We start from the raw sequence: 72,089 nt of genomic DNA on the forward strand, positions 1-72,089 counted from the left end.
AGAATTGAAAAGGAAGAAAAATGCATGTGATTTTTATTAGCACTCAAAGGCATGAACAGACAACGAGAGTGAGCAGAGAACTCACATCAAGGAATCCATGGCTAACAGATAACACTGAAAATCTTTTACCTCAGTTTCTACGTGTTGCTCACTGCAGTACAGAGACTATACAATGTCAATGGGATACCAGCAGAAAAAATGAGATATGAGAGTTACAAATGGTCAATATTCATCATTTTCTTGATTAATTTCTCTCTTGAGGGGCATTTGGGCTGATTCACTAAGCATGGTTGTGCTGAAAGCTTTATTATATCCTGGTTTGTAATCTTTTGGGTAAATCCCCAGGAGTAGAGTTGCTGGATCATAGGGTCATAGGTAGTCAAAAGTAGGGTGAAGGGAGGAAAGGTTGGAGAATGAAGAGGAGGAAAAGGGGAAAATGTAGAGAGGATTCCAGTAAATATCCTACCATTAATTGAGAAGAGTGTGGGAAGGTTTGTGAAGGGGAGGGATTAATGAGAATGTTGAAAGTGGTGGCATTGATCAAGGCATATTGTATTCATAAACTGCTTTGTTTAATGACAACTCTGCTATGTAAAACAATAATTTAAAAAATCATGTTCCTAAAGTGATAAGCAATTACAAGCAATATTATGAGAATTTGTTCAGATGATCTCTAGGGTCCATAAATAAGACTTTTTTGATTAGGATGAGTTTTAGAACAACAGTAATTGTACAGACCATATTAAGAAAATTTGATGATTTCCAGCTATTCAAAATAATGATTGCTGGATATATGGCTCAAGTGGCAGAGTGATACCTAGTGAGGAAACGTGTCAAATATTTAATTCAAGTCCTGATCTCAAACAAAATAAAAACAATCAAGAAAAGTAGGGCAGTTTATTGGGCACTGGTTGCTCATGCCTTTAATTATACCTTTAATTGCAAGCTGAGATCTGAGGATCTCAGTTCAAAGTCAGCCTGGGCAGGAAAGTCTGTGAGACTCTCATCTCCAATTCACTGCCAAAGAAAGCTGGAAGAGGTATAGGGCTAGCCTACAGTGAAAAGCTCTGGGACAGAACCAAGGTTTTGACTTCAAGCCTTAGAATAGTGCATATAAATACACAGAAGAAGTGAGGCACTCAGGTTCTGGTGAAAATTCTTCTATGTGCTGGTAGTCTGTTGAGAGGGAATTACAGTGTGAAAAGCAGTGTGGATATTTGGTGATCCCTGGTTTCTTATCCAGGAGCTGCAGTGCAGTGTGTAGAAGACAAGTCTTTCTTCAGAATTTCGCTCTCTTGGATGGATTCCCCAATTTGCTCTAAGTTATTGAAAAGTAGAACCGAGTTAGGGATATATTTCATAATATGTCAGAGTAACGTTTCCTAGATTTTTTTGTTTACCTTAAGATCTTTACAAATTACTTTTAGTAAATCTGAAAAATCTAGCAATTGACTATTGTAAGTAGATGAGTTTTTCAGTTCAGGTGATCAAATATAACATATTGTATTGCAATTGAGTGCTTTCTTTTTTAAAATTACATTATTACATCTTCTGTAATTAATATAAATAAATGAAACAAACTACTGGAATATTTTGGATCTTGGCTATGGACTGGTGTTTGTAACCTAAAATCAAGAATCCGAATATTGTAATCAAACGTGAGACCCTCCCAGTTTTATAAATAAAGTTGTATTTGAACATAGCCTCATCCAACTTTTGTATGTTCTCATGATGCAAGGCAAAGTTGAGTAGTTATTATTGAAGACCATATGGCCCACTCTTTACAAAACATGTTTGTTGACCCTGTCCTAGAATATTACAGCACACTCCTAGTGAGCATGTGGATACTATGCAAGATGTTTAACATATAGTTGGTCTAGAGGATGTCACTGGAATATTTTTTTTAATTTTTATTTTTGTTATTGTTGTTGTAGTTGTTGTTGGGGAAGGGGGATCATCAAGCTTGAATTCTGGGCCTGGGCATTGTCCTGGAGCTTCATGCCCAGGGCTAACACTTTATCATTTTGAGCCACAGCTTTACTTGTGGGGTTTTGCTGCTGCTGCTGCTGCTGCTGCTGCTGCTGCTGCTGCTGCTGCTGCTGCTGCTGCTGCTGTTGTTTGTAGATAATTGGAGATAAGAATCTCAGGGACTTTCCTACCCAAGCTGGCTTCCACTCTTGATCCTCAGCTCTCAGTCTTCTGAGGAGCTTGGATAAAAGCTGTGAGCCATTGATGCCTGGTTAATTTCTTTTTTAAAATTTGATAATTTTTGTTTTCATCTGATTTCATATTCTATCAAAATATGTGCGGAATACCTTTTTCCACAGACTCAAGTCTCCTATCACTCTTTCCTGGGGGCTGTCCTGCAAAAGCGTCCTCAACCACTATGAACTCTATGAGGGGCCCTTATCGCAGCTGAGTGTCCAGGGCAAAGGTGGCAGAGGAGGCAGTGACACCTGGGGATTGGGCAGGGGCAGGGCATACATAGAGGAAAGTGAGCACTGCTTGTATGGGCAGCCTCAGTTCAGGAGCAGACAGCCCAGGGGGTTGATGTCACGGGCAGCCCTGGGGGCTCTGTCGGCTGCATGGAGGTAGCAGTGGTGCTGCTGCTGCATCTCCTTGCCTGCCATCGTCTCCATTGTCCCTGAAGCGCAGGTGCATGGGCTCCACCTTGAGCGAAGGGGCTTAGGGCAGCCGCTGGCAGTCCGGGATTTTCTGCCAGGCCTGTTGCTCATCCTGCAGGCAGCCAGAAATTCACACAGGCCATCCAGATGAGGTCGGCATGTGTACAGCCACTGACTGTCTCCCTGAGGCGCTTGACCTGGTGGAGAATCCAGTCCTTGGGTGCTCAGCTGGCAGCGGGGGGCTCAGGCTGCTGAGTAGCATCTGGTACTCCCAGCTGCTGGGCAGGGCCCAAAGACCAGACCTCAGGCAGTAGCTGCAAGGTCGAGGCACTGGGCAAGGCGTGGTGCGATGAGCCAAGGTGCCCAGGTCCCTGAGGCCTTGCTGTCTGGTCTCCACTGCCAGCTTGGAGGTTCACAGCCTGGTGGCTGCCCCCTGCTGCTGTATGGCTTTCCAAGGATTCTAGCCTTAGCAGGGTGCTTGGAACCAGAGGCCTCATGTACAGCCCTCCTCCTTTTCACACTGCAGCAGAATTGTGGACCATAACAAGCTGCGCTGACCCGCCCCATTTTGCAAATTTGGTGTTGGAGATGCTGACCTGTGGCCCACAGACCCTCATAGCAGCGGTCTTGGAACCCAGGAGGCAGTGCCTTTGGCACCCCATCTTGGACAAAAGGACCAGGAGTGGCAGAGGCAAAGAGGCCGGAGTGGCTTTGCAAATGATTTAAGTACACTTTATTTGGGAGTATACTGTCTTCTCAATATGTGTAACATATTAGTTTTGTTAGGTGAATATGTGGCCATGTCTACATTGGTATTATAAAGAGAATGTACAGAGGGATTAAATTACATGAGTCAGATAATGAATACATTTCCTTTTGTATAGTGCCTTCTTTTCCCTCCCTCCCTCCAAGCCCCTTCCTCCCATTAATTGAATATTTAAGGAATTCTCTGAGGAAATATGGACTAATGTACAATAAAATCTTTATGACAGTAGAGGCTTGACCCAATCACATTTATTTTTTTGTAGAATACAGAAATCTATTTTCTGCAATGAAGAAACAACCACGAGCTAACCTTGGAGACTGGAGGGAAGTTACTGGGCACCCTAACCTGGGCACTAAGGAGAAGATCAATCAGCCTGAAAGGATGCCTGAAAGAACACAGAACTGCAGCAGGTCCAGAGCATTGTAGAGGTGGCATTCACTTACTTTTCTACTGATGATATTCACATACCATCATAGTTTTATTTGCTTTATAAAAGAAAGGAAAGTTTAGAAAGTTCAGCATTGGGAATTTTCCAATGTAAAGGCAAGGCTTACTAACAATTATGTTGTGCTCAATAATAATACAGTATGGAAAAAGGATCAGTGTAGAGTATATAAAAACCTTAAGTACTGTGAAGATACTCTTTTATGAATCATGAAACTTTGTCCATGGAGCACAAATCTAATTTTATATGTTTTACAGTCCTGGGATATAATACATACAGTTTTCTGCTATCATTAGAAAAGGTACAGTTCCACATAGTGAAATCCTACATGATTTAGAACTAATTAAGGAGTGTTTTATTCTGTGTCATTAGTAGAAAAATGATTGTTTTGTTTGGCCCCAAATAGCAAATTATTCTCAATGATTATGAACTATTTTGAACCTAATAAAGCTGTTTTGAATTTGAGTTCATTTTTTTTTTCTGCCAGTTCTGCTGGGACATGAACTCAGTGACTGGGTGCTGCCCTGTAGCTTTATAGCTCTTGGCTAACATTCTACTGCTTGAGACACTGCTATAGTTTTTTTGCTGGTTAGTCTTTTACTGGTTGGAATAAGAGACTTATAGATGGTTTTGCACCAACTGGCTGCAAACCATGATCCTCAAATCTCAGCCTCCTGAGTGGCTTGGATTACAAGCATGAACCATCAGTATGTGACTTCTGTTATGCTTCTTCATAGTAAATTTTCTCAAATGAGCCCGAAACTGTATCAATATGTGCATCCATGAATGAGTGAATACATTTATTTCTTCTGTGAAGTAAGTCATAAACTAAATAAGATTAAATAGTTTTTTTTTCAAATCTGAGAACAAAACCCAGGGTCTGGCACTTGCCAGCAAGTGCTCTTCCATTTAGCAAAATCCCCAGCACCAAAATTAAGATTCCTAACTCTGAATAACCCAAGATTCAGATACGCAGTTGAAGCTAGTTAGTTGACTACTGAATAGAATGAAAACGTAAATCACAAGTTGAAAGTGCATGAAGGCTAGGAAAATGTAGGCTCAGACAAAAAATTCCATTCCTCTTCTCTCTGCTTCCTGTCTTAACCATTTTTATCCAATCCTAGGGCTTGAATTCAGGCTTTGGGCATTGTTCTGAGCGTTGTTTGCTTAAGGCTAGCACTCTAACACTTCTAGCTTTTGCTATTTATATCTTACTGAGGAATCAAACTCAGGGCTTCCTGGCTGCTAGGCAAGCACTCTGCCACTAAGACACATTCTCAGCCCTCACTTTTTGTTTTTGAGACAAAATATTCAGCTTCAGCTCAGGTTGGCCTGTGTCCATTGTTTTTAGTATTAATTGACTGATGAGAATATGCAATGTACAGCTTCCTTGTATCAATGTCTGCTATCTAATTGTTTCTTGGTGTAGGCCTTTAAGTTAGGTAGTGTATGGTTTCAGTTCCTCAGTTTCACAGTGGATAGAATACTAATAGTGATAGAAATATGTTTTTAAAAGAACTCCTGAGTGAGGTCTAAAATGTCATAGCATGAATTAAATCTTGGATGTTAATGGACTTTTTGTCTACCCTTTTTATAATTTATTGGTTACTAACTATTTTAATTGATATTACACAGGTAATATATGGAGGATTTACAGTTACTTTTGACTGATTGATTGAATGAATTAGAGTGATCCCTTATCTATGGAGGGAGTCACATTCCAGATACCCTTGACATAGATGATAATCCTAGAGGTAGCAATAAGTAAACTGAAATAATCACAAGAAACTGCATTTATTTTTTGTGTTGGTCCTAGGGCATTAATCAAGCCCTGACTGCTGTCCCAGAGGGTTTTTTTTTAAATTTTAAGTATGACTATTACCCGATGATTTTAGCACATAAGAAAAAAATATACTCATGATGCTGAGATATAAAGACCTCTGATTGAGCCCCACTTGGCCTAGAAAATGCGTGGGACACTTCTCTCCCCAAAAGAGATGGAAGTGGTTCTGTGCCTCAAGGGGTAGAGGAACAGCTTTGAGAGAAGAAGCAATAGCATCATGCCAATTCACTGAGTTCAAGTCTCAGTATTGTTATACATACACCAGAGTGTGTGTATAACACACACACACACACACACACACACACACACACACACACACACACAAGAGAAAAAAGAAAAGGAAAAACCCTGATAAGTTAATTAAGACACCTAATGTGATAAAGAGGAGGAAGCTTGAGGAATCATTTCTGTATTATTAGATTATTAAACCACAATCTACAGGTAATTTAAAGTATACAAATATAGCTGGTTCACCAGAGTTTCATTCTTGTTAATCTGTGAGTGTGTATGTGTATGCATATGTGTGCTCACATACCCTAGTACTAGCGCCTGAATTCAAGCCCTTATTCACTTCCTTAACTTTTTCTTTCAAGGTTGATGCTCCCCACTTGAGCTTTATCTCTAATCTGGCATGCCTGTAACTTTAGCTACTTAGGAGATTGAGACCTGGAAGATTGTAGTTTGAAGCTCCCTAAAGCAGAAAAGTCTGTAAGATTGTCTCCAATTAACCAGAAAAAATATTGAGAGCAGAGGCATATCTCAGCAATTTTTCTGAGGTAACCTTGGACCTTTTCTTTCTTTATTCAGTGCTTATGTAACATACAGAGTCATATAGCTGCTTAATGTATTCAACTTATAGACACATATGAGCATGTATATAATTTTATAATATGCACATCAAGAGAAAATATACATATTTTTGTTTTTATGATCAGTCCACATATCTACTAGAAGGTGTGGAGTTCCTCACTCACCCACTGCTGTGCATATGCTATTATTCAATTATCCGAATATCTTTGTATAGGATTCTATGTGTGTACCCAAGCACGTGTGTACCTAGATTAAACTCATTTCCTTGCACTTGTTAGACAAGTGTTAGACAGCTAGCCCTGTTTATAACAGTTACTTTTGAATGAATATCATGCATTCCCTAGGTTGTGTTAGAACGCAGTGTTAGAATGCCTCTCATACATACCTGGAAGCACTTATTGATTGAGAATGGGATCTTTTTTCCCAGCTGTGGGGCTTGAAGTCAGGGTTGAGCACTGTCCCTTAGTTTCTTTTGCTCAAGGTTAGAGCTGTACCACTTGAGACTCTTTTTCTGTTTGTGTGATACTGAGGAATCAAACCCAGGGCTTCATGCATCCTAGGCAATCATTCTACCACTAAGCTACATTTTCAGCCGAGACGGGGATCTTGATAATTGTTCCCTATACAATCCTGAACTCTGGTTTCCAAGTAACTATTTTACAGGGGTGTGCCACTACACTAATTGTAATTTTTAAAATTTTATATATTTCATTTTCTCCTTTTTATTGTTAGTACTGGGCCTAAAAGTTGTTCATCCTGTTTTTCTTTTTCTTTTTTCTTTTTTTTTGGGTCCGGTTGTGGAGCCTGAACTCTGGGCCTGGGCACTGTCCCTCAGCTCTTCAGCTCAAGGCTAGCGCTCTACCACCTGAGCCACAGCGCCACTTCCGGCTTTTTTCGTTTTGCTTATGTGGTGCTGAGGAATCGAACCCAGGGCCTCAGGCATGCAAGGCAAGCGCTCTACCACTGAGCCACCTTCCCAGCCCTCATCCTGTTTTTCAGAACTTTTTTAAAGGGAAAATTGGTTTCAAGAATTATTCTGGGGGTGTTTTGGTTTCTGTTTTGTGCTGTGCTGAAAGATTTATTCCTGGCTGGTGGAAATCTCTCATGGTGGGTGGTGAGTAAACTGTGGAGCATTGATAGGGTGCTATGTGTTACCTTGTTTGTCCTTTTAGATTTTCATTTAGATGTGTTGTTCCTCAAAATAATTCCTTTACTAAAGCAGGATTGTCCTTTTATTTTTGAGACCTATTGTAGCCCAGGCTGATCTTGAACCCATGATGTTCCGGATCAACTTCTTGAATGGTAGGATAACAAATGTGTAGCATCACTCATAGCAGGAATGTTATGTGATTAGTACACACTTCTACTCAACTGCCTTTAGTTTGATACCATGGCCAGTGTTTACAAAGTATTGTTCTATATTGGAAGATATCTTTAGAAAGCATATCTTGCTCTAGGTAACTGAAGAATGTAAAAGGGTAGTGGTATGCATAGTACCTAATTACACAACATTCCAGAGCAGGCCAAGAAGACTGTTGGGAAGGACAAAGGTAAAGAGTAGTATGAATTATTATCATGGGCTTGGAGTACAGTGATGCAGGAAAGAACTTATACAGTTAGAATCCTGTGAGGGTTGTGGAAGTAGAACAGGTATTTTCCAGGTATATCAAATGTGAGAATGTCCAGGAGGAGGGACAAGCATTTTATGAACCTTGGAGAGGCAGAGCAGCAGAGAACTGGATGGATGGAAGCAGAGTGGAAAAGAAAACAGAATACTCTTTGGGAGTTTGTATGTTTACTAATTTATTGCTTGCATAAAGCATCAACCCTACCAGCAACAGAGGAAGCTGCCCATCCCAGCCCCATGTGTGTGCTGGAATGGGTGGGGCTACTGAGAAAGTAAGATGTGGAAATTCAGAACACACCTGAGCCTGGGTCATTCTATAAATTCACTGTGGAAGAGTGTACCTAGATTTGCCACATATGAAATTACACTTGTTAGGGAAGCATGAAACTGACAGACCTTTTAATATTACTTAATTTTAAGTAGGTTCTTGTAGGTTTTCTTGGGCTGTTGACTGTAGCCCTGCTAGTTATGCCTCCCATACATACTGGAATGACAGATGTATGCCACTACATCTAGCAAATACTGATTGAGATAGGTTTCTTGGTTAAAAAATATTTCCTTGAATGGTCTTGAACCATAATATTCTCATTGTGTCTTTAAAATACCACTGAAGAAAAGGTTAACCAATGTATCCTTGTCCTCAAAAGTTAATCATGCCTCTAATAAGGATTTGCCTTCTCAAAGCAGGGTAACACCTCACAGAAGTGTTATATCAGAAGGACAAAAGTACAACCAATGGACTAATCACCAGGCAGCCAGAAAGAATATGAGCCTGGCTTCTCTTGGCTGGGAGATCTTTATCTTTGTAACAGAATTAGGCTTTACTTTTCCTTTATAAGGTCAGTTAGCAAAAGATCAATACAAAAATAAACAATTTGCATTGAGCCTCCTATGTAGAAGATTCTAGTGACAATATCTCCTCATGGGCTTTGAGAACCCAGTCTTTGGTGTGACAAGCTTGGTGGGCTTCAAGAAGTGCTTTCTATACACACAAAAGCAGAATCTGCTTCCCATGTTCCCTTGTAAGACTGTTACACTTGTATGGGATTTTAGAAGTCAAACATATGTTTGAAATCCTGATTTTCACAGCCAGTTGACTTACCAGTTTCCATTTTAGCTTCTTTTTTCAATGTTATGATAATTTCTTAGTAAACAAAGTATATAACAATAGTACCCAAGGAAACTGAAATACAATAATTATTTTACACTCTCTATATTTGTATTCTATCACTATCTTATATTCAATCAATAATTATCTGATAGCCTTCAATGGCTTTGTCAAAGACCCCAGTGGCCTAAACTTTGCCTAGTTTGTGTCAGCTCCATTCTTCATGTTAGCTGGCTTTGCTGTGGCATGTGGCTCCCAATTATCTTATCACCTTTCCCTGCTCAAACTTTTTGGTTATTTCTTCCCTTATCACCCCAGCTTCTTTGTCCAGGTGAAGAGGTCTCTAGGCACATTTGGACATACTGGAGGCTCCGTTGGTTTCTCACTTCCTTCCATCTTCACTAAAACGAGTATCTTTCTGGCCACTTGGCATTAAATGTTAACTACATGATACCAGATTTCCATTGTGTATGCCCAGCCAGGCCTTTCCCTTCTACTTCACACCATGCATTAAGATGAGTGAAATGTTTTTATATGCAGGGAAATAGAAATGGAGACTATCATGCTGAGTGAAGTAAGCCAGGTTAAGAAAGATAAAGGTCACATGTTTTCTGTAATATGTAAATACACAATCTAAAAGATAAACATGTAAACACACAGAGAATCATATATAAATACATTTATAGAATATGTCTATATGTTTGGGAATTTTTGAGGGAATTAGTAGGATTAGGGAAGGATAAATAAATGTTATTTGGCATCTGTGCATGGCAATGATGACAAAGGAATCTCACCGAAATCCGTTGAATATTGAAAAGGAAGCTAGATGGGGAAAGGGAGAGTCAGGCCATCAGTATGATTAAAAATACTCAATATAAGTTTGTAAAATTTTATGGTGAAATTTCTTAAATACTATTGTTATGCAATTTAATTAAAATGAGATATAGGAATGCTAAACAACTATTATATGTGTGTTTTAATGGAAGTGAGAAGGACAGAGAGGGCAAAGGTGGGAAAACATGTTCAAAATAGGTAGTTTTTTAATGCATGTAAAAAATGACCAACAAAGCATGTTGACATTGATTTGAGAAAAGTCTGTAGATGTGTGAGAGTGATGGAGGAAATGAGTCTCATAAAGATACAAATCAAATCCTTGGAAGAATGTGTGCTAATCAAAAAGTGAGAAAAAATTACTACAGATTTATGTGCTATTTTTCTTATTTCATATGCTAGTACATCTTTTTTAATTTTGAGAGAAATAGATTTGGTTGTATATAAATGTCATAATTCTAATCTAGGAGTTAAGATTTTCTCCCCACTCCATCTGCACAACCATATATTCCGTTCCCAAAAGAATTCCATTGTCAGATATATATTGCTAGAACCTTTCCCATGCATGTACAAACTTCTATGTCCATAAGTATAAAATACATACATCAAATGTTACCAATTATATCATATATAGGTTGCTCTTCACTTGATAGAGCAACCTGTGGTTTTCACTCTATATGTCACTTTGTACTTAATCAGTCTATACATGATCAGTGGCCATTTCAATGGTTTTAAATTATTTTAGACACATGTCATTCCTGCTAATGTCTTTCCAGTAGTGAAGCATAAGAGTATCAGTGGAGCACAAGGAAAGTGGCTACACAGTTTCCCATTCCCTCCCCTCTCCTGCCATTCAAATTTGTGATAGTGACTGCCAAAGAAGTATGACTATAATTTTTTTTTTATAAAATGCAGGACCATCTGCCAAGTAAATAGTCCCTTTTAAGAGAATGTGAAAATCAGTGGGAGTTAACATTTGTGAGCATTAAATGTTGACATATGACTGAGTTTTCTAATACATAGTTAACTTTGTGTGTGTGTGTGTGTGTGTGTGTGTGTGTGTGTGTGTGTGTGTGTGTGTCTGTGCTTCTGTGTGTCTGTGTATCTCTGTGTATATGTATGTATTTTCTGGACCTGAGGGTGAAATCAGAGCCTGAGTGCTGTCCTGGAGCCTTTGTACTTGAACCATAGTTCCATTTCCTATTTTTAGTGTTTAACTTGAGATTAGTGTCTCAGGGACTTCCCTGCTTGTCCTGAGTTGGATCCTCACATCTCAGGCTCCTGAGTAATTAGGATTACAAGCTTGAGCCACAGATGTCTGGCCATTATCTCTCATTGGTTCTCAGAATGACATTTTTCTTTTTTTGCTGCAAAAACTGGCAGTGGCCACTTCATTGGCCCGGATAGAACAGGAGCATCTTCAGAGATTGTGTTTGGGGCCTAAGTGAATGTAAATAATATCTTCCCCACCAGCTAATATGTCCTCATCACTGTCTAAATAATTTCTTTTAGATATATTGTCTTATTATTGTACAAAATAATGGACTCCATTATATTTTCCTATTTTCATACTACTTATTTTCATAATATTCACTTTCATTACACTCTTTTGCCTGTCTCCCCCCATGGTTGCTTCTTGTTTTTACATTTTTCTCTCTCTCTCCCTCCCTCTCTCTTACTCTCGCTTTTTCTCTCCTTCCCTCTCTTTCTCTCTCTTTCTCTGCTTGCCTCTCTGCTAGTATTTGCTTTACACTTTCTACCTGCACTCCCCCTTTTAAGCAAAGCCTCAAGTTCTGGGTTTTTGCTTATTAATTGGAATTAAGAATTTTAGCCAGGCATCGGTGGCCCTCACCTGTAATCCTAGCTAGTCAAGGTGCTGAGATCAGAAGATTGCGCTTCAAAGCCAGCCTGGGCAGGCAAGTGCATGAGACTCTTATTTCTAAATAACCACCAGAAAACCAGAAATGGCTATGTGGCTCAAGTGGTAAGGTGCTTGCCTTGAGCTGAAGAGCTGAGGGGTAGTGCCCAGGCCCAGAGGTCAAGCTTCATGTCTTACCAAAAATAAAAGTGTTTCCATAGATTTTTCTTTCAAACCATGATAATAAATTACATTTGTTCATGTAGATAATATAGGAATTTAGTATTGTTGGGTTATTAACAACTACTTAAATTATTTTTGAAAAATCATAATGAACTATGCTTTATGAATCTCATCTTATTCTGAAATATTACAAAAACAGTAGAGTTCTTCTATAGGGTCCCAATGTAATAGGAAGCCCTGTTCTATATCAGAAGTATCTATCAACCATTTCTTTCTCCTGTATCTTATTTTACATCTATTCAATTATTATTTTTATTTGTCAATTATCTTTCAGTAGTTGTACAAAGGAGTTGCCATATAACAAAAGCAGTTTATGAATACAGTGCATATTGATTTGTGCCACACCTACAATAATCACACCCCCCTCTGACCCACCATTCCCTTATATTTCTTAGTTTTGCAGTATAGGCAATGAATTCCTTTTTAGCAAATTTAGTTTTATTTATTTATTTATTTATTTATTTATTTATTTATTTATTTATTTATTTATTTATTTATTTATTTATTTATTTATTTATTTATTTATTTATTTATTGTCAGGCATGGGGTTTGAACTCTGGGATTGGGCATTATCCCTCAGCTGTTGCACTCAAGATGAGCACTCTACCACTTGAGCCAGAGCGCCACTTCCTGTTTTTTAGTGGTTTATTGGAGATAAGGGTGACATGGAGTTTCCTGCCCGGGCTGGCTTTGAACTGAGACCCTCAGATCTCAGCTTCCTGTGTAGCTAAGATTACAGGCCTGAGTGGCCTGTGCCCAGCTGATTATAGTTATTTTAAAGAGGTTGTGTAGAGGGATTTCATTTGCATAAGTCAGATGAGAACATTTCCTTTCATACAACATCTTCTGTTCCCTCATTTTCTCCCAATGAGCTTGACTACATTCTGCCCCTTCCTCCCTTCATTCGTCTACCCTTTCCCCACCCTCTTTTTGATGTACCCCAATTTCTTGCATTAATATTCTCAGGCTTTGTCCTAGTCTTTCTAAAGATTATACTACTAGGGCCACATTGGCAGCAGCGATGGTGGAGCAGGAAGGCTCTCACAATGAAGCCCACAATCACATGCAAGTTAAGCTGCATGGAGAAAAGCGGCCAGTATGGGGCACACCAAATGTACTGGACCATCTTCTTCAGGTACATGTCCCAGAGCAAGCCCTCTGAGGCCCAAGAGCTCATGTGCTCAGGAGCATACTGCTGTTCTTCCCTCATGGCCAGCAAAACAGCACAGCAGAGCTGTCCATGCTGGTGTTGGAGTCCCTGAAATGGATGTAGATGGCAGAAATGGATGGAATGTCTGGCTAGGGTGTTCAGTTGATGGACCCCTTCTCCAGAGCCCTGAAGTGTTCCAGTTGGGGTTCCTGGAAATGGGGCCATCCTTAGCTCCTTCCATTTTGGGCCCTGACCCTGTGGAAAGAGCCGAACTACTGGGAATCTTGATACTACTTTCTACACTCCACAGACGGTGAGGGCTGTGCCAACATGCTGGTGGAGGACTCCACGGCCCACAGCTTCCATGGCAAGTGGACATACTTGTGGCTCAGGCAGTGCTGCAGTTTCTCTATTGGAAAACAAAACCAGGTCTGTGGTCTTCATCATGTATGCACAGAAGCAACATCCATCAAGCACGGGCCGCCCTCCATCCAATCCCTGCTCCACTTCATCTGATTTCTGCTGCTGGCCTTGGATGGCAGCAAGCTAACCACGTTCATGGTGCTGTGAGAGCAGTTCCAGCCCTCCCTGTGCAGGTACCCAATACATGACAAGTAGCTCGACAGGACAGAACAGGACAGGAGAGTTGTCCCTCAGGGTACATCCCAAGCTTTTGTCTTCCTATGGAGGCAGTTGGCCACGTCCTGGCCTCCCTTAGTTACTCTATCACCTACAATTTTTCTTAGTTATGCTCTATGTATTAAAAACTTCTTTAAAGACAAGTTATTCTGTTCATGGAGTTCATACTCACAGCTCTAAATACTGAGATGCCTAAAATATATCATTCTGCTTTGAGTAAATTCCCTCCAAAAGGTTTTCCAATTCAGAAGTTTATCTTTAATGGATTTTATAAAACCTTTCAAATGTTATACAAAAAAATAAGGACTAAGTAAATGAACGATCAAGTACTTAATGATTAGAAGACTCAATGTCCTGAAACAATTCTCCTTAACTGCTCAGTACATAGAGTATAATTCCAGACAAAATTCAGCCAGATATTTTTTACGAGAAACTTTTAAGAGGGCAAATAGTATTTCCTCACTTTCTAAGGAAATATTTTTGTAGAATCAAAATGATCTCTTCAAAGTTTTAGGAAAATCAATAATAAATTCATCAGTACCTAGAGTTTTATAGATTGCAATGCATTTAAATGTAAATTGAGAAAATTTGTGTAGATTCCATTTTTTTTCGTTCTTCCTTAAGTAGGTTTGATAGGTTTTATCTTTGAATAAATCATCTGAAGCTGTTTATTACTGTACTTTTAAATTTTATAACGGTAGGATTTCTGATAAAGTACTCATTTGTTTTGGTTATTGGCAACTGCTTTCTTCTCTGTTTTGTTATTTTGTATTTTGATCCGTCTTTTAAAATATATATCCATTTATTGATCTATTCAGACACAGCTTCTATTTTCATTGATTTTCTCTGCTGTGTTCAAAAGCAGGATTTTTTTGCCACTTAACGAAATGATTCTTAAATAGAAAAGCAAAAGAAGAATAGAATAGAAAAATAAGAGTATCAGTTCAAGCTTGTAATCCTATCTACTCAGTGGGCAAAGAGCTGAGGATTTTGTTTCAAAGCCAGCCAGGGGAGGAAAACCTGTGAGACTCCTATCTCCAACTAAACACCAAAAATGCTGAAAATGGAGTTTGTGGCTCAAGTAACAGAGCACTGAGCTAGAATTACATATGTGAATCCCCAGTGTCCTGGTAAGTTGTGTTTGTTTTTTTTTTTGAGGAGTGTAAATGTGTACAATTTTTAAGTCCTTAACGTAGCCCACTGCATGTAGTATGAAGTTACACATGGTCTGATCTACTGTCCATATGGTAATCACTGAGATTTAAAAGTCTGTCTTCCTGAACATTTTCCAATTTTCTTCTTTGACCATACATTTAGGTATCAGGGGTTTCCTATGGTCAATTTTCATTTAAGGAAAAAATCATTTCAGATTTCATTTAAAGTTTGAGACTGAGACTTGTACTTGGTGTTTGATGTTGTTGCTCTTTAGCTAGTACTTTACCAACTAAGCTATGACTTTAATCCATAATTTCAGGTTATTCAAAATGCTAGGAAAGGTAATAGTGATAATAATGCTATTAAGTCTTTCGCCCATCTAGATACCCACATTTGGTTTGTTTGGGTTCCTAGTTTATCAGTATATTTATATGTCATAATTTTGTTTTTGTTTTTGTGCTATTACTGGAGCTTGAAATCAGAAACTTGCCCTCTCCTTGAAACTGGACATTGTTAGCACACACTGGTAATTCTATCTACTCAGAGAACTGAGATCCAGGTTTAAATCCAGCCCAAGAAGGAAAGACCATGAGTTTCTTATCTCTAAATAATCCCCCAAATAAATTTGGAAGGGAATCTGTGGTTCAAGAGTAAAACACCGCCCTTGAGGGAAAATGCATAAGTGAGAAGGTAAGGTCTTGAGTTTAAACTCCAATATCAGCACTCAAAAACGTTGCTTTCCTTGAGCTTTATATTAAATTGCTCAGAAAATAATCAGCATTGTAGTAATGTTTAACATTACTATTACAATAATCAGTTATATTTATTGATGTTATTCCTTTATTTTCCTAAAGTTTACTGACACATTAATAGAAAGACAGTAATAGAAAGACAGGATTACTCTTTCACAAGTATTTATGGTAGTTGAATATATGGAACAGAGGTGCATACCAGGAGTTTGGACTGAAGAGAGATATTTGCAAGCTCTTCACATAAATAAATGATAGTTGAAGACCCTGTGGGCATGTATGAAATAAGCTAAAGAAACCAGTAAGGAAAGATAAGGCATGATTCTGGAAAGCAAACAATTTTGGAAGAATAGAAAACAAGAAAAGTATGTAGCTTTTGGTAAGAACTTTCTAACTCACCTACACAGTGAGCACATTTGATTCCTCATTTCTAGTAAAAGCCATTTTATTTTCATTAACAATGATCTATTTGTTCCATTATATAAATTTAACATATTATATATTTCCTAGTAGATTAATATTTATACTTTTTTTCCTTTATAGAAGAAGTCCTACATTGTAGACAAGGCTTACCTCAAATCCTTATTCTCTTGTGTCAGGTTCCTGAGTTTTGGCTGGAATTACCATGTGGTAGCATAGTACTATATCCACTTATATTATTTACATTTTGTACACTTGAAAATTAGTGTGAACAACTTTAAGCCATAGTATCTTCATGAATTTGAATAAATTTCTTTCAGAAAAATGTTATAAGTAGAGTTACTGAGTAAAGTCAAGTATGGTACACATACCTGTAATCCCAGTACGCAAGGGTATTGTAAGTTTAATAGCACCCTGAGCTTCACAGCAAGTCCTTGTCATCATCATCATCATCAACAACAACAACTGGTGGGCTTGGAAGAGAAAAAGTATTAAGTGACGTGATAGGAATATACAAAATTGTGTGTGTGTGTGTGTGTGTGTGTGTGTGTGTGTGTGTGTGTGTGTGTGTGTGTGTGTGTGTGTGTGTGTGTGTGTTGGCCCTAGGGCTTGAACTCAGGGCCTGGTCAATGTCCTGAGATTTATGCTCAAGTCTAGCACTCTACCATTTGAACCAAAGCTCCACCTCCAACCTTTTTAGAGGTCATTGGAGATGAGTCTCATCCAGTTTCCGGTCCAGGCTGACAAAGAACCTAGATCCTGAGGCCTCAACCTCTTTTATAAGTAGGATTATAGGTGTGAGCTTGTAGTAGGTGTTGTATTACTGTTAAGTAATATGGTAAACATCACGCCAGTTTTTACTCGCCCCAGCAGTGTTTGAGTGTTGCACACACACTTAAAACACAACCCACACCATGTTTGATGACATCCAGGTCTCATAATCCTGTGATATAACTATTGTTACCTATGAAGAATTTGAGGTCCAGAGACTTTAGTTAACTTTGAATCCACAGCTTGTATAGAGTGGAGCTTGTATGCAAGCTCAACTAGGTTTGTATATTTCAGAAAACATGGTATCAACATGTGTTCTAGGCAACATGTGTTCTAGCAAGTACTGCTCTTTACAGGTACTATTAAATTCCTCTTGTATGTATGACTCATTCCTCACCCTTTAAATATTTGCACCCCATCTCATAAGCTAGGGAAAGTACAAGTGATGAGAAGAGCCATTTTTGAAAGAGAAATTGATAATGGGGTTTGAAATTGGTATTGGATATTAATCTGATCTTCTTCCATTTCAGATTTGCCTCCAGCACTATATTTCTGTTTTTTTTTTAATTTTATATTATGATAAAGGTAATTTACACATAGATTATAGTCATATAAGTCAGGTATGAGTATATTTCTTTTTGGAAATGTCACCCCTTACCTTGCTCTCTTAGATTTTCTCTCATTGGTTTGGTTTTTATTAACATCTTCTTCTTCTTCTTCTTTTCTTCTTCTTCTTCTTCTTCTTCTTCTTCTTCTTCTTCTTCTTCTTCTTCTTCTTCTTCTTCTTCTTCTTCTTCTTCTTCTTCTTCTTCTTCTTCTTCTTCTTCTTCTTCTTCTTCTTCGTCTTCTTCTTCTTCTTCTTCTTCTTCTTCTTCTTCTTCTTCTTCTTCTTCTTCTTCTTCTTCTTCTTCTTCTTCTTCTTCTTCTTCTTCTTCTTCTTCTTCTTCTCCTCCTCCTCCTCCTCCTCCTCCTCCTCCTCCTCCTCCTCCTCCTCCTCCTCCTCCTCCTCCTCTTCCTCCTCCTTCTCCTTCTTTCTTCTTCTTCTTCTTCTTCTTCTTCTTCTTCTTCTTCTTCTTCTTCTTCTTCTTCTTCTTCTTCTTCTTCTTCTTCTTCTTCTTCTTCTTTTCCTTTTCCTCCTCCTCTTCCTCCTCCTCCTCCTCCTCCTCCTCCTCCTCCTCCTCCTCCTCCTCCTCCTCCTCCTCCTCCTCCTCCTCCTCCTTCTTCTTCTTATTACTGTGATGTAGAAGATTTGTTACATATGTTTGGTAATGACTACCTATTTTTGTCTTTGTTTTTGTTATAGTCATGAGGCTTGAACCCATGGCCTGGGCAGTGTTCCTGAGCCCTTTTGCTGAAGAATGGCATTGATATTGAGCCAAAGCTCTACTTCAATGAGTATATTTCTATTTGGACAATGTCACCCTTTCCCTGCGTCTCCTCCAGTTTTCCCCTCCTTCCCCAAAAACAAGTTTCATAGTGCACTTTCAACATAGTCTCAACTGAGTGCCACTGCTGCATTTGTTCATCCTTTGTCCCTCCATTGCTATGCCCCCTTTACATTCCCAAAGAGAGATAAATGAAAAAATGACAAAAATGAAAGAAAATAAAGAAAAAATATTATCTTTCTTCTGGTCCTTGGTCACTCGTTATTTTTGAGATAGGTTGTGTGTGTGTGTGTGTGTGTGTGTGTGTGTGTGTGTGTGTGTGTGTGTATAGTGGGGCTTGAACTCAGGGAGCTGACCTTTAGCTATTTTACTTATAGCTAACTCTCTACAACTTGAACCAAACATCCATTTCTGGATTTGAACAGTTAATTGGAGATAAAAGTTTCACAGATTTTCCTGCCTGCGGTAGCTTCAATCCACTTTCCACAGTTCTCATCCTTTTTTTTTTTTTTAATTGTATTTTATTTTATTTGAGAACATACTGTACAGGGGGGCTACAATTACATGGGCAGGATAATGCATACATTTCTTACCAAGCATTGCAGCCTCCTCCTTTGTTTACCCTTCACTTCCCTTCCCCGCCTCCTCCCTCCCCCCACCCAATTATACCCCCCTCCACCCCCCACACCGACATTGTAAAGCTGGTTTGACATGACATTTTGTACTTCTCATTGTTGCAACAGGTCCACCTGAGTCCTTAAATGACTTGTTTGTCCCCATCTCCTCCACATGTTATACTGACATCAAATATAGTGAAAGCGGGGGTTACACTGTGGGGGAGGGACATACAAAGCAACAAAGAAATAATCTTATAAATGCGTTAGAAACACATGCATGAAAGAAACGAAAACATTAAAATACATATTTAAGGGTTCATTTTCCTAACATCACATTATCTGACCTTTTCCGCTTGACTCATACCTATACTAGATATTGCAATTAAGGGAAACCATGGGACCTATGCTTCTTTGGGCCTGGCTTACTTCACTTAATATAATTTTTTCCAAACCTTTCCATTTCCTAACAAATGGGGAAATGTCATTCTTTCTGATGGAGGCATAGAATTCCATTGTGTATATATACCACATTTTCTTGATCCATTCATCTACTGAGGGGCATCTGGGTTGGTTTCATATCTTAGCTATGGTAAATAATGCTGCAATAAACATAGTTGTGCTGGTAGCTTTAGTGTGGTCTTGTTTGTAAACATTTGGGTAAATGCCCAAAAGTGGGATTGCTGGATCATAGGGGAGATCTATGTGAAGTCTTCTGAGGAACCTCCATACTGCTTTCCAAAGTGGTTGAACAAGTTTGCATTCCCACCAACAATGAAGTAAGGTTCCTTTCTGTCCACATCCCCTCCAGCATCTGTTGTTGTTAGAGTTCTTGATTTTTGCTGTTCTAACTGGAGTGAGGTGATATCTCAATGTTGTTTTGATTTGCATTTCTTTTATGGCTAGGGATGTTGAACATTTCTTCATGTGTCTATTGGCCATCCTTGTTTCTTCTTCAGAGAAGCTTCTCTTTAAGTCTTTCGCCCACTTATTTATTGGGCAGTTGATTCTTTGAGGATTTGTTGTTGGGTGGTTTAATTTTTTGAGTTCCAAGTATATTTTAGATATGAGACCCTTGTCCGTTGTATGGCTAGTAAAGATCTTCTCCCAATCGGTGGGCTTTCTATTGATCTTGCCAGCTATGTCATTTGCCCTGCAGAAGCTCTGCAATCTTATGCAATCCCATTTGTCCAACCTTTCTTTGATTTGTTGTGCTTCCGGGTCTCTATTCAGAAAATTTCGGCCTGAGCCAAGGAGACCTAGGGTTTCTCCTATTCCATCCTGTAATGTTTTCAGAGTGTCTGCTTTGAGTTCAAGGTCTTTGATCCATTTGGAGTTGATTCTGGTGCAGGGTGATATATAAGGATCTAGCTTTAGTTTTCTACATGTAGTTAACCAATTTTGCCAGCACCATTTACTGAAGAGGCTGTCTTTCTTCCATTCTATTGTTTTAGCTCCCTTATCGAAGATTAGATGGCTATAGGTCTGTAGGTTCATTTCTGGGTTTTCAATTCTATTCCATTGGTCCTGAGGTCTGTTCTTATGCCAATACCAAGCTGTTTTGATTACTATGGCTTTATAGTAGAGTTTGAAATTTGGTATTGATATTCCTCCAGCAGTGTTCTTTCCATTGAGGAGCGTTTTTGCTATTCGCGGTCTTTTATTGTTCCATATGAATTTTTGGATTGCCTCCTCTATTTCCTTGAAGAATGAGGGTGGAATTTTGATAGGTATCGCGTTGAATTTGTAGATAGCCTTGGGAAGTATTGCCATTTTCACGATGTTAATCATGCCAATCCAGGAGCATGGGAGGTTTTGCCATTTTTTAAGTTCGGTGTTGATTTCCTTTTTCAAGATTTTAAAGTTTTCATCATAGAGGTCCTTCACTTCTTTGGTTAAGTTAATTCCTAGGTATTTTATTTTTTGTGGGGCTATTACAAATGGAGTTGCTTTCCTAATTTCAGCCACACTTTTCTCATTGTTGGCATATAGAAAAGCCATTGATTTTTGGGGGTTAATTTTATAACCTGCTACTTTGCCAAAGTTTTGAATCAGCTTGAGTAGTTTGGGAGTGGAGTCTATGGGATTCTTTAAATACAAGATCATGTCATCTGCAAAGAGGGAGAGTTTTATTTCTTCTTTCCCTATTTGGATCCCCTTTATGTCTGCATCTTGTCTTATTGCTGTAGCTAGGCATTCTAATACTAGATTGAAGAGAAGTGGAGAGAGTGGGCATCCTTGTCTTGTTCCTGAGTTAAGAGGAAATGGCTTTAGTTTTTCACCATTGAGTATAATGCTGGCTGTAGGTTTGTCATATATAGCCTTTATTGTATTGAGGAATGTTCCATGGATTCCTAATTTTTCCAGAACCTTCATCATAAAAGGGTGTTGGATCTTGTCAAATGCTTTTTCTGCATCTATTGAGATAACCATGTGGTTCTTATTCTTGCTCCTGTTGATGTGATGAATAATATTAATTGATTTGCGTATATTGAACCAGCTTTGCATCCCTGAAATGAATCCTGTTTGATCATGGTGTATGATTTTTTGGATGAATTGTTGAAGTCGATTGGCCAAAATTTTGTTGAGAAGTTTTGCATCAATGTTCATCAAAGAAATGGGTCTATAGTTCTCTTTCTTTGATGAGTCCCTGCCTGGTTTTGGGATGAGGGTTATGATGGCTTCATAGAATGTATTCGGTAGTGAGCTTTCTCTTTCAATTTCATTGAAGAGTTGGAGGAGTATTGGTGTGAGCTCTGCTTTGAAGGCCTTGTAAAATTCCGCTGTAAAACCATCTGGTCCTGGACTTTTCTTAGCTGGGAGGTCTCTTATTGCTGTTTCTATTTCGATGCTTGATATGGGCCTGTTAAGCTGGTTTAACTCATCTTGGTTTAGTTTTGGCATGTCAATATTTGCTACGAAAAGGTCCATTTCTGTCAAGTTCTCAAACTTATTAGCATAAAGTTTTGAGAAGTATTCCCTTATAATGTTCTGAATCTTGGTTGTTTCCGTGGTGATGTTTCCATTCCCATCTCTGAGTTTATTAATTTGGGTGTGTTCTATCCTTTTTCTGATAAGGTTTGCTAAGGGTCTGTCAATTTTGTTAAGTTTTTCAAAGAACCAACTCTTTGTTTTGTTGATTCTTTCTATAGTTTTTTTGGATTCTAATTCATTTAATTCTGATTTAATTTTGATTATTTCTTTCCGTCTACTGGATTGGGGTTTATCTTGCTGCTCTTTTTCAAGGAGGTTTAGATGTGTCATTAAATTGTTAGTTTCCGATCTCTCCAATTTGTTGATGTAGGAGCTCAGAGCTATAAACTTGCCTCTGAGTACTGCCTTTGCTGTGTCCCAGAGGAGCTGGTAATTTGTGTGTTCATTTTTGTTGAATAGCATGAACATTTGAATTTCCTTTCTAATCTCTTCCATGATCCACTCATGATTCAGCAGTGTGTTGTTCAGCCTCCATGTGATACCGGACTTTCTTTGGTGGCTTTTGGTGTTGAGATCTAATTTTATTCCCTTGTGGTCAGAGAGAATGCAAGGTATAACTTCAATGTTTCTGAATTTAGACAAGTTTGCTTTGTGGCCTAAAATGTGGTCTATTTTAGAAAACGTTCCATGTGCTGCTGAGAAGAACGTGTATTCTGTTGCTGCTGGGTGAAATGTTCGGTAAATGTCTGTTAAATCTAGTTGATCTATGCAGCTGTTTAGATCTGCGGTTTCTCTGTTGAGTTTTTTCCGAGTTGATCTATCTAGTGGGGAGAGTGGTGTGTTAAAATCCCCAACAATTAATGTCTTTGTATCTATATGGGATTTGAGGGAAAGTAGTGTTTCTTTGATAAATTTGGGTGCTCCATTGTTTGGCGAATAGATATTTAGAATTGTAATATCCTCCTGAAGGAGAGATCCTTTAATTAGTATGTAGCGACCTTCTTTATCTCTTCTCACGACTTTTAGTTTGAAGTCTATTTTATCTGATATTAGGATTGCAACTCCCGCCTCTTTATGAGGGCCGTTTGCTTGGTAGATTTTGTTCCAGCCTTTAACTTTGAAAATATGTTTGTTTTTACGGGCAAGATGTGACTCCTGCAGGCAGCAGATAGAGGGGTCTTGTTTTTTAATCCAACTAGACAGTCTATGTCGCTTAATTGGAGAGTTCAGTCCGTTAACGTTAAGAGATAGGACTGAGAGGTATTTGAGGGTTCCTGCCATGTTATCCACCTTCTTGGGGGCTGTGAAAACTGGGTTCTTCCTAAGGTTCTTGGATTCTCAGTTTGGGTGCAGTTTCTTGGCCTTTGTTGCGTTCTTGTTGGTTTTCTATGTGTAGGACATCTTTAAGAATCTTTTGCAAGGCTGGTTTGGTGGAGATGTATTGTTTCAATTTTTCTTTGCTATGGAAGGTTTTTATTTGGCCTTCAGTTAGGAAGGAGAGTTTAGCTGGGTACAGTATTCTTGGTTGATAGTTGTTTGTTTTTAGGGCATGGCATACGTCATTCCAGGCTCTTCTTGCTTTGATTGTCTCTGCTGAGAAATCTGAGGTAATTCTAATTGGTTTCCCTTTATAGGTGATTAACCTTTTCTCCTTGACAGCTTTAAGGATCTTTTCCTTGGTCTGGGTTGATCCTGTGTGGATTATAATGTGACGGTGGGATGTCCTATTCTGGTCTGGTCTATTTGGGGTTCTAAAAGCTTCTTGTATCTGAATAGGCCTATCTTTTTGTATGTTTGGGAAGTTCTCTGCTAGGATCCTGTTAAACAAATTTCCTAGACCATTAACTTCTGTTTCTAGGTGCTCCTCTACACCCATTATCCTTAGATTGGGCCTTCTGATGGTGTCTTCCAGGTGTTGGATAGACCTATCATATTTCTTGGACTTGTCTTGGATGGTTGTATGTTCTTTCTCTATAATATCAAGGCTGTCTTCAATCCCTGAGATTCGATCTTCTGCATGGTCTAACCTGCTGTCGAGACTCTCTACTTTGTTTTTTATCTCTTTTCCTTCTAATTGGTCAGCTTTGATGGTTTCAAGTTCTTTGTTGAAGCTCTGTTTTAGGTCTTGTATGATTTTCTTTACTTCCTTAATTTGGTGTTCAGTGTTTGTTCTGAAATCACTTAGTTGATTGGTTATGGTTTCTTTGGACTCCCATTCCTTCTGTTGGGTTCCATTCAGCATTCCCTTTGTGGTCTCCCTGACTTCCTTCAGCTCTTTGTTAATGGATTCCATGAATGTCTTTAGTGATCTTTGTGTATTCTCTACCTGGTCTCTTAATTCGTGAATTACTCTTTGATTAGTTTCCTCCCTTCTGTGGGATTCCTGCAGTTCTCTTTGAGTGATCTCTGCCTGCTCACGCCATTCCTCCCTTTCTCTTTGAGTATTCTCAAGTTGTTCACGCAAATCCTGTATCAGTTTTTGAGAAGCTTCCTCACGCTTATGATATTCCTGTATAAACTTCTGGGATGCCTCCTCTCTCTCCCTATCACGCTCATACAGAGTCCTTTGTACATTGTCAAACTTCTCATTTATCATGTTTGCTATTAGTGTTTGTAGAGCTATTTGGGAACTCTCCTCTGGATTATTCTTTATCTGTTCTAATCCCTGATTATCAAGGTTGGGAATTGAGATACCCGAATTTGCCATTTTTCTTGTGTTTTTTCGGCTTACTCGGCCCATTTGAGATAAAGATTGCACCAGTTTTGTGCTAGAACACTATCTTAAGGCAACCATCAACCAAAGTTTGCATTTGTACAGTCAATAGTTTACAGATACAATCTAGTTCAACAGATACATCTATTCAACATCAAACAACTATATGTTAAAGGACTTCGAACCGCAGAAAAGAATTTGGAAAACCAGAAATTATTAGGATTAGGGAGAGATGTGGGTAAAAAATAGGAGTAGATTGGTGTGGGGAGGCACAGGGAGAGTTAACTATGTCCTAATCACAGTGCAGGAAATGAGTTGGGTAGGATGCAAGTAGAGAGAGAGAGAGAAAGAAGAGACGGAAAGGGGAATAAAGAGAGACCAGAAAAATAATAGAAACGTAAAAATTAATGTTATTATAGAGGTTAAAAGACCGTCTATTTAGAGTGGAATGTGAATATGTTCAGAGAAGGGGAGGGACATAGCGGAGATGTGAAAAGCTTTGAGGATGGGAACGGGAGAAGAAAAGATCAGAAGTTCAGTAGAGCTAGATAAAAAACAAAAAGATAATTAAGAAAGAAAGAAAAAGAGAAAGAAGACAAGAAAAGAAAGGAAAACTCTTATTCACGTATTCCTAAAATAAAAATTATAAGATAAGAAAAAAAAAAAAGGCTACTGGAAAACAATTATTTTTTCAGAAGAGGCAAAAATTAAAGATTAATAAAAGTTTTAGAAGGGAAAAAAATTTATATATATATATATATAAGGTAACAAAAAACAAAAAACAAGCAAAAAAAAGAAAAGAAGAAGAAGAAAAAAAAAAAAAGAAAAAAAAAAGTCTTTTGATTTTTTTTTTTTGGGGGGGGAGGAGTGGGAAGAATCCTGTATCTCCCTTTTGTCTGCAACCAGTCTCTTGTTGGAGTCTCTGGTCAGGTTGAGGTCCTGTGGCTTGATTGGTTTCTTAAGTCGGTTGGTTGGAAGAGGCAGAAAAATGCTCTGCTTTACCCAAGATTTTGAGATCCCCCTCCCAGGTTAGTTTTCTGGGAGGGTGGTCTGCTTTGAGAGTCACAAAAGAGGGGGATGTGGTGATGAGGCTAGGTTCTGGGTAGAGTTGAGGCCTTTCAATAAACAGTAGCTTTTCCCTGGGGCTATTTTGTGATAAAGCTCACAGCGCCCAGCCTGGAGCCATTCTCAGGGTTTCTGTTTTTCAATTGATTGTCGAGGCTGCTAGAGGGAGGGGCAGCCTCTGGCTCTGGTTACCCAGTGAAGTAAGGCACTCCGATGGCTGGCGCCTGAGCTGGGTGGCTTTTCCCTGGATGGAGCTGAGTCTGGCAGGTCACTTCGCCGTTAAGTTCTTGTGACCTGCTAAATGACTCATTTTATTCCAAGGCCTGAGCTGGAGCTAGCAGCTCCTCCGAGCTTTGTCGGTATCCAAGATGGAGATCACCGGTGCTGGGGGGGGAGGGGTGGCCTTCCCTCCTCTGCTCCCTGAGGAGTGAGGATGTCAGGCTTGTACTCACGCCGAGTCTTGGATCCTGGGTCGTCTCTGGTCTGCAAACAGCAGGATGAAGATGTTCGCTCCTTGTCGGTTCTTGTTGGTGTTGGGTAGAATCCGCTCGTCCGCTGTGTCTGGCTCCTTCGTTCCCGACTCTCTGTGTCTCAGGTATGTCTCCGCGGCGGTGGTCGCCGCTGCCGCGGCCCCGCCGCCGGAGCGGCAGCTGCTGCGTTTCCTTGGCTTCCCCTCTCTTGTCTAACTCTCTGTCCTGTGATGACACACTTGGTGTGATTCTCTGGCTTAGGACTGTTCACTGGAACTCTAAAACTCCTTTCTATGCGAGAGCTTGTTCAGATTCCAGCTTCTCCTCCGCCATCTTCCCGGAACTCCTCTCATCCTTCTTAATAGCCACAGTTGAAGCTAGATGTGAGCCACTGGTGATGCTTGGCCTACCTTATTTTTATTAAGTAGTTGAAATGTAAAATAAAGTTGCAGCAGTATTACAAAAGAATCAATTTAACTTACACAGCTTCTTTAAGTTTTAATAATTTGTCACATATGATATATACGGAACAACAGTTTTTGTAAATGCCCCTGAAATTTGGTTTTCATCTGGGATTTTTCCTCAACATGAACTTGATTTTATAACTTTTTATCTAATAAATATTGATGAAAACATGTCCAGAGGGCATTAATTATCTTTTCTTGGCTTTCATTATGAAATGGTGCAAGGTAACGCGTCATGATAAATTTGTGTGCCGGACCCTGATGATATATTCACATTCTTAGTCAGAAGGCATTAGTGCCTGTTACAAATCACCTAGATCTGACAAAACCCTATCTCAGGTCTTGTTACCACATTCCTCTATGTCGTTCTCTTAGAGAGCAATTCCGAGTTTCCAGTGATCATGACAGAGCCGTCCTGGACCCTCTCAGGACCCACCAAGAACACCACTCATGTGTGTCACCTAAAGAGTGATGGGAGACTGGTGTCTGCTTCCTATGATAGAAAACAACACAGGATCTGTTACGTCCTTAAACTGTCCTCAGTCCTGAGGATTCCTCAATGAGCATTGAAACTTAAGAATTAAGGAGACATTAAACTTTCTCTTCCTTCTGCCAGTTTCTGCTGCTGTCATCTTCTGTGGAAAGAAATAATCTGAGCTCTAGAAGCCATTTTGCTTATTCTAGGCCCTTAGAGTAAGTCTGGCTTTTATACTTAGACATTAAGATATGTAGTGATAAAAAATAGCAAACAACATTTTTCCTATTCTATTTATTACTCAAATAGGAGTTTGAGAAAGTGACTTCTAATTAAGTGCTTCATACTAATAAGAGTTATTGGTAGAATTTGAAAACATATTTGAGTAAGTTCCTCAGTGAGCTGTGCAGAAGAAACCACAGCAAGTGTGCTGGGTCCTCCAGTCTAACCTCTTGACCAGGAAGGAGCACCTCCCTGCTAGGCCTCCAAATTGAAAAAAGAATACTGCTTATATCTCAGATTACATGCCAAAGCTAGATACCAAAGAAAGATAAGGATAAGTGGTTAGTTTGACTTTGGAACAATGCAGATGGCAAAGAGAGTTCTAAGTGAACAGAAACAAAAAGAAATTTTCTTTTGTTCATATAGTACAATAAAAAGAGCTTTTCTTATTATCACTAAATTGTGGTTATTTGTACTTAGTACTAGCTTCTTGAAACTCCTAAAACACTCTTTCACATGAACTCAGAAGTTCCAATGGTATCAGCTTGACATTTGATGGGAAAAATTCATTTTTACACTAAAAATATTTTATTGTAAAGATGCTGTACAGAGGGGTTATATTTACACGAATAAGTTACATTTCTCATTGAAAATTGTTTCCCACTCTATTGTTTTTCTCTGTCTATCCCTTCCCTCCACTCCTTCCTCCCCCCATGTCCCCCAGGTTGTTGTAAAGATCATTCCCGCTTTAATGTAACCTATTATTGTTGCACTGGGTCATCTTTCAGCATTTTGTTATTTCCCTTCCCTTTCCTCAAATACATGCATATATAGGATGGAGGGTACCAGAATCAAAGACAAGAATTGCCAGGGATAAAACTAATTTGAAAAGAAAAATGAAATAAAGTAAAAAGAAAGAACTAGTTACTGTACATTGGCTATATCAAGGTTGACAACTAAACAAAATAAGACCTGCTGTTTCAATATCTTCGTGTTCATTTCAATTAGCATCATTTTGTATGATCACACATATGTTTATAGTACTTCAGCTATTATAATCCTCTGTCAGGACTAACAGGATAATACTAATTGCAAATAAGGGAAATCATAGAGCCTATGTTTCTTTGGGCCTGGCTTACTTCACTTAATATGATTTTTTCCAAGTCTATCAATTTTCTTATGAAAGGGACAATATCATTCTTTCTTACAGAAGCATAAAATTGTGTAAATATACCACATTTTCTTGATCCATTCATCTATTGTGAGGCAACTGGGTTGGTTCCATATCTTATTTATGGTAAACAATGCTGCAATGAACATAGTTGTGCTGGTAGCTTATTGTGCTCTATTTTGAAATCATTTGGGTGATGGCCAAGAAGTGGGATAGTTGGATCTTACGGGAGTTCTATGTTTAGTCTTTTTAGGAACCTCCATACTGCCTTCCATTCCCACCAACAGTGTAGTAGTGTTCATATTTAGCCACATCCTGGTCAACATCTGCTATTATTTGTTCTCTTGAAAATGGCTATTCTAACTGGGGTGAGGTGGAATCAATGTGGTTTTGATTTGCATTTCTTTTATGACCAATGATGCTGAGCATCTCCCTTCTCCTTTCTAGAGGCTACACAATTACAGATTTCTAGTGTCTCACCAGAGGCATAGAAACTTGTAATGCTGTGTGTGATTTTAGTTTTACATTCACTTCCTTGGAGCTTACACTGACTCCTATAACTTATAATAAAGGTTTATACTATTTCACTTACTGAAAAATAAGTAATTTTCAAAAACGTAGAAAAAAATCTCTTGGTCAGGGGTTCCAGATGTTTATTGGGAAATTTTTATTTCGTTGCTTGTTTGTTATATCACTTAAGCACACGTTGAATTTTTGGTTTTCCAACCAAATCTTCAACAACCAAAAGCTATGTTGCCTTATTGGATTTCACTTCATAAGTTAGCATAAAATTGACATATTTTTGGTTTGGTCTTTCAGGGATTTTTGGCTTATGGAGTGTTAGTGGGCCAGTACACAGGCTTGGACTGAGGGTCTGGAAATCTTGCTTAGATTATTTTACTCAATGCTATCACTGTGCCACTTGAACCACATCTCCACTTCTTGCTTCTTAATTGAAGATAAGTATCTTGAGGAGTTATTTGCTTAGGTTGGCATCAAACTGTGATCCTCAGATCCCACCCTCCTGAGCAGCGGATTAGAAGAATGAGCCAGACCCTGGATATATTGTGCTCCCTATGTAACCTAATCAAGGGCACAGAATTCTGAAGCATATGTGTATGGTTATATATTTCAAAATTAGATGGCAAAATATAGACCTTTGTGTGTGTGTGTGTGTGTGTGTGTGTGTGTGTGTGTGTGTGTGTGTGTGTGATAAATGTGCAGAGGGATATGAGGATGAATCTGATTTTGAGGAAGATTTCACCTAGAGCTTTTCACAGATTGGGCTACGCTGTACAGAATGCTTGAGACTAAAAGTGAGGTAAATGCTGTCATCATCCCATTCTCCTACATCCCTTGCTAATATATTTATAACCTGTGATGTTGTCATGGTTACTTTTTGTGTATGAGAGCCAGTACTGGGCTTGAATTCAGGGCCTGGATGTCCCTTAGCTTTGTATGCAATGCTAGCACTCTGGCATTTGAAGCACAGCTCATCTTTTTGCCTTTACTGGTAAATTGAAGGTAAGAGTCTTTTATTCTCATGTTGGCTTTGAACTCAGTTCCTCATATCTCAGGGTTCTGAGCAGCTAGTTTTACAGGCCTGAGTTCCAGTGCCTAGCATTTCATTACTACTTTTACAAGCTGCATGCTCACACACATACTTTGCATTACAAAATCTCACTGCTCAGGATATGTGACAAGAAGTGAGGAAAGATGGTTGAGTGGATAAGTTACCAAATGGGCTTCTACCCCCATTAACATCATTCTGGTCGTTAACTTACCCTTCAGTCAGTGAGAACATATTTCCCCTTTCATTCTGAATTTTTCAAAAGGAAATCAGTGAAATGTTTTAGTTATATCTTTCAAAGATTATCTCCCAATCAGGAGATATTATTTGAATGTATTTGATAATATTTCAGATTGGGTTGGTCTTGTGTGTCGGAATGTGGGCAGAGACCGTCCAGCCAGCTGGGCATCAGGCACAGAGCTGATGCTTCCTGTCTGCTGGTTGCAGAGAGGAAGGTTTTCTTCCTGGCCAAGCTTTCAATTGATATCCTTTCATCTTTGACTTCTAATTACCTAGCATAACAAGCATGAACCATCACCAATAGGCTCATTTTAGAAGTATTAGTAGCTTTTCATTCATTGCTTTTTTCCAGGAAGTTTGATCTGGGCATCCTGGTTGTACCTCATAAGGTTATTTTTATGATACACGTTGCCTCTGCCATTTCTGAAATTCATTTCCTCAGTATTAGATAAATGAATTTGATCTAAAGCCAATAGTATTTTCCTTCCAAGATGCTAGGTACCTTATTTCAATCTCTTATCCTTTGGCAAAGCAATCAGGATGTTTGTGTAAAACCCTAATTCTTGAAAGAATTATAGTTATAAGGTATCATGTGCAAACTTTCATATAGTATCTTTTTTAATGTTTTTATTGTAAAAATACTGTACAGAGGGGTTACATTTACATGAGCAAAATAATGAGTATATTTCCTATCAAGCATTGTTACCTCCTCCTTTGTTTTTCCCCTACCATCCCTTCCCTCCCACCTCCAGAAGTACACTCCCTCCTCTCGCCTTCCTTCCTGCCTAAATTGTAAAGTAAGTTTTTCAACATAGTGTCTTTTACACCTCATTGTTACAGGGGGTCAAGCTGTATCCATTGTTAAGCATTTGGATTTTTCCCCTCTCCTCCCAAAGCTAGAGAAATATATATAGAAGATGCATGGCACCGACATCAAATGCAGTGAAAACAGGGATTATATTGTGGCGGAGCAACATATAAAGAAACAAAAATTCACATAACTAATGTAACAAGATTGGGTGGAAAAATGATGATGGTAGAATTAATTTGATAACTCTTCTATAGTTTTTAATAGTTAAGGCTTTTTAACTCAAAGGAGGATTAAAACACACAAAATAGAGGAATATAGTTACTACTCATTTGATGTGTGTGGAAAGATAATCAGAATTGTGATGATTAATAAAAATATATGTTCAAATTTCCAGTGGCAGTAAATGGTGCTGGCAAAATTGGTTAACTACATGTAGAAAACTTAAGCTAGATCCTTATATATCACCCTGCACCAGAATCAACTCCAAATGGATCAAAGACCTTGAACTCAAAGCAAACACTCTGAAAACATTACAGGATGGAATAGGAGAAACCCTAGGTCTCCTTGGCTCAGGCCGAAATTTTCTGAATAGAGACCCAGAAACACAACAAATGAAAGAAAGGTTGGACAAATGGGATTGCATAAAGTTGCAGAGCTTCTGCAGGGCAAATGACATAGCTAGCAAGATCAATAGAAAGCCCACCGATTGGGAGAAGATCTTTACTAGCCATAAAACGGACAAGGGTCTCATATCTAAAATATACTTGGAACTCAAAAAATTAAACGCCCCAACAACAAATCCTCAAAGAAACAACTGCCCAATAAAAAAGTGGGCGAAAGACTTAAAGAGAAGCTTCTCTGAAGAAGAAAGAAGGATGGCCAATAGACACATGAAGAAATGTTCAACATCCCTAGCCATAAAAGAAATGCAAATCAAAACAACATTGAGCTATCACCTCACTCCAGTTAGAACGGCAAAAACCAAGAACTCTAACAACAACAGATGCTGGAGGGGATGTGGACAGAAAGGAACTTTACTTCATTGTTGGTGGGAATGTAAACTTGTTCAACTACTTTGGAAAACAGTATGGAGGTTCCTCAAAAGACTTCACATAGAACTCCCTATGACCCAGCAATCCCACTTTTGGGCATTTACCCAAATGTTTACAAACAAGACCACACTAAAGCTACCAGCACAACTATGTTTATTGCAGCATTATTTACCATAGCTAAGATATGGAACCAACCCAGATGCCCCTCAGTAGATGAATGGATCAAGAAAATATGGTATATATACACAATGGAATTCTATGCCTCCATCAGAAAGAATGACATTTCCCCATTTGTTAGGAAATGGAAAGGCTTGGAAAAAATTATATTAAGTGAAGTAAGCCAGGCCCAAAGAAGCATAGGTCCCATGGTTTCCCTTATTTGCAATATCTAGTATAGGTATGAGTCAAGCAGAAAAGGTCAGATAATGTGATGTTAGGAAAATGAACCCTTAAATATGTATTTTAATGTTTTCATTTCTTTCATACATATGTTTCTAACGCATTTATAAGATTATTTCTTTGTTGCTTTGTATGTCCCTCCCCCACAGTGTAACCCCCGCTTTCACTATATTTGATGTCAGTATAACATGTGGAGGAGATGGGGGCAAACAAGTCGTTTAAGGATTCAGGTGGACCTGTTGCAACAATGAGAAGTACAAAATGTCATGTCAAAACCAGCTTTACAATGTCGGTGTGGGGGGGAGGGGGGTATAATTGGGTGGGGGGAGGGGGAGGCTGGGAAGGGAGGTGAAGGGTAAACAAAGGAGGAGGCTGCAATGCTTGGTAAGAAATGTATGCATTATCCTGCCAATGTAATTGTAGCCCCTCTGTACAGTATGTTCTCAAATAAAATAAAATAATATTAAAAAAAATAAGAGACCTCATAAAAAAAAAAAGAAAATGTGGTATATATACACAATGGAATTCTATGCCTCCATCAGAAAGAATGACATTGCACCATTTGTTAGGAAATGGAAAAACTTGGAAAAAATTATATTAAGTGAAGTAAGCCAGGCCCAAAGAAACATAGGTCCCATGGTTTCTCTTATTTGTAATATCTAGTATATGTATGAGTCAAGCGGAAAAGGTCAGATAATGTGATGTCAGGAAAATGAACCCTTAGATGTGTATTTTAATGTTTTTTTCTTCCATGCATGTGTTTCTAACGCATTTATAAGATTATCTCTTTGTTACTTTGTATGTCCCTCCCCCACAGTATAACCCCTGCTTTCACTATATTTGATGTCAGTATAACTTGTGGAGGAGATGGGGAAAAACCAGTTGTTTAAGGATACAGGTGGACCTGTTGCAACAATGAGAAGTACAAGTTGTCATGTCCAAAACGAGCTTTACAACGTCGGTGTGGGGGGGGGAGGGAGGGGAGGAAGGAGAAGGATTGGGATGGGGGGAGGGGGGAGGCTGGGAAAGGATGTGAAGGGTAAACAAAGGAGGAGGCTGCAATGCTTGGTAAGAAATGTACTCATTATCCTGCCCATGTAATTGTAACTCCTCTGTACACTATGTTCACAAATAAAATTAAATTAAATTAAAAAAAAATTTCCAGTGGCAGACTGGTATGCTAAATGGGAGCAGACATTGGTGATGCCAGGGGTTTGAAAGCGGATAATGAAGCAGAATATCAGAGGAGAGCATTTGCTAAGGATATAATTTCCAAAGGTCATACCAAATATATGGAACTAAAATGCTAAGTGATGATCTACTGAGCACTAAATTTTATTTGTTGGATTCTTTGTTTTATGTATTCCAGGGATTAGAACCTTGGGCTTGGGTACTGTTCCTTAGTTTTTGTTTCTCAAGGCTAGTGCTCTACCAGTTGTTTCACATGTTATTTTGGGTGGTTAATTGGAGAACAGTCTTTCCAAATTAACTCTTTGGGCTTGCTTCAAACATGATCTTCAGGTATCAGCCTCCTGAGTAGCAAGCATTCCAGTTGTGAGTCACCAGAGCCCGGCTAGAGTCACATTTTAAAAGTATTCTCTCGGTGAATCATATGTGTCTAGCTCCTATTTGAGCACTTTGGTTCCAGGGGTCATGTCAGATTTAGAATAACATGAGAATTTTTCATTTTGTAACCCGCAGCATCCAATATCTATCTAATTTATTCTTATCTTCATTTCTGATCTTTTTTTCTTCATTGTAGCTTTCCATTCTTACTTCACAAGCAAGCATGTCAGTGCTGTTTTCCTTTTCTGAAGCAAGTCACGTCCATTCCCATTAATTGGGGATGTACTTACTGTTCTTACTGCCTGCAGTACCTGCTTCTAGATAATTGCATGGATGATGGCTTTCAAGCTAACTATCTCCTTCTCAGGGATGTCTCCTCGCATCCCCACTTTGAAGTTGTTGCCACAAAACGACCAATGTCATGTCTCTGATTTATAGAAATTATCATTATGACTTCTGGTTTTCTTTTCAGCAAGAAATTGCTAAGGAGAGATCCACGTTCACTTCTGTTTCGCCAACATCTGTAATAATGCCTGGTCCTTAGTGCTCAGGAACCTTACTTGGAGATCATCCTTCTCCAGCTCAATTTATGCTAGTTTCTGGTCAAGCCAGCTCTTCAAGTTGAAGTCTGGTGGCTAGCATTCTTTGTGCCTTTCTGTGTCGCTGAGTCCACTTCAGGGCAAGATCAGTGCCTGACACCTATTTCCTGCTATGGAAAGATGGCTGTGGCATCATAGAAGTTATGGCTATTGTTTTGTGAAGCTGCGTGAGGACACACATCCCCACAGAAATTCACCAAGCCAAGTGTGTCCCATGCCCAGAAGTGCATTCTACAACTCAGCAACCAAATTATCACCCACTCCCTGATGAATTCTATATTTCCATTTCCTTAAAAAGAAAGAAAAATTCAAAACATGCCTTTGATGATTTGTCATTGAATTACTGAAGCAGAGTATACAATTTTGTGTATTTGTAAGTCTTTCTCCATCTCTCTTGAGCCATTGACATATTTCTATGTGTTTGAAGCTTGGAAGGTAAAATGAGGTTTAATTCAGCATAGTCAGAAACACTTTTGGAGGGAATGCAAACTTTCAATATGATGTTCTACAGATGTCCATCTTGGCACAGGAACTGAGTATACTGTCATAAGATAAGAGGCTTGTTCTGATTTCTACTGACTTTCCTCTGGGTGCAGGGAGTGTGATCCCACTGCATGTGTGTCTCTTTGTTACACTGGAGGGCCCAGGACTCCTCTCAAAATCTAATGCGATGGGGGTAAGAGAGACTAAACCTCAGAACCCAGCTTCCCACATCACTAGGATTATAGACCTGAGACTCCTATACTCAACTCATAGCTGCTTTTTCATACATAGTGTACTAAGTTTCATTCTATTCACTTCATAGACAGATATGAAAATATGTGTATATATTTATTCATCTATTTATAATCAGTATTATATCTAGAATCAAAAAATATATTCATATAATTATAATCAAAGTTATATTACCACTTTCCCCAATAATGATTTACACTAGATTTGTGAAAAATATACTCAAGACTGAAAGTGATAAATGCCTTTGTAGTATGAAAAATCATATTCATTCTTATACATCATATAATATACTATAAAAATATAAAGAATATAACAAATATTTGCATATAACTGATTTAATAGTGGATTTTTTTCCTTCCTGATTTTGTCTTTGTCCATCTATGTAAGCCTTCTTTCTTCTATTGATGATGGCTTTTACTTTCCAATATAGGTGTTTACTATGTATTTTGTCAAATATTTTCAGCCCTAAGTACATTTTGGATATTATTGGAGCCAAATTTTTCTTCAATATTTCCCAAAGCACAATAAATATGTATACAGACTTGAATTCACTGTTGGAAGAGAGTCCCATATACCATTATAAACATTGTAGCATTTGTCACAATTGACAGAACTGCTTTCTAAGGACATCTGATCTGCTATGTCCTAGAGCTTTTGGAGCCACCTTATCACCTCATTCAGGCATGGCCTGGCTTCCTTGCCACTGCCTGTGCATTTAACAGTCCCCTTTATATCCATAAGTCTCTCTTGTACAGCCCCTCTTACTCTGTGTTTTCCCACAAACAAAACAAGTGCATGGTGCTTTAGATTGTAGGTTGAAAAAAACCACATTTAGGATTCACGAATTGTATAACATAATATAAACATTGGCATTTTAATAACGTTAGAAAAATAAATAGAATGAACATTTTACAACTATAAGGACAAAAAGAAAAAGAAAAATTTTCCCAGGAAGAGGTGAAGGAATCTCGAAATCTAGATTGGCCTCTAAGTTGCCTTCAGGCAGCAATTCTGCCTCAGAGTCCTCAAAGAGATCTACTTCCTCATAAAAGATAGAATTTTTTCCTGAGTCGTGGGAGGGAGAGATTATAATTTCTCAATTGGATATTGGATCCCCTGCAGCAGGACAGATTATTCTGGATATTCTGTGAGGACAGATTCCCTTTCCTCAACTGAAACTAGATTTTGGACCTCACTTATTGGTTTTCCTAAACATAGACTGGGTTATTTTCCATTGGCACACATTTATCCTGCACTCCAAAAAGAAAAGGTATGTACATATGACCAAATAAGTGAAATGAACCACAAGATAGGGACATAAGTGTTTTTTTCTTTCTTTCTCTTGTTTCTAACGTATTTACAATATATCATGTGATTTTTTTGTTCTTTGTATGTTCCTCCCCCATGGTATAACCCCTGTTTTCACTGTATGTAATGTCGATGCCATGCATATTTTATATATGCTTCTCTAATTTGTGGAGGGGAAGGGAAAAAACAAAATGCTTAAATAGAGATACAGGTTGACCCATTGTAATAATGAGATGCACAAGACACTTTGTGGAAAAACGATCATCAGAATTTAGGCGGGATCAGGGGGAGTGTAGCTGTGGAGGTGGGAGGGAAGGCATGATGGGGGATAAACAAAGGAGGAGGTAATAATGCTTGATAGGAAATGTACTCATCACCTAGATTATGTAACTGTAAACCCTCTGTACATTATTTTTACATTGAAAATGTATTAAAAAAGATCAAAAGACCCAGAAATAAAACCACATACTTACAATCATCTGATGTTTGATAAAGGAGTGAAAGATGTACAGTGGAAAAACATAGCCTTGCCAGTTGCCTGTGGCTCATGCCTTTAATCCTAGCTACTCAGAAGGCTGAGATCTGAGGATCGTTGTTCAAGGCCAGCAGGGCCAGGTAAGCCCATGAGACTCTTATCTCCAATAAAGCACAAGAAAATGGGAAGTGGAACTGTGGCTCAAGCACTAGCCTTAAGCTGAATATCTGAGGGACAGCGCTGAGGACCAGAGTTCAAGCCCCAAAACCAACACACAAACACACACACACACACACACACACACACACACACACACACACACACACACAAAAATCATAGCCTTTTCAACAATTGGTGTTGGGAAAACTGGGCAGCTATAGTCAGAAAACTAGAAGTGGATCTCTGCTTGCACTAACATCAATTCAAAATGGATTAACTACCATAAAATCAGCCAAACTACTGTAACACAGAATAGGGATGACATTAGAAATTGTAGGTACAGGCATGGACTTCCTGAATAGAGTCCCAGGGGCACAACAGATAGGAGAGAGACCCAACAAATGGGACTACATCAAAGGAAAGAAATTCTGCAAAGACTAGGGACATAGCCACTAAACTAAAAAGACAACCAACAAATTGGGAAAAGATATTTACCTGCAATACATCAGACAAAGGGCTAATATTCAATGTATACATGGATTTCAGGAAACTACCCCTCCCAAACCTAATAAACCAATCACTAAATGGGCAAGGAGGTAAGGAGAGACTTCTCAGAAGAAGAGGTAAGTATGGCAAAGAAACATCAGAAAAGGTTCATCATCCCTGGCCATAAAAATGTAAATCAAAGCAATCCTGAGGTACCATCTTACCCAAATATTCTGAATTCTGAAAACAAATGCTGTTGGGAAGTGGATGAAAAGGAATCCTACTGCACTGGTGGTGGGAATGTATACTAATACAACCACTCTGGAAAGCAGTCTGGAAGTTGCTCAAAAATCTAAATACAGGCCTTCTCTAATACCATCCCATACCAGTTCTAGGCATCTAACCTGAGAATCATGAACCATAATATGACAAGGACACTTGCATAACCATGTTCCTTGCTGCTCAATTCACAGTGCCAAGTTATGTACAAAACTCAGATGCCCCACAATAAATAAATGGATCCAATAATTATGCTATCTATATACAATGAAATTTTACAGAAAGAGCCATTAGAAAGAAAAAAATAATGTCATTTGCAGGGAAATGGATGGAACTAGAATAAATCATGTTAAGAAAGTTAAGCCAAGATCATAGAGACAAATGGCACATTTTCTCCCCGATATGTGAAAGTTAGATTTAAAACTCAAGGGGATATGACAAACTGTACATGATTCTAGGCATCATATATAATAAGAACAGAAGAGGACAGGCTTTGGAGAAAATCACAAAATTGTAATACCCAAGCACCTCTTCTTATGTGTATAAAACAATACATATAACTGAATAAAATTACAAAGATAAGGAAACAAAGGAACTTGTCTTAATTCATCTATTCATTTTGTGATGACTCTGTATTCTTAACCCAATATACATTATATAATATACGTGCACATCTAAGGAAAGATAGGGGAAGGGAACAGAATCACTGGAAAGTGGATGAAAAATTGCATCAGTAGAGCCCACTGGCTGTACTGGACATTGTTGAAAGTGAACTATGGAACTCGAGGGTCTAGATGGGAGGGAGGAAATGGATGAGAATGGGGGAACAGATGAGACTAGGTAAAAGGAAGAAAATGTACTAGTTACATGACATAGAGAAAGTTAACCATGCTGTATATCACCACTAAAACAGCAATATTTGGTTTTTTAAAAAGAAAATAGTTCCCAAATGAGAATATGAAAAAAGGGAAATACAGGGCAGATAATTCTTTTTTTTTAAGTCCTTGGTACCTGAAAGTTTCAATCATTAGCTATTGTCCTACAAACTGAGTCATGCCTCTAAACCCAAAAGTCCTTACAATATTCAATTTTTTTGTCCTTGATTTCTTCACATTGTCTATTTACTTTTCAGTGTGTGTTTGTGTGTGTGTGTGTGTGTGTGTGTGTGTGTGTGTGTGTGTGTGTGTGTGTGTGTGTGTGTGTGCCAGAATTGGAGCTTGAACTCAGGATCTAGGTGCTGTCCCTGAGATTCTTTTTTGCTCAAGAGTGCACTCTACCACTTGAGCCAAAGCTTCACTTCTGGATTTTCTTGAGCAGTTTATTGGAGATAAAAGACTCACACAAACGTTTTTGCACCACTACATTCAAATCATCATCTTCAGATCTTAGCCTCTGGAGTAGCTAGGATTACAGGCATGATCTAAGGTATCTGCCTTATTAATTGTTGCTTTTTCAAAAAAGCTGGTGCCAGTGGCTCATGCCTGTAATCGTAGCAACTCAGGAGGCTGAGATCTGATAATCGAGGTTTAAAGACAACCTGAGTAAGAAAGTCTGTTAGACTATTATCTCATTAACTGGTTACCCCTTCCCCAACTCCTTGGCCGGAGGTCCATCCAGTGGCGCCAACCCAAACAGCATCAACAGAGACAGAGACTGAGGTGAAACACACAGAGCCATCACCACCCTGCCCAGCCCACAACCATCTCAACTGAACTCTGATTGCAATGGCAACCAATGACCTACATCACACAGAAACAACAACTAACTCCAGGGTGAGTACTCCCCAGGGGACAGTGTATCCCTCAAGGGAGACCAGAGCTGGTGGGAATCCCCAGACCCTGACCCAGACTCCTCCCCCACAGGATCCACTAAAACTGGGAATAGTTTGAGAGCTCCACCAGCCCATGGAGCACACCCAGCTGGCCAGGCTAGAGCAAGAGCGCCCCTGGAAGGGAGCGCAAATGCCCAAGCCAGGAACAGTGCCCCTGGGTCAAAACAGCCTACAGTGGAAGAAATTTGAAATGTGTACTCCAGGCTGTGTAACCTAGGCAGGATACAGCAGCACAGGTCCAACTGGCATGCCCCAGGGCAGGGGCGGGGACAAGGCCTGGGGATCCAGTGCCTGAGCAACACAACCAACTCTTCCCAACTGAATTCAGAAGCTTAGCATATGCCTCAGCAGAGGGGGGAAAAACAAGGAACTGCACCCGCCTTGGAATCATGCCTCTGACAGCAAAAGATCAGGGGTCCAGCACAAGAGAACCAGAAGCCAAAACCCAACCAGAACCCGACCCATATATCCTAGGCTGGTTATTGGACAACGCAGGCCGCCAGCACCTGATAATAGTCAGGAGGTCAGGCTGGTAAGGTGGCTCAGGATTAGAGTGCTTGTCTTGTGTGCATGAGGTCCTGGATCTGATTCCCAAACACCATATATGCAGAAAGGGCCAGAAGTCGTGCTGTGGCTCAAATGGTAGGGCACCAGCCTTAAGCTGAAGAGCTGAGGGACAGCGCCCAGGCCCAGAGTTCAAGCCCACAACCGGCCAAAAAAAATCAGGAGCCCATAGCAGACTCCAGCAAATGGGAGAGTACATCCAGCACATCCGATCTCACCAAGAGCACCTGTTGGAATAAACAGGAACATTCTAGGCTGCTCAACCCTTCTATAGGTGGGAACTGCCATTGTTCTACAGCAGAGAGCTGAGAACAGAACCCTACATCGGTCAGAGTAGAAGCTAGAGGTTGGCCACCAACAGAACTGAGACCAGGCAGGTACAAACTCTCTCTACCAGCACAGAAAGAGCAACCAAGCAAAGCAGACATCTATTGACCAAAACAAAATTTCAGATTAGTCTACAATAATCCCTGAAAATAACAGAAAAAAATTACAAGCCTTATCAACACCCTGTATAGCAAGCTACCCCCAAAAGACAGCAGCTATCCAGGGGAGAGGCCCAGTGGGAGCAAAGCAGGAATGGAAGACAAAGTTACATCCAAGAGATGCAGGAGGTAATGACTCAAGAATTAAAGTGGGAAATAGACCAGAAATTTAAAGAACACAGGGACAAAATATTGAAAGTGATGCAAGGTATCACACAGGAGGTGCATGCAAAAATAGAGGCAGTACACACCTCACTAAAAGGTGAGATTAGTACAAACACAGAGGCAGCACAGACCTCACTAAGAGGTGAGATTAGTACAAAAATAGAGGTAGCACACATCTCATTAAGAGGTGAGATTAGTATTTGGAGAACTAACATTGAATCCAGAAATGAGTCCATGCAAACCACAATGGAAGCTGTAGTTAACAGAGTGAACAAAATGGAATGTAGAGTGTCAGATACAGAAGACAGAATACACCAACTGGACCAAAAAAATCTCAGATATGGAAAAAAAATCACTTAAATTATGCCAAAGGGAAATCCAAGAGCAAGCAGATAGTGCCAGGAAATTTAACCTTCATATAATTCGAGTGGACAAAAGTGAGGAATAACAAAGCAAGCGAATGCAACACCTATTCAAAAAGATAATCTGTGAAACTTTCCCCCATCTCAAAAAAGAACAAGTTACCTACATAACAGAAGCATATAGAATACCAAAGAAGCAAGATCCCAGGAGAAACACTTCTAGACACATTATAGTAAAAAATGGTAGATCTGAAAAATAAGGAAACAATCTTGCATGCAGCAAAAATGAAGAAGCAGGTATACTACAATGGGAAAAAATTAAATCAATGCAGATCTCTCCACACAGACACTGAATGCAAAAAAGGCCTGGGGAAGTACCATACGAGCCCTGAGAGCCAATAACTGCCAACCCAGACTGATATAACTGGCAAAGCTAGCATTCACAGTGGATGGAGAACTGAAAAACTTTAAAAGTAAAGAAAAACTAAATCAATACATAAACATTAAGCCAGCACTACAAAGAATACAATAGGGGGAACACAACCTGAAGAAAGCAACCAGGAACAGGGACCCACACCAGACAGGCTTTAATAGAATTCTAACTGAGCAAGCACAGAAGGAAAGGAAAAAAGAAAATCTCATAGAAACAGGGAATGACAGGGACCACAATGCATCTCTCTGTATTATCTCTTAATATTAACGGTCTTAATTCACCAATCAAAAGAAAAAGAACTCCAGATTGGATCAGAAAACATGACCCATCCATTTTAGCCTTCAGGAGACCCACTTCTCAGCCAAACATACAAACTCGGAGTGAAGGGTTGGAAAAGGATCTACCAATCAGATGCCCCCAGTAAGAAAGCAGGAGTAGCTATCCTGATATCTAACAAAATAAACTTTTCATTAAAATCAATAGAAAAAGACAAAGAAGGACACTACATATTAATACAGGGAACAATCCAGGAGGAGGATATTACCATTATTAACTTATATTCCCCACACATTGGCGCACCAAAATATGTTAAGCAAACTTACAGAATAAAATAGATCCCAATACAATAATACTAGGAGACTTTAACACACCACTCTCACCAAAGGACAGGTCTACCAAAGAGAGGATTGGCAAAGAAGCTACTGAATTGAGTGAAGCCAAAAGCAGAACTAACTGAAATCTACCCAGTATTTCACCCTAAAACAACAATACACATTCTTCTCAGCAGCTCATGGAACTTTCTCCAAAATCATAGTTCATGCAAGGAACTTAAGCAGATACAAGGGGATTGACCGAATCCCGTGTCCTGTCCAAACACAGTGGAATCAAGCTACTTGTCAATAATAAATCAAACCGTAGAAATTATTCAAATACATCAAAATTCAACAGCACACTTCTATGAAAAACCTGGGTAACAGAAGAACTTAAAGAAGAAATTAAAAAGTTCCTACAACTCAATGAAAATGAAGATACATCACAAAGAAACTTGTGGGACACAACAAAAGCAGTCTTAAGGGGCAAATTTATTACCTTCCGTGCCCACATCAAGAAAATAGACAGACCAAGTAAAAAATCTCATATTGCTATCAAAACAGCTAGAAAAACATGAAAAAATGGTACCCAACGTTACTAGACAAAGCCAATCAAACTAATAGCTGAAAATTAATGAAATAGAGAATAGGAAAATAATAGATAAAATTAATAAAACAAAAATCTGTTTCTTTGAAAAAATAAGTAAAATTGATGGACCGTTGGCAAGATTAATTAAGAAAAGAAGAGAGGAAACCCAAATTAACAAGATCAGGGATGCCATAGGAAAAATCACAAGTAGCCAGGATATCTGAACAATTTTAAAGGAGTCTTTTCAAAAGTTATATTTTCTAAACAAAGAAAACCTGGCAGAAATGGATGCATTTTTACAGAAACAGAAGTTCCCCAAACTGAGCAAAGAAGAAGTAAATCAATTAGTCACTATGTCACAATGAGATGCAGGAAGCAATCAGAAGTCTTCCAATAAGGAAAAGCCCAAGAATAGATGGATTCACAACAGAATTCTATAAAACCTATAAAGAGGAAGTAATACCCATACTCCTCAAACTCTTCCGAGAAACAGAGAAGGAGGGAACTATCCCAAACTCATTCTATGACGCCAATATTACACTCATCCCCAAATCAGGCAAAAACTCAACCAAAAAAGAGAATTAGACAAATTTCCTTGAACACAGATTCAAAGACCCTTAACAAAATTCTAGCTAACAGAATCCAGAAAACACACACAAAATAATCATACACTATGACCAGGTGGGCTTCATCCTAGAGATGCAGGGATGGTTTAACATACATAGGTCAATAAATGTAATCCAACACATCAACAGAGCCAAGTCAAGATTGACGTGCTTATCTCCACAGACACAGAAAAGGCTTTTGGTAAAATACAACATTATGTTAAAAGCTGTGGAGAAAATAGGAACAGAAGGAACATTTCTTTTTTTTTTTTTTGTCGGTCGTGGGGCTTGAACTTTGGGCCTGGGCGCTGTCCCTCAGCTCTTCAGCTCAAGGCGAGTGCTCTACCACTAAAGCTACAGCGCCACTTCCAGAAGGAACATTTCTTAAAACAATGAAAGCCATACACGACAGACCAATACCCAATATTATAAGTAATAGGGAAAAGCTACTACCAATTCTCCTAAAATCAGGAACAAGGCAAAGATGCCCACTCTCTCCACTCCTCTTCAATATAGTCCTGGCACAATTAGCCAGGACAATAAGGCAAGACAAAGACATTAAAGGGATCCTCATAGGGAAAGAAGAAGTTAAACTATCCCTTTGTGCAGATGAAACGACACTATATCTTCATAACCCCAAAAACTCAGCCAAACATACAAACAAATTCAGAGTAAAGGGTTGGAAAAGGATCTACAAATCAAATTCAGAGTAAAGGGTTGGAAAAGGATCTACAAATCAAATTCCCCCAGTAAGAAAGCAGGTGTAGCTATCCTGATATCTGACAAAATAAACTTTTCATTAAAATCAGTACAGAAAGACAAGGACGGACACTACATATTAATAGAGGGAACAATCCAAGAGGAGGATATTACCATCATCAACTTATATGCCCCAAATATTGGTGCACCCACATAGGTTAAACAAATACTCTCAAACTTACAGAATAAAATAGACTGCAATACGATAATACTAAGAGACTTTAACACACCACTCTTACCAAAGGACAGGTCCACCAACCAGAGGATTGGCAAAGAAGCTACTGAATTAAGTGAGGCCATACTTCAAGCGGAATTAACTGACATCTACCGAGTATTTCACCCTAAAACAACACAGTACACATTCTTCTCAGCAGCTCATGGAACTTTCTCCAAAATAGACCATATCATAGTTCATGCAAGGAACTTAAGCAAATACAAAGGGATCGACATAATCCCTTGTGTCCTATCTGACCACAGTGGAATTAAGCTAGTTCTCAATAACAAAGCATACTGCAGAAATTTCTCTAATACAGGGAAATTGAACAGCACACTTCTTAGCAATGCCTGGGTAACAGAAGAGATCAGAGAAGAAATAAAACATTTCCTACAACTCAATGAAAATGAAAACACCTCGCAAAGAAACTTGTGGGACACAGCAAAAGCAGTCCTGAGGGGCAGATTTATTGCTCTCAGTGCCCACATCAAGAAAATGCAAACAGACCAAGTAAATAATCTCATGTTGCAATTAAAACAGCTAGAAAAACAAGAAAAAAATGGAACCTAAAGTTACTAGATGGAGCCAGATACCCAAATTAAGAGCAGAGATTAACCAATTAGAAAACCAGAAAATTATAGCCAAATTTAACCAAATAAAAAGCTGGTTCTTTGAAAAAATAAATTAAATTGATGGACCGTTGGCAAGATTAATTTAAAAAAAAAGAGAGAAAACCCTTATTAACAGGATTAGGGATGCTACCGGAAAAATCACCACACGTACCCAAGATATCCAAACAATCCTAATGGACTACTTTCAAAAGTTATACTCTCTAAAGAAAGAAAACCTGGCAGAAATAGATGCATTTTTAGAGAAATACAAGTTGCCCAAATTGAGCAAAGAAGAAGTAAACCAATTAAATAAGCCAATATCCTACAACGAGGTACAGGAAGTTATCAAAAGTCTTCCAACAAAAAAAAGCCCAGGACTAGATGGATTCACAGCAGAATTCTATAAGACCTTTAAAGAAGAGCTATTACCCATACTCCTCAAGCTCTTCAGAGAAACAGAGAAGGAGGGAGCTATCCCAAACTCATTCTACGATGCCAATATCACACTCATCCCCAAACCAGGCAAAGACCCAACCAAAAAGTAGAATTACAGGCCAATTTCCTTGATGAACACAGATGCAAAGATCCTTAATAAGATTCTAGCTAACAGAATCCAGAAACACATAAAAAATACACTATGACCAGATAGGCTTCATCCCAGAAATGCAGGGATGGTTTAACATACATAAGTCAATAAATGTAATCCAACACATCAACAGAGCCAAGGTCAAGAATCACATGATTATCGCCACAGATGCAGAAAAGGCCTTTGATAAAAATCAACATTCATTCATACTAAAAGCTGTGGAGAAAATAGGAATAAAAGGAAAATTTCTTAAAACAATAAAAGCCATTTATGTCAGACCAATAGCCAATTATACGTAATGGGGAAAAGCTAAAACCAATTCTCCTAAAATCAGGAACAAGGCAAGGATGCCCCCTGTCTGCACTCCTCTTCAATATAGTCCTGGAACCCTTATCCAGGGCAATAAGGCAAGGAAAAGATATTAAAGGGATCTGCATAGGAAAAGAAGAAGATAAACTATCCCTTTTTGCAGACGACATGATTTTATACCTTCTCGATCCCAAGAACTCCATCCATTTAGAAATCATAAATCACTTCAGCAAAGTAGCAGGATACAAAATAAACCCACAAAAATCAGTTGCCTTCCTGTACACTGACAATGTACAAGAAGGGAGGGAAATAAAGGGAGCAACCCCATTCACAATAACCTCCCAAAAATTTTTCTCTGTACTGTTATCTAAATATTATCACTATTGGGAAATGTTATCACTATTTTACTTAGTCTGGTGTTCAGTTAAATGGAAAGGTGTCTTTATTGATTCAGAAAGGAAGGGTGGATATTATGGTAGGCACCTCAGATGTATTGCTATGTATATTAAGGGCTATAGACCTCACCTGTAATGTTTTACTGTTTTGTAAGCAGAATAGATGATGCATTTTGTGTGCAAGTAGAAACTACTTTGAAGCTTAAGAAGAGGAAACATATCTCAGATGCTACATATGCTATTATATTTTTAAAATTTGTATGATAACATCCAAATTACGGCAAATTCACTATGTATTTTTGTACAAAAGGGGTGATTTTCCTGAGCCTTCTCTCATTACATTACAAAACAGCTTCACACACTTAAGTGAGATATAGTTTTGAACCCAGGTTTATTGCTTACTGGAAATTTAAATTTTTTCCCAGCCTGTGGTTGTTTTTTTCTTTTTTTTCCAGAAATTGTGGTCAAATGCAAACAATTTAAAATTGATCATCTTTTTACACTTTGTATTAGCATTACCTAGTTATATAAGTGGATTTCATTTTGATATATCCACATAGGCATACAATGTACCCTGATCATATTTACCCTTTCATCATTCTCCTTCTCTTCTCCCAGGTTTTATTATCTTAATCATTTTAAGATTACAACATAGTAGTAAGTATATTTACAATATTGTACAAGTTCAATGTCCACACTGATATCATCCTCCAATATTAAAATTCTATATTCATTAAAATAATTTTCCACTCTCCTCTGCTTCAAGATCTCCATCAAGTACGATTTTGTTTCCTGTCTCTATCAATTTGACTGTTCTATGTAACTGATATAAGTAGAATTATGCAATATTTGATCTTGTTATGACTGGCTTATTTCATGTAGTACAGTGTCCCCAAGATTCAGCCATAATATAACATCTGTCACAAAATAATTCTTTTTAAAGTTGAAGTAATATACCACTGTATGTATAAACCACATTTATTTAATGTATTCATTTGTATCAGGCCACTTGGATTGCCTCCATGTTTTAGTATTGTACAAAATGAATATGAGTGCTCAAAGGTTTCTTCAAGACCCTGCTTTTAGATCTTTAGAGTATATGCCCAGAATTGGAGTCATTGGATCATATGACAATTCTCTTTCCTTCCTTTCATTTTTTTTCTGTCATGGGCTTGACTCAGGGCCAGGTCACTGTCTCTGAACTTTTCCTCAAGGCTAGTGTTTTACCACTTTAAAACACAGGTCCACTTCCTGTTTTCTACTCAGGCTAGCTTGGAACGATGATCCTTGGATTTCAGCTTCTTGTCCTGACTGGTTAGGATTACAGGCATGAATAATCCTGTTTTGAATTGCTGGAAAAGTTGCCATACTGTTTCCCATAGAAAGGTTCCAATTTTGCCACACTTTTGTCAGTATTGTTACTTTGTTTTTTGTAGTTATCCTAATTCATATGAAATGGTCATATTCTTCATTGTTTTGACTTACACTTTCCTAGTGATTAGTGATGTTAAACACCTTTATGTGCATGTTAACATTTTAATTGTCTTCTCTGGAGAAACATCTGAATTCTTTGCACAGTGTAAAATCAGGTTGTTTGTTATTGTTGGGATGTTGTTCTTTATATATTCTTGATGTGAACCACTCATCAAATATATGCTTGCAATGACTTTATACCATTCTGTGTTGCTTATTTGGACACTGATGATTGCATCCTTTGGTGCATCCTGTTTGCGTTTTCCTACAGTGACTGACTCTTCTCTGATGTCAGTTTCTAGTATGTCTTCTGGTCCTGTAACGATGAACCATCATATTGATTTGCACTCCTCTTTTGTAACAGTGAACTAAAGCTACATAATAATGCTCTGACTGTTTATAGGCTTCCATTTTTGGACCTATTCCCTCAGCTTTTAGTAAAAAGCCTTGGGGCATATCCACAAATTATTAGGTCCTAAAAACACCGTAGAAAGTTGTACCATTAAATATAGTTAGTTCTGATGGAAATATGTGACTTCCAATTTCTAAAATAGGGCAAATATGATGAACTTGATACAGATTTTTTAAATTGCCAGTCATAGTGCTTGAACTCTGGGCCTGGGTGCTGTCCCTCAGCTCTTCAGCTCAAGGCTAGTGCTCTATCACTTGAGCCACAGCACCACTTCTGGCCTTTTCTGTGTATGTGGTACTGAGGCATTGAACCCAGGGCCTCATGCCTACAAGGCAAGCACTCTACCACTGAGCTGCCTTCCAATGCTTGATAGGAAATATACTCATTACCTTCCTCATGAAACTCTAACCCCTCTGTACATTATTTTTACAATAAAAATGTATTTTTTTAAAAAAATGAAAATTGAGAGCTTCATAATGTAGTAGCACACCAAAACTCTAGGTATATATTTTTCTTCATATGAATATGTAGAATTGTATGAGGCTAGAGATTTAACCTACTTGCAAGTTAATAATGAACTTGTCACATTTTCATGGATGGTACACGATTTATGATACTCTTGGGTAAGGGACAAAAGGGACTTAATTTTTACAGCAATAGTGAAAGCCAGTGATGTGTGTGTGTGTTTGTGTGTATTTAAATATTTGAAATAAATCTCCCAGCCCTCAGTGCTACTGAGTGAGGTAAAGGTAGCCAGGTGAAACCTATACAAAAAATGGGTTCTGAGTTTGAGCAACTGCGATCTATATAATGAGCAATAGGCATGCCTGAACTTTACTCTGGAGGATGACAATAGCTTAGAAATAGGTTGTAAAACTATCCTTGTAAATATACTATAGAATAAAGAGCAACTAATGTTCACTTGAAGATATGCAAATACTTGAGACTGCTGTGGAATTGTTCTTTTTCTTTTGTTTCTTGAAGTTTCCTAGCTACCAAGACCAATACATATTTCTCCTAATAAATACATAACTCTCCTTAAAAGTGAGGCATGACAATCTGTTGAGATTACTTATTCTTTTCCTAGCCCTAAGCCTAAAGATGAAATAAGGACTTAAATCCTATCTAAAGTACAAATTCAACAAACGAAATAGATGGAGTTCATATTTTACACATCTAGAAACTTTTCTCTTAGAGCCATTTTTAATGCAGGAGTGGAAGAAATTAAGGAAAAAATAGGTCCACAAATATATTTCATTAAGATATTCTATATATTTTAACCGTAATAAAGGATTACACTTCTGTTTTTTAGTGTGTGAATATTTACCTAGTATGTACAGAAAACCAAAGTTTATTCCAGAGCCTATCATGGAATAGAATGTAGCAAATTTTCTATATATTGCTTGTATATTTATAGAATCCACCTGTCTGATTTCTCTCCTATTTTGATAAACAGAGCATCTGTTGTACATGTTGAAATACATTTTTATAACTACAGGATTCTACACACTTTGATGTCTACTAAATATAGAAAAGATTCATGCACAACCCTTACCTTCAAGGAGCAGCTCTCAGTATCCCAAGTAGCTTGTGTTTATCTCCCACCCCTTTCCTCCCGCTGTCAATCTGGGTGAGTGGTAACTGCTATAAGACAGAAAAACTTAGATAATTCACAGACATGCAGTTAGTATCCAATGGAACCTTCTTCACTTGGATTGTGTGTGTGTGTGTGTGTGTGTGTGTGTGTGCGTGTGTGTGTGTGTGTGTGTTGATTGGGAGTGGAGTTTGAACTCTGGTCTTGGGCGCTGTCCCTGGACTATTCACCTCAAGGCAAGCACTCTACCGCTTGAGCAACAGTGCCGCTTTTGGTTTTCTAGTGGTTTATTGGAGATAAGAGCTCACAGATTTTCCTGCCTAAGCTGGCTTTGAATCATGATCCTCAGATCTTAGCCTCCTGATTAACTTGTGTTACAGGCATTAGCCACTAGCGCCCTGCTTGGATTATATTTTATCACTATGTTTTTGAGAATTTCAGCTTCCTAATTTGGAAACTGAGCTGTCCAGTTCCCAGTGAGTAGATGAATCTCATTACATAAAATTTCATTTAAGGCTTCGAGGGGAAGATGGTAGAGGAGAAGCTGGAGGCTAAACAGGCTCTCGCATAAGAAAGCAGTTTCAGAGCTCCAGTGAACAGTACTAAGCCAGAGAATCACACCAAGTGTGCCATCACACAGAGAGTTAGGCCAGAGAGAGAAAATACAGGCAAGGAGACAGCCCTGAGCACTTGTCAGCAGCTGCCGCCACAGCAGCAGTGGTGGCGGAAGCGACTGCAGCCGCCATACCTGAATCACAAAGAGACCAGGACGAAGCAGCCAGACGAGGTGGATGAGCGGATTCTACACAACACCAGCAAGAACTGACAAGGAGCAGACATCTTCATCCTGCAGTTCACAGACCAGAGACTACCCAGGAACCAAGACTCGGCGTGCATAGCAGCCTAACGTACTCACTCCTTCTCAGGGAGCAGAGGAGGGAAGGCCACCCCTCGCCCCCCAGTACCGGAGACCATCTTGGATACCGACAAAGCTTGGTGGAGCTGCTAGCACCAACTCAGGCCTTGGAATAAATCTAGAGACATCTAGCAGGTCAAAAGAGCCTAACCTGACCTGCCAGACTCAGCTCAACACAGGGAAAAGTCACCCAGCTCAGGCGCCAGCCCTAGGAGTGGCTTTCTTCACTGGGTAATCAGAGCCAGAGGCTGCCCCTCCCTTTAGCAGCCTTGACAATCAATTGAAATTCAGTAAACAGAAACCCTGAGAATGGCTCCAGGCTGGGCAGTGTGAGTTTCTCACAAACCAGCCCCCGGGAAAAGCTACTGTTTGCTGAAAGGCCTCACCTCTACCCAGAACCTAGCCTCATCACAGCACCTACAAACCCAAGGAAAAAGCCATCTCCCTCTTTTGTGATACTTAAAGCAGACCTCCCTCCCATTGAACTAACCTGGGAGGAGGGTTGCAGAGCATTTTTCTGCCTGTTCAAAGAAACTGACTTAAGTAACCAACCAAGCCACAGGAACACAAGCAGACCAGAGACTCCAACAAGGGGCTGGTTACGGACACAAGGGAGATACAGGATTTTTCCCGCCCTTCCCAAAAAAGTCAAAGAATTTTTTGTTCTATATTTTATAAAAATTTTTTTTTTTCTAAAAATTTTTTAATCTTTAAATTTTACCTTTTTTGAAAAAAAATATTTTATAGTAATTTTTTGTCCTCTTAGAATTTTATTTTAGGGTTATAAGTGAGTGTGAGTTTTTCTCTCTTTTTTGTGTTTGTTTTTGTTTTTGTTTAGCTCTATTGAACTTCTGATCTTTTTTCTTTCTTTCTTATCCTTTTCATCTGTTCTTCTCTTTCGTTCTTTATGTGACTTAATTGCTGTTCTGCACATCCTCAGATAAACCCGTAGTCAATTATTAGACGTTATCCCCCATTGTGTACACACTTAATCCACAAATTTATTACTCAATTCAAAACCTCTTAGACTTAAATTCCTTAATAGCAGTACTACCTCTTTATACCTATATAATATTTTAAGTATTTTTATTTTTAAGTTTTTCACATCTCCTTTATATCCCTCCCTTTCTCTCATTAAATTCATTTTCTTCTCTGAATAGTTTGTTTACGAATCTCTATAATATTTTTAATTTTTACTTTTCTATTTTTTCTGGTCTCTTTTTTCCCCTTTCTATTTCTTTTTTTTCTATCTCTCTACTTTCATCCTATCCAACCTATTTCCTGCTTTGAGATTAGGACTTAGTTAACACTCACTGTGCCATCCCACATCACTCTTCCTATTTTTTACCCACAACTCTTCCTAAACCTAATAATTTGTGGTCTTCCAAATTCTTCTTTGTGGTTCGTAGCCCATTAATATATAGTTGTTTGATGTTGAATAGATGTATCTGTTGAACTAGATTGTATCTGCAGACTACTGACTGTGCAAATATAGACTTTGGTTGATGCTTGCCTTAAGATAGTGTTCTAGCACAAAACTGGTGTTAATTTCATCCCAAATCGGCAGAGTTAGCCAGAAAAACACAAGAAAAATTGCAAGTCCCGGTATCTCAAATCCCACTCATGATAATCAGGGGACAGAACAGATAACAGATAATGAATAATCCAGAAGAGAGTTCCCAAATAGCTCTACGAACACTGCTGGCAAACATGAAAAATGAAAAGATTGAAAACATTCCAAAAATTTTGTATGAGCAGGATAGGGAGAGAGTGGAGGCAATCCAAAAGTTTATACAGGAATATCATAAGCGTGAGGAAGGTACTCAAAAACTGATACAGGATTTGCATGAGCAGCTTGAGAATACTCAAAGGGAAAGGCAGGAATGGCGTGAGCAGGCTGAGAACACTCAAAGAGAACTACAGGAATCGCATGAACCGGAGGAAGCTAATCAAAGAGTAATACAGGAATTGAGAGAGCAGGATGAGAATACAGAAAGATCACTAAAGGCATTCAGGGAATCCATTAACAAAGAGCTGAAGGAAGTCAGGGAGCCCACAAAGGGAATGCTGAATAGAAAAAAAACAGAAGGAATGGGAGTCCAAGGAAACCATAACCAATCAACTAAGTGATTTGAGAATAAACACTGAGCACCAAATTAAGGAAGTAAAGAACTTCATACAAGATCTAAAACAAAGCTTCAACAAAGAATTTGAAGCCATCAAAGCTGACCAACTAGAAGGAAAAAAAATAAAAAACAAAGTAGAAAGTCTCGACAGGAGGTCAGACCATGCAGAAGATGGAATCTCGGGGAGTGAAGAGAGCCTAAACATTATAGAGAAAGAACATATAACCATCCAAGAGAAATCCAAGAAATATGAGAGATCTATCCAACACTTGGAAGACACCATCAGAAGGCCTAATCTAAGAGTAATGGTTGTAAAGGAGCACCTAGAAACAGAAGTTAATGGTGAAGGAAATTTGTTTAACAGGATCCTAGCAGAGAACTTCCCAAACATGCAAAAAGATAGGCCTATTCACATACAAGAAGCTTTTAGAACTCCAAATAGGCCAGACCAGAATAAGACATCCCACTGTCAAATTATAATCCACATAGGATCAATTCAGACCAAGGAAAAGATCCTTAAAGCTGTCAAGGAGAAAACATTAATGACATATAAAGGGAAACCAATTAGAATCACCTCAGATATCTCAGCAGTGACAATCAAAGCAAGAAGAGCCTGGAATGATGTATGCCATGCACTAAAAACAAATCACTATCAATCAAGAATACTCTACCGAGCTAAACTCTCCTTCATTACTGAAAGCCAAATAAAAACCTTCCATAGCAAAGAAAAATTGAAACAATAGATCTCCACCAAACCAACCCTGCAAAAGATTCTTAAAGATGTCTTACACATAGAAAACCAACAAGACCACAATAGAGGCCAAGAAACTGCACCCAAACTGAGAATCCAAGAACCATAGGAAGAACCCAGTTTTCGCAGCCACCAAGAAGGTGGAACTCCCAAATACCTCTCAGTACTATCTCTTAACATTAACGGACTTAACTCTCCAATTAAGGGACATAGACTGTCTAGTTGGATTAAAAAACAAGATCCTTATATATGCTGCCTTCAGGAATCACATCTTGCCCGTAAAAACAAAAACATTTTCAATGTTAAAGGTTGGAACAAAATCTACCAAGCAAATGGCCCCCATAAACAGGCGGGAGTTGCAATCCTAATATCAGAAAAAATAGACTTCAAATTAAAATTTGTGAGAAGAGATAAAGAAGGTCCCTACATACTAATTAAGGTTTCTCTCCTTTAGGAGGATATTACAATTCTAAATATCTATTTGCCAAACAACGGAGCTCACAAATTTATCCAAGAAACACTACTTTCCCTCAAATCCCACATAGATCCAAAGACATTAATTGTTGGGGATTTTAACATACCATTCTCCCCACTAGATAGATCACCTCCGCAAAAACTCAACAGAGAAACCGCAGATCTAAACAACTGCATAGATCAACTAGATTTAACAGACATCTACCAAATATTTTACCCAACAGCATCAGAATACACATGGAACATTTTCTAAAATAGACCACATTTTAGGCCACAAAGCAAAATTGTCCAAATTGAGACACATTGAAATTATACCTTGCATTCTGTCAGACCACAAGGGAATAAAATTAGAACTCAACACCAAAAGCCACCAAAGAAAGTCTGGTAACACATGGAGGCTGAACAACACACTGCTGAATCACGAGTGGGTCATGGAAGAGATTAGAAAAGAAATTCAAGTGTTCATGCTATTAAAAAAACTGAGCACACAAATTACTAGATCCTCTGGGACATAGGAAAGGCAGTACTCAGAGGCAAGTTTATAGCTCTGAGTTCCTACCTCAACAAATTGGAGAGATCTGAAACCAAAAATTTAATGAGACATCTGAACTTCCTTGAAAAAGAGCAGCAAGATAAACCCCAATCCAGTAGACGGAAAGAAAAAATTAACATTAAATCAGAATTAAATGAATTAGAATCCAAAACAAACTATAGAAAAAAATCAACAAAACAAAGAGTTGGTTCTTCAAAAAATTAACAAAATTGACAGAACCTTAGCAAATCTTATCACAAAAAGAAGAGAACACACCTAAATAAAAAAACTCAGAGATGAGAATGGAAACATCACCACGGAAACCACCAATATTCAGAAAATTTTAAGGGAATACTTCTCAAACTTTATGTTAATAAGTTTGAGAACTTGGCAGAAATGGCCCTTTTCCTAGCAAATATTGACATGCCAAAACTAAACCAAGATGAGTTAAACCATCTTAACAGGCCCATATCAAGCATTGAAATAGAAACAGCAATAAGAGACCTCCCAGCTAAGAAAAGTCAAGGACCAGACGGTTTTACAGCGGAATTCTGCAAGGCCTTTATTGCAGAGCTCACACGAATACTCCTCCAACTCTTCAATGAAATTGAAAGAGAAAGTTCACTACCAAACACAGTCTATGAATTCATCATAACCCTCATCCCAAAACCAGGCAGGGACTCATCAAAGAAAGAGAACTATAGACCCATTTCTTTGATGAACATTGATGCAAAAATTCTCAACCAAATTTTGGCCAATCGACTTCAACAATTCATTCAAAAAATCATACACCATGATCAACAGGGTTCTTTTCAGGGATGCAAAGCTTGTTCAATATGTGCAAATCAATTTTTATTATTCATCACATCAACAGGAACAAAGATAAGAACCACATGGTTTTCTCAATAGATGCAGAAAAACCATTCGACTAGATCCAACACCCCTTTATAATGAAGATTCTGGAAAAATTAGGATTCCATAGAACATTCCTCAATACAATAAAGGATGTATATTACAAACTTACAGCCAGCATTATACTTACTGGTGAAAAACTAAAGCCATTTCCTCATAACTCAGGAACAAGACAAGGATGTTCACTCTCTCCACTTCTCTTCCACCTAGTGTTAGAATGCATAGCTACAGCAATAAGACAAGATGCAGACATAAAGGGGATCCAAAGAGAGAAAGAAGAAAAAAACTCTCTCTTCCCAGATGATATGATCCTGTATTTAAAGAATCCCATAGACGCCATTCCCAAATTACTCAAGCTGATTCAAAATTTTGGCAAAGTGGCAGGGTACAAAATTAACCCCCCAAATCAATGGCTTTTCTATATGAGAACAATGAGCAAAGTGCGGCTGAATTTAGGAAAGCAACTCCATTTGTAATAACCCCACAAAAAATAAAATACCTAGGAATTAACTTAACCAAAGAAGTGAAGGACCTCTATGATGAAAACTTTAAAAACTTGAAAAAGGAAATCAAAACAGAACTTAGAAAATGGGAAAAACTCCTATGCTCCTGGATTGGAAAGGCTCTCTACAAATTCACTGCGATACCTATCAAAATTCCAACCTCATTCTTCAAGGAAATAGAAGAGGCAATCCAAAATTTCATATGGAACAATAAAACACTCTGAATAGCAAAAACGCTCCTCAACGGAAAGAACACTACTGGAGGAACATCAATACCAAATTTCAAACTCTACTATAAAGCCATAGTAGTCAAAAGAGCTTGGTACTGGCACAAGAAGAGACCTCAGGACCAATGGAATAGAATTGAAAACCCAGTAGTGAACGTACAGACCTATAACCATCTAATCTTTGATAAGAGAGCTAAAAAAAATAGAATGGAAGAAAGACAGCCTCTTCAGCAAATGGTGCTGGCAAAATTGGTTAACTACTTGTAGAAAACTAAAGCTAGACCCTTGTATATCACCCTGCACCACAATCAACCCCAAATGGATCAAAGACCTCGGAGTCAAAGCAGACACAACGAAAACATTTCAGGATGGAATAGAAGAAATCCTAGTTCTCCTTGGTGCAGGCCGAAATTTTCTTAATAGAGGCCTGGAAACACAACAAATCAAAGAAAGTTTGGACAATTGGGATATTGGGATTTCATGAAATTGCAGAGCTTCTGCATGGCAACGGACATAGCTAGCAAGATCAATAGAAAGCCCACGGATTGGGAGATCTTTACTAGCCATACAACAGACAAGGGTCTCATATCTAAAATACACTTGGAACTCAAAAAATTAAATTCCCCAACAACAAATCCTCAAAGAAACAACTGCCCAGTAAATAAGGGGGCTAATTACTTAAAGAGAAACTTCTCTGAAGAAGAAAGAAGGATGACCAATAGACACATGAAGAAATGTTGAACCTCCCTAGCCATAAAAGAAATGCAAATCAAAACAACATTGAGATACAACCTCACCCCAGTTAGAATGGCATAAATCAAGAAGTCTAATAAGAACAGTTGCTGGAGGGGATGTGGACAGAAGGGAACCTTATTTCATTGTTGGTTGGAGTGTAAACTTGTTCAACCACTTTGGAAAGTAGTATGGAGGTTCCTCAAAAGACTTCACATAGATCTCCACTGTGACCGAGCAGTCCCCCTTTTGGGCATTTACCCAAATGTTTACAAACAAGACCACACTAAAGCTACCAGCACAACTATGTTTATTGCAGCATTATTTACCATAGCTGATATCTGGAACCAACCCCGATGCCCCTCAGTAGATGAATGGATCAAGTAAATGTGGTATATATATATACAAAATGGAATTCTATGTCTCCATCAGAAAGAATGACATTACCCCATTTGTTAGGAAATGTAAAAACTTGGAAAACATTATATTAAGTGAAGTAAGCCAAGCCCAAACAAACATAGGTCCCATGATTTCCCTTATTTGCATTATTTAGTATATGTATGAGTCAAGCAGAAAAGTTCAGATAATGTGATGTTAGGAAAATTAACCCTAAAATATGTATTTTAAATGTTTTTGTCTTTCATGCATTTGTTTCTAACGCATTTGTTTCTTTGTTGCTTTGTATGTCCCTCCCCTACAGGATAAACCGTGCTTTCACTGTATTTGATGTCGGTATAATTTGTGGAGGGGAAGGGGAAAAATAAGTCGTTTAAATAAGGATACAGGTGGACCTGTTGCAACAATGAGAAGTACAAGTTGTCATGTCGAAAACGAACTTTACAACTTGTGGGGGTGGGATGGGGTGGGGGGAGGAAAGATGGGAAGGGATGGGAAGGGTAAACAAAGGAGGAGGGTACAATGCTTGATAAGAAATGTACTCACTATCTTGCCCAAGTAATTGTAACCCCTCTGTGCAGTATTTTCACAATAAAAAATTAAAATTAAAAAAAATTTCATTTAACTGAAATTGGAAGAATTAATTTCTCAGACACTATTCATATTTGAGATGGAGTAGCCATATATAGTCAGTGGCTACTCTGTTAGAGAATGTATATATAGAATATTTCCATTATCACAGATGTTTCTGTTAGAATTGGTTTAGAGCGTGTTTCTGCTTGTTATGGGATGGTCCATGTTCATAAACTACTTATGCTCCATCGTTTCTACTCAGACTGAAGATCAGACTAGAAAGGCTAGACACCCATTAACTTAATGTATAGATATAAATTGTTCTACATAGGCACATTTATTTGTGAGGAGGAAAAGGATCAAACAGTCAACAGCAGCAGAGTCAACTGTCTCAACTTTAGGAATGAATAGGTGAAAATTTTAGCAATTCTTTGCAGCTTTTCTTTTGTGATTGAAATTGGCTGTGGTATTCTCAATGGTGATTTTGTTGGAAAGTTTCAATGTGTAATTATCACATTAGCTCACAGAAGAATTAGGGTTTGTGCTTTGTAAATATCATTTGGTATTTACATGTGACATTTCTAATTTTCCTGGCATCCATACACCACAAATATCTTTATAAGGTTTCTGAGGTGTTTCTTTCGTTAATTTTGATTCTTCTTACAAGAGGCATTTAAAAAATTAGTGGAAAAATTAAGACGTTCTTGTGTTTTATAATCCCATTAGTACTCAGTAAGCTTAATAAAGAATGAGATTCCAAGAACTATGTGTAGAAATTTTATCTCCAATAACCTGTTTCCTTTCATTAATTATTGGAGCAAAGAGAACTGGCTCCCCAGAATCTCCCCTTCAGAATTGAAGAATGAGTTGGGAATAAGGCAAGGAAAGAGAGACACAGTAATTTGCACTGAAGTTACTGTGCTGTCACAATGAACACATATTCTCATGCAATCTTTTTGAATCCCACAGTTAGCATTTTTGTGTTTTTATTAGTATGGTAAGGATGACTGACTTTCCCAGACTGAGAGTTGGAAATGTGTGGGACACATTCCTTTATCTATGGAATCTTCCACAAAATTGTGTAACATTCATTTTGGCTTTCGGTGCCTTTTCCATCCTTGTCACAGGTATGTATTTCTACAAATGGAGAAGTTGATTCATCAATCGCCTTTAAATGATCACATTATGTGGATTGGGGGATTGTGTGATTTGCTGTAGAAGCAAGGTATTATGGGTAGGACCCTTTGGTCCACGTTGGCATTTCTTTGTGGAATTCTTTGTTTTAATTAAAAAATGTATTGTGAAAATACCGTACAGAGGGGTTACAATTACATGGGCAAGATAATGAGTATATTTCTTATCAAGCAAGGTTGCCTCCTCCTTTGTTTCCCCTTCCCATCCCTTCCCATTCCGGGCCCCCTCCCCCACCCCTTGCAGAGGTTGTAAAGTTCATTTTTAGACATAACAGCTTGTACATCTCATTGTTGCAATGGGTCCACCTGTATCCTTATTTAAACGATTTGTTTTTTCCCTTCCCCCCCATAAATTATAACAACATCAAATACAGTGAAAGCAGGGGTTATACCATGGGGGAGGGACATACAAAGCAACAAATAAATCATCTTATAAATACGTTAGAAACAATCACATTGGGGTCCTTACTTATGGACTCATGTGTAAATAATTCTCTCCATATTCCAGTATAATCCAGTAGAGTAGGGCAATGCATTAGAACTTTAAAACATGCCAATAATTCTTTTAAAATATACTTTTAAATAGAATAACATAAGTAAAAGCTTTTGGTTGTCTTTTTTTTTTAGTTTTTTTCATTTTAATTTTATTGTCAAGGTGATGTAGAGAGGGGTCACAGTTACATAAGTAAGGTAATGATTACATTTCTTGTCTAACTTTTTACCCCCTCCTTTATTTTTCTTCCCTTTTTCCTCCCTTTCTCAATGCCCCCCAAGTTGTAAAGATCATTTCCAACATATTGTCACTTTTGATTTTCTTTAAGTAAATGTTTATGTTGTTCCCATTTTGGACTTCTACAAGGTGAATATTGGAACACTACGGTTAGACCTTCTGCCATGCATATATGCATATACATATTTTCATATAACTTTGGGGTGATATATTTGTTTGATTATTCATTTGTTTGTTGCCAAAACTGGAACTTGAATTCAGTGCCTGCGTATTATTCTCGGCTTTACTTTTTTCCCCCAAGGTTAGCCACAGCTCCACTATTGGCATTTTGATGGTTAAATGGATTTTCCTATGGGGGCTGGCTGTGAACCATGATCCTCAAATCTCACCCCTATGAGTAGGTAGGATTACAGGTGTGAGTCTACATCGCATTATATCATGCATATATTTCCTATCTAATAACATCCTAAGAAATTGCACTGTTCTAAGAACATCACTTATAATGATTACATGGGAGTCCAGTGCTTATAAATACCATAGTTTATTGAACTGTCTCTACTCTGAAAATCTTTGTTGTCTCCAAAATATTAAATGCATCATTAAAGGTCTTTTGAATTTTTCATTCTAGTATTTATTTTTTATAAACAGATAAGTCTCTGCTAGTTGTTAGAAAAAACCAAATAGAAACTTTCTTCTTACATAATAATCCATCTTAACTTGCCTCATCTAAAAAAATAAGTTACCCCTCTCTGTGAAGTTGTTCTTTTCCCAGCATGTAGTTCCAGTTTTGTACAATTTTACACACCTTACCCACTGTAATGCCTTTTTCTAAAATCCTTCTTTCTATCATCCAGTTTTTTAAAAAACATTTTCCAAATTATTTCATTAATAGGAAGGCATAATTAACTATTAGCAACTTAATGTCATCATTTCCCTGGGTATTTACATTTTAGCCTGGAACTTGATTCTAACAAGATTATACTTTAATGGAAGAATCAGAGCATCAATCAGGAGGCTGAGATTTCCATTATGAACAATTTTTTTCATGCATTGCTTGTTTTTGTTTTAAGATTTGAAGGCTAAAGATTACCAGCTCATATGACCCCATCTTGTATATACATTTTTCTAATTTGGGGAGGGGCAGGGAAATAACAAAATGCTGAGACAAGGATTCAGTTTGATCCATTGTAACAATGGCATGTACAAGACACTATGTTGAAAACGAACTTCACATCTTCGAAAGTAGGGGGAAAGAGGAGTTGGGAAATAGAGAAGGAAGGGAATTTAGGGGGGAAACAAAGGAGGGGGTAACAATGCTCAATAGGAAATGTACTCATTACTTTACTCATGTAATTGTAACAACTCTATACAGTATCTTTACAAAAATTTTTTGAAAAGATTACCAGCTCATACTTCCACAATTAACTGGCTATACACCTTAAATACTTCATATGGCACAAAATAGGAAACCAAAAAAAAGCAACTTTCAATATAGATTGTCCATTGTTGTAAAACTGAGATGCCAAATGCAGTGCCCAGTGCACAGGAACCCAGAGTACAGTCATTAACATCTAGAATGCTGAGTTGTCTTCTTTGGCTGGAAATTTCTTAATTTTATTATAGACATTATGCAGAAATGTCCTGAAACAATATTCATGGAGAATAAACAGTTCTACAAAATCAGGAAAATTTTACCAAGTCAAAAAGAGGAAAACATGACAAGAAAATTTCTATTCCTGGTTATATAAAATATAGGATTGAACAATCGTCTACCAATGGTCTGAAGAAGAGAACAATTATTTAAGTGAGTTGTTATTATAAATGTAATAATAAAAAAAGAGTGCTATGCATGGTAAAATAGAACCTGATGATGATCCATGAACTCTGTCTGGGGAGGTCAGGAAATTCTTTCTTGCACAGTGTCTTGATACATGGGAAGGGAGTAAAAAAGATGAAATGCTTATGAAGTTTAGTAGTCTCCAAATACTATGACCAAGTAATACAAAGTATCAGGAACAGGGTAGCAGTGAATCAAATTGGAGCGATTGAAATGGCCATGTAACTTAGTTTTGTTGCAATTGCTTAATATGCACAAGGCCATGCGTTCAATCCCAAGCCCTAAAAAGGAAGGAAGGAAGAGACAAAGAAAGATATGTGAGGTGGGCCTAGCACCATCATAGAAGTTTTATTTTCTAGCCCAGGATTTCATACTGTTAAATACACATTATTACTGCATAGGGATTTAAAAGTACAGTTGCCCAATTCTTATCTATTTGTGTTTGAGTGGGTAGAGATGTATCAACTTCAGCTGATATGACTTGGGGGCAGCCAGGATAGAGATATCACGGTAGTGCATATGAGTTTAGAACATGGAAAAAAAGTTCGTGAGCCTTTTATTTCTGCAGAAAAACAAATGCATATGGTATATCAGCCTAAGTATGGATACAAATATATCAATTTTGCAAATTTGGGTAAATTACCTACCTCTCTTTAAGCCTTGGTTTCCTATTTTGGACATGGGAGCCAATGAGACTATAATGAGAGAGTGTTTATAAAGTGTTTTCTGGCTATGCATTTTAAAATGTATTATAACTGCCTTTAGTTGACTTGTTTATATAGTGTAAATTTGTACCAGGTGCTGAAGACCAAAGCAGACGAGGATCAAGTGTCCTGTCTTAGGTATCTTGGGCACTTGATGTCATTCTTTATATTCCAAAATTTGTGAAGTCAGAGTTGGACAAGAAGGCAGTTTTAAAACATTTTCCCTAAGGAGCCTTAACATTTTTCAGTATCACAGGGACTCTGGAAATTTGGTAGAGAAACCACAACAGTCCTTTTCAGCTGGCTTACTGTTCATCCTTTTGACTTATGATGACACATTACCAGACACTGAATTGGTTATAAACACTAAATTTATTTTTACATTCTGGAGCCTGGAGGTCCAAGTTTGCAATGCCAGCATAGTTAGTATTTTTTTTTCTGAGTGATGCACTGTATTAAAGATCAGGAGTGAAATCTCTTTGGTTTTGTTTATTTAAATCCCATTCATGAAGGCTTGCCTCCAAGACTTAATTAACATCCACATACACACAAAAGCCCACTTCTGTAACATTACATTTGAGATAGGATTTCAACATGTGAAACTGGATGAAGGGTGTAAATAAATGTAAATAAATACATTCGTTCCCCCCCCCCCATAAGATTGTGGATCTAAGAACAGGAAGATCCAGACATTGAATGATCATAAAGCTGACCTCTGGGCCACTCTATGATTTTGGAGTATTATATTGATCTGGCTTATTCAATTCTATGCCTTCACTACAAGATTATTTGGAGAATACATAAGATAATTACACTAAGTGAGTAGTTATTTAGAGAATTATTTCATATTATTTACTTTTCATTTTTTGGTAGGTACTTGGGTTTGAATTCAGAGCCTTGCATTTGCCAGGCAGGCACCTTACCCCTTGAATCATACCACATCCAGCAATTTTTGCTTTGGTTATTTTTGAGGTAGAGTCTTGCATTTGTTTATTCCTAGGCTACCTGGATAGTAAACTTCCTAGTTGGATGTCCAACACAGGTAGGATAACACCCACACATTGGCACACCCCGCTTTTATTGACTGAGATGGAGGTCTCGTATGTTTTCCAGCTTAACCCTGAACTCCCACTATCCACATGTCCATTTTCAAAGAAGCTAGGATAATAGGTATAAACCATCTCATTTTATTTATGTTTATGAAAAGTCTGAAAGCTATTAGAAAATCCCCTAGAGTTTACTAACCATACCCAGATTCTAAGTGATATACTCATGTTTATTCTGTTACAAACTGTGTTTTTCATAGTTTTATATAGAGATGTGGCACATCAAGAATAAAAATATTACTAATTCCAATTCAAGTAGCTATGACTAATATCTATGTGTGGATTTATGTTTTCTGGAAAAAAAATCCTGAGTACATAGGCCAAAAATTCGATATTCCTAACAAGCAAAAATTTGCTTCCAGTATGATCAGCAGTTTGCAAATGGGGATTCCATGCCTGTAGAGGAGACATGTCACAGGGGAATTCCCTGCTGTGACGCTAAAATAATTCTGTCCTGTTCAAAATATCAGAATGGTAAAAATTTGTCAAAATTATTACATGGGAACTTTCTTGACCTGATAAAGAGTACTGAATTAGAATGAAAGAATTCCTAGTTGCTCAGAAATCAGGCAAAGATGTCATTAATTTCTGTTCAATCACATAGCAGGCATTTTTGCTAATGAAACAAAATATAAAGATCTTGACAAATTGCTTTATTCATAATATATAAAGGACTCTTAAACCCATGAATAAGATAATAATAACCCCATTAAGAAGATACAGAGAGAAGACAAATAAGTACACCAAAAGCCCATATATTATAAGACTGTTGTAGAAATTCTTCTCAAATGTGTTCAGATAATGCTTTCTGGAATGAAAGGAATGTGAATAATTTCACTATCTTGATTCTTCAAAGAATAATTTTAAGAAAAACTGCATAAAGAACTTCAGAGTTCATGGAATTCTTGTTTCATATTCTGTGCATAACACTTTACAAAAGGCATATTCTTTAATTTTATAAAGCACCAATATTTTTAGCTTTTTACCAAAAACAACACATGACAATTCTAAGAAACAGTTCCATGTTACCCAACCAGCAGAAGAGTTTCAGATATTAGTATAGTCACGAGGTTTGCAAATAATGAATTGAATTTGAGCCATGTATTCTGGTTTCTGTTCATGGATTCTGGTTTCTGCTCATTCTCAATTGTAATTTACACATCAGCCTTCAGAAATACACCACCTTTCTTCTTGCCTCCATTTCTGTATTCTGAAAATGAAGATAATATTCTCCCAACCTTAGATGATGAGGTATGTAACACCACCAGATGACAGAGAACACATATTTGCATTGTTGGGATTTATCCAACAATTGTTGAATAGCTTCTCTAAAAATCTATGTAACAATTGTCTTATAGCTTTTATAAAAATCTCAACAATAATTTTACTGGCTTAACACCTTGTTTAAAGGTGTTAAAATACCAACCAAATTTAACCTATTTTTAAAAATTAATATAAAATCAACTCAATCCTCCTGTTCTTTTAGGAAGTAAATCCTCTTAATGAGCTCCTCACCTTCTGACACATAGCTATTAAGTGCATTTTCATGAAACCATTACCTCTCATTTTCATCTCATTGAATTCAATTTTACAAAGTTGTTCTGTCTTACAAAACTGGTTGCAAAGACTTTCCCTTGATTTCCACAAATAATGGTAGTCATTTGTGTAAGTGACTTCTCAAAATTTTACGGCAATTGAAGAAGGAAATTATAGCAGAAAATTGCACAGAAAATATCTTGAAAATTGTAACAAGAACCTTTTTCCTTTTCCTTGTCTTTTGTTCTCAGTAGAAGGTATGGAATTCAGGGCCTCAAACTTGCTGGATAATTGCTCTTGATCCATACCCCTAGCACTTTGTTTAGCTTTAGTTTGCTTTTCAGATAGTCTCATATTAACTGCCTCAAACAGTGGTCCTCCAACTTCTGCCTCTCTTATCAACATATGGCACCAGTTTGCTTTAGAGATTTGAGTTTCAGTATTATATTTTTACCATACCAACAGCAAACATCCAGTGTTTATCTCATAATTAATTAGAATTATAGGCATGTACCAGTATATCAAGCTGAAGTTTTCTAAAAAGAAATCATCAGTAGTTCTGCTAACAAGGAATTATTCACTAACTTTTCTTTAGTCTCCAATTCTCTGCTTCTGTAACTTCTTTGTCATTTTTCTCCTCATTGAAGCCTGCAAATTTGTGATAACTTCAGTTTTGTTAAAGCTTTCAAAATATTCCTGTTTAGTCTATATTCATCATGTCTCATGTTCCACATCACAGTGATTTTCCTTACCAAAAATATTTGTCTCAGCCAGGAGAGGTGACCAGTGCCTACAATCCTAGGTACTCAGGAAGCTGAGATGTAAAGATTTTGGTTGGAAGCCAGCCAAATATTTTCTATCTAAAAGGAAACTTGGTGCCACCTAGTAACATAAAAATATTATTTCATATTTGACATAATAACATCTTGCAAATTTAAAGATATTCATTTGATAACCTTAAAAGAAACAAGAAATTAAACATGAATTTCTCTCAGGAAACCCAAGCCAACATCTTAAGCAATCTACTTATAAAAAATAAAAGTTATTCTGGCTGCCTGAGGCTCATGCCCATAATACTAGCTACTCAAGAGACTGAGATCTGAGGATTGTGGTTCAGAACCAGACCAGGGATACAAATCTGAGAGATCTTTTTCTACAACTAACCAGCAGAAACCTAGTACTGGATGCATGTCTTAAGTGGTAGAGCACCAGTTGTGAGCAACGCAAAATGGTCAAGCAAGAATGAAAGCCCTTAAGTTCAAACACCAGTATTGCACACAAATAGATAAATATATAAAATATAAAATTAAGCTAGCCGCCCATGGCTCACACCTGTAATCCTAGGATAAAATATGAGGAAAGTCCTTGAGATTCTTATCTCCAATTACCCACCAGAAAACCAAAAGTGGCACTGTGGCTTATGTGGTAGAACGTTCGCCTTGAGCTGAAGAGCTCATGGACAGCTCCCAGACCTAGAGTTCAAGCCCCATGACTGACCCAATATATATATATATATATATACATATATAAATAAAATTCATGAGAAAATTTGAAATATATCCACAATGGAGTTTTCAACTATACATAGCAATAAAATATGTCATTGATGGCAAAATGGATAGAACTAGATACCATTATATTAAGCAAAAGTAAATATGCTGAGAAAGTAAAATATTATATGTTTTTGCTTGTATGCAGTATCTAGCTGTAAAAATGAAAGACAGAAATATAAAACAGAACAGAACCTGTTTGAGGGGAGGTACCAGTGGAAGGGGAGAAGATAAAACAAGAGGGCATGGAGGGGGAGGGTGCAGTATTATCTTCTACATATTCTGTTCATATTGTGTGTGTGTAAGAAGAGTACAATAAAACATGTTGAAATTGTATCAAGAAGAGGGAAGTAGAAAAGAGAGAAAGTGATAAAGGGGATGAATTGTGATAGAGTTATATAGTATGTATGAATAACAGTGAAAAAGTCTATGTACAAATAATACAGGCAAATACAAAGTGGAAAAATTATAAAAAGCAACAGTGATACCAAAATAATATTTAAACATGTAAAAGTTTGTATCAAACATTGAAAGAATTCTCCTAAAGACAAAATTTCTATAGTAAAATTACTTTCTTCTATTGTTAAAAGTAATGTGCTATATATACTGTGGACTGGTGGCTCACATCTGTTATGTTAGCTACTCAGGAGGATCACAGTTCAGAGCCTGCCTGGGCAGGAAAGTCCATGAGACTTTCATGTCCAATTAACCACCAAACATCTAGAAGTGATCTAGTACTAACCTTGAGCAACAAAGCTAGGAGACAGCAGTCAGACCTTGAGTTCAGCCCTACTGCTGACTATATAAATTAATACAATTTTTAAAATATAATGAGATGTTATTAAGGAATATAAGAATAATTACTGAATATGAATGTTCTAAGATGTGATTATAATAATAGATTAATTTATCATGGGCAGAATGCTTAGGAAAATAACACCTATGATAAAATCAGGACTACAAAAATGAGAAAACTTTGCTATGCCAAATAATGAAATTGGTCATCACTGTAGGAAAAAAGCCAGCAAGGAAACAAAAGCACACTGGGATGAATATAAGAACCTAGAATTCTCTCTTTAATTTGTCACTAGACAAGGCAATGTGCAACTTTTTATTTAAATCTTTGAAACTCGTACGTTGTTTTAAGTCCAATACCACCAACTATAAATCAACAATCACATGAAGTAAATTTCATGGAAAAAAAGCTCCAAAATTTCTATATTTGACTGCATTATAATGAAATATTATCAAATTAATGATTGATTGCTTATTCTTGACAGAAGAATCTTCAAGGAGGAGCTGCCATTGTCCTTGACTTTATTAGATGAGTGAATTTTACTAAATGTAAATATAGAGCCATGGAAGGGAAGGTTGGGGAGCATGCAAGCAGGGCAAGCTACATATTTCTCCATTAGGATGTGACTATCCATCACCATGATGGTTAGACTCTAGCACCTGGAATGATAAATTGGAGGATCATACTTGGATAAAATATATAAATACTTAAAATAACTTACTATTCCTGATTACTGATAAAATAGGTAATATCCTTTTTTTTTTCGAGGAGGCAGAATTTGGAAAAGAGGATTTAACGCTGACCAAATATATATATTTGATTTAAATCAGCCTTCTAAGTCAGTTCTGTGACATGAACAGTACAAATCATTGCATAATATAGATGTTCAGAACCAATTGTTTTGTATGCACTGATAACACTTATTTATTATTTCCATATTAAGTTATTTATCTAGTAACTGCACATACTTGAATAATCAAGTCTTATGCCAAAAAATGAATAATATCTTCAAAAGTCTGATGTGCCCATTTCTACAAAGAATGGACTCACCATCTCTTCTGAGTCTCATCCTGTGTCTCTTTCAAGTCAAATATCTTTCTTCCATTGTTAAAAAAATAAAATAATGATGTTAAAATCAAGCCAGAGTTTTATCCCTTATAACTATACCTGGTCATTAATATACTTGGTCCATCGCCCATATTTTAAAAAATAAGCTACAATTTGAGTATTAGAGTTTTCCAAATAAAGTTTTCTCTGAATAACCTATTCAAACATATATACTATAGTAGGAATCTAGACCCACTAATGCCTTAAGTCCTATTACAATGTGAAACAATACATTAGGAAAAGCATTGGTATTTGTCTTTCAATAATGTGTGTGTGTGTGTGTGTGTGTGTGTGTGTGTGTGTGTGTGTGTGTGTGTGTGTGTGTGTGTATGGGCACATGCACGCTGGTCTTTGGGCTTAAAATCAGGTCTAAACACTGCCCCTGAGCTTTTTTGCTCAAGACTAGTGCTTTTTCACTTGAGCCACACCTCCCCTTCTGGCATTTTGGTAATTAATTGGAGATGAGTCTCACAGGACTTTCTTTCCCTGGATGGATTTGAACTATGATACTCAGATCTTAGCTTCCAGAGCATCTAGGATTACAGGCATTATCTATTGCTGCATGTTTGTTTTTAATATTTTAAGTATTTTCCCCTTTCTTATGAATTAAAAGATGTTCTTTCAGTATTTCTGTACATTCTGAAACTGTTGTTCCCAAACTGTCAAGATGATAAGCATCTGTTTGATGGATAATTGTTCTTTTTATTGTGTTTGACATATTTTAATTGTTTCTATTGATTTATACTTCCTAGTTATTGACTAGAATATTTAATATGTAGAATTCAGCTTCGCCTCCAAGGAGATGGTAGAAGTCATATTCAAAAGAATGTTTTAAAAATTATTACAGAGACAACATTGTGAGCTTTATACATAAAAAGGACAAAAATTGTTTAGTTGGTCTTTGTTCCTATGAAGAAATTTTTAAAATAGGACTTAAATTATATGGTTATATATTTTTTAAATTCCAACTGAACAAAAAATTAAAATATGATAGTCAGCAAAGTTTTCCCTAGATGACTGTCCCATTTATGCCTCCCCCACATTCCCCTGTTTTGGAGCCTAGGAAAGAAAACGGAAATTGGTGTTGATTATTAAAAATTGTGAAATTCTCAAACTAGCTTTTTAGAAGCTCTAGAACTGTGGTAGATACCAAGCCTAGCATGTGCAAGGAAGAAGAAGAAGAAGAAGAAGAAGAAGAAGAAGAAGAAGGAGGAGGAGGAGGAGGAGGAGGAGGAGGAGGAGGAGGAGGAGGAGGAGGAGGAGGAGGAGGAGGAGGAGGCGGAGGAGGAGGAGGAGGAGGAGGAGGAGGAGGAGGAGGCGGAGGAGGCGGAGGAGGAGGAGGAGGAGGAGGCGGAGGAGGAGGAGGAGGAGGAGGAGGAGGAGGAGGAGGAGGAGGAGGAGGAGGCGGAGGAGGAGGAGGAGGAGGAGGAGGTACAGAATCAAACTTATTCATATTTTATTTAGTGGGTAATCATGGCAAAATAAGAAGATCAAGTTTCTGTCTTTTTGATCTTTATAGTAGTTCCTGATTAGTCTCTGGAGAGGCATTCCACGTGAGCACGTGAAATCAATGAAGCAATTTATACAGTTAACCCTCAGTATCTACAATTTCCACATCTAGGGGTTCAACCAACCAGAAATTTAAGATAGGAAAAGTTTGTTGCTCCTTAAGCAGACAATATAGCAACTATTTATATACTGTTATATGTATGGTGGTAATAGAAATAACCTTGATGTGATTTAAAGTGTAACTTACTTTGTATGAAATATTATGCTATTTTCTATATGGGACTGGAGCCTATGCTGATTTTAGTATGCTCATCAGTTCTGGAAGCAACCCTATAAATACCAAGATGACCATATATACTATGCTTTTACCCAGACAATTATAGCTACAATAAAGCTTAAGTTATAAATTATGTACAGTAAGACAATAATAACAGTAACTAATAAAATAGAAGAATTGTAACAATATGCTGTAAAAATGTAATGTGAAATGGGTGTGGAAATGCACACATATAATCCTAGGAAACAGAAGCTGAGGCAGGAAGATAATGAGAGAGATATACAGTGAGACCTTATATGCAAAAAAACAAAAAAGAAAAAAAGAAAAAAGGTATTATGTGAATGTGATATCTTCCAAAATATGAGATTTTTTCCATTTAATCTTTTCAAACCAGAGTTGAGCACAGGTAACTAACTACAGAAGGGGAATACAGTGAAGGGGATTACTGTATAATTAAGTGTTTTGTGAAGAGAAAAAACATATCCTATTTAAAGGTTCTGTTCTGAGAAGAAAAGCCATGCACCTTTCTTTTACCTTTTTCTGAAACTCTATGGTATTTCTCCCCTCCTACATAACTACCGTCCCACCTGAGTTGTGGAAAGGACAAGCGCTCAAAGCTAGCTTGGCTGTGGAAGAAGTCAAACATATTCTTTTCCTGCAAGCATCTTGCAGCCTGTTTCACTCCTCCTATTTTGCTTCCTGAAGCCCAGAGGACCCTCCTGTGAAGATATATTCTGTATTTTCAGGTGAGTGAGATAAATGACTTCCTTAGAAGACAATGTGACTTTGAAGATTGAAATTGAAAAAGGAAATCAAACTCTTCCATCTTTTTTTACTAAGGGCCAGAAAAAAATGATAGGTTCTTACCTGCTGAGAGTAAGCAACTTTTGCAGCCTGTGCTAATGAATTTAATCTTGATGCTGATGTGAAATGTGTTTGAAATGTTTCCTTAGCCCTAATTCCTTACTTTCTGAGAACACCACCCCTTTAGAAACTCGATTTATGATGTGAATATTTACTTCCTGTAAAAAGTAGTTGCTCTGATATTTTGATTTTATGAAGGGTGAGTGAATTTGATATTGTTCTCTCAGTTAAATTATAAGCATGTGGGGCTGGGAAGGTGGCTCAGTGGTAGAACGCTTGCCTTGCATGCATGAGGCCCTGGGTTCGATTCCTCAGCACCACATAAACAAAAAAAGCCAGAAGTGGTGCTGTGGCTCAAGTTGTAGAGCGCTAGCCTTGAGCTGAAGAGCTGAGGGACAGCGCCCCAGCCCAGAGTTCAGGCCCCACGACCGGACCCAAAAAAATAAAATAAAATAAATTATAAACATGTAAAAATGAATTGAACCTGATTATCTGAAGTTCTTTCTGCCCATTTTCTCTGGTACAGATTT

The 72,089-nt window shown here is 37.9% G+C and overlaps 1 pseudogene; it reads left to right on the top strand.

Annotated features, from left to right (window-relative positions):
• The first annotated feature begins 13,201 nt into the window (after positions 1-13,201).
• On the top strand, positions 13,202-51,034 carry LOC138818505 (Golgi to ER traffic protein 4 homolog pseudogene; annotated as a pseudogene).
• The last annotated feature ends 21,055 nt before the right edge of the window (positions 51,035-72,089 follow it).

Source organism: Dipodomys merriami, unplaced genomic scaffold (assembly GCF_024711535.1).
Source record: "Dipodomys merriami isolate MVZ:Mamm:240054 unplaced genomic scaffold, mDipMer1.0.p SCAF_77, whole genome shotgun sequence".
NCBI lineage: Eukaryota > Metazoa > Chordata > Mammalia > Rodentia > Heteromyidae > Dipodomys > Dipodomys merriami.